The sequence below is a fragment of the Miniopterus natalensis genome, chromosome 11, assembly GCF_054644295.1.
Source record: "Miniopterus natalensis isolate mMinNat1 chromosome 11, mMinNat1.hap1, whole genome shotgun sequence".
Classification (NCBI taxonomy): domain Eukaryota; kingdom Metazoa; phylum Chordata; class Mammalia; order Chiroptera; family Miniopteridae; genus Miniopterus; species Miniopterus natalensis.
In genome coordinates this window covers 64,533,566-64,605,654 of record NC_142091.1, presented here as the reverse complement: position 1 = coordinate 64,605,654, position 72,089 = coordinate 64,533,566, and positions in this window count along the sequence as shown.

Sequence of the window (72,089 nt, the reverse complement as noted above, 5' to 3'; positions counted from 1 at the left end):
TAAATTGAGAGAAGCATTTAGAAATTTCTATAGCAATTTGATGAGTAATTCTATTTCTATTGCAGCTAATAATACAAATCTGGGGCTTGCATTTTGTATGTCCTTTTGTATTTTATGTATCTAGTAATTGATTTTTATTGCACTTTACAAAATAATCTATCTGTGACTGATTGGAAATTTAAAAAGAATGAAAAACTGGTCCTTCACCACAGGTAGTTTGAGAAGCATGGGTTTATCTTTATTTTTCCAGAATCTAGGACAGGTTCTGGCATAAAGAGGCATTGAATAAATGCAAAATGAATAAATAAATGAATTGGAGAGGTTGCAAGGTAATAGAATGGACAGTTTGGCGCTGCATTTGATGGATGCTGAGGAAGGAAAGGGGTCACAGAAAACGCCCAGAGGTTTACATTGAGTTCCCGGGGGGTTGCTGATGCCATTCCTTAAAAGGAAACACCTGAGAGGGAGCTTGTTTACAGATGATGAATTTGTTTTCAAACAATTTGATGTTGAGGTTATTTATGAGATATCAAAATGGGTATGTCCAGGAAGCAGTTAGATGTACGAGTTACAAGCTCAGGAAGCAAAGTCAGGACTGAAGGTGTAGATTTCAGAGTTGTAGTCATTAGAATGTATAGAATATCTGGGATGTAGAGTGGGGAAAGCAGAGGTTGGTGCCTACCGCGGTGTCTGGAACATGGTTGATGATTACTAACTCTGTCAAATGAAGAGGCAGATAGATATGAACCTACATCTGTTTCATTCCAGGCCCAAGCTTCCCTTACTAACCCCCATTCTACTCTGAAACTGCACAGCATCCTAACAGATAATGCTTGGGGCTGGCGGTAGGGGGAGGGGAAAAATTCAGAAACACACAGAAAGACAGAAGGGGTCCAGCTGTTCTGAATGCTGCTGAAAGATCAAGTTAAGATGGCAAGAGGAAAATGCCTACTGGATTTATCAACATTAAGGTCATTGATGGCCTTAGCAAATATTCTTTTGTGGGGTAAGAGCTGTTTAGGGTTTGTTGAAAAGTAAATGGATAGTACAAAAATGTTGACAATATGTCTATCCTTTATCAAGAAGCTTAGTTTTGAAGATCAAGAAATCTTGGAATTATTAATTAGTTATGGTTGGTGTAGGCAATAAAAACTGATTTTCAAAATAAAATAGTTTATTATAATCTGACTTGCACTCTGTTGTTTAATGGATAATACTAGCAACAAAAATAATGCTAGTGAGAAATATATAATTTATTAAATGATCATTATGTGCTAGGTACCATACCTAAGTAAGTAGTTGTTACACATTATTTCATGTAGTCTTAATAACAAACCCATGAAATAGGTTTTATTCTCACTTCACAGATGAGAAAATTTTGCATTTAAGAAGATTAAATGACTTGTGCAGGGTTATTAAGTATTAAATAGTGGAACCCAAATGAGATTGCTGATGTACAAGGGAACATGGAGTAGTCTGGAAAAAAATCCAGCTGGCCCTTATTGGTGTTGCCTTCTATTACTCCTTTTGATATTAAAGTTAATGTAAGAATGCAGCAAACACATATAGGTAACATCAACCTAAGCTTCGTTAGATTTCTCGAGAATGAAGTTGTGGTCCCTCCACCAGTTAATAGAATTTAAATGACTGCATTGTCCAAATATTAGCAACTGCATAAGGTGACCTGACTAGTTCTATTCTACCGGGTGATGTGATGAAATGGTATGTGTGGCTTTGCATGATGACAGGCCAAGCAGGCACTATTTGTCTATGGAAAACACTTGTCCAAGGCAAATAGCTCTGTTGGAAAGCCTTGGGCACTCTTAGTTCTTGGAAGAAGAACTAATAGGGCCATTTCTCACCTGCCTCCATGACATGGTATGCTCCAGATCCTGAGAGGGAGGTAGGGAGAGAGGGAGGGAGAGAGAGAGAGAGAGAGAGAGAGAGAGAGAGAGAGAGAGAGAGAGAGAGAGAGAGACGAGATTTGGCACCAGAGACATTGATTCAGCCTTTCTTTTATATGACTTGTCAAAAGGCTAAGTTGAAGTGAAAAGAGACCAGCAGCAATGGGGTGAAAAATGAGCTTGGGGGTTATGAGTTTCAATCGACTCTGATGATGTCTGGGAGACATTTTCATTATGTGATAGTTGAATGGGGAAAAGTGGGCACCCTTTGCTTTTGAAAAGCATAAATGGCTTGGAGTTTTGTTTTTCTATTCCTTGGCTACAGACCCAAGTCTCTTTCTGTGATGGGCATTACCTATGAAACCCTTTAGGTTATTAGTACTCCAGGGAAATAGATGAAAGAGAACTTCATTTCTTAGGCAGATATTTTCTGTTCTATGATGTCTCCAGCAGACCAGAGTCTCAGGTCTCCACTCATAACATTCTGTGTTGGGTAAAGCAAGTACCCAGTTATAAATCAATCTGTACTGTTTACTGGATGCCAAGAACAAATGAATTTCTCCCAAATAGATTATACAAATATCCTTCCATTATTCCATTTATCCATCTATCCATCTGTTCATCCAGATAGCTATCTAGTCAGCCATCTATCCAGCCAGCCAGGCAGCCACCAGAATGAAATTCACTTGTTTATTGGGGAATTACAATGCATCCAGCATTATATGAACTTTTGTTGGAAATATGAGACACAGAATTATAAATAAAAAATCTGAACTGTGAAAGAAAATAGATTCATCTACTTCAGCATTATCTTTATGAAGATGATAAATTAAAAATTTAACTAATAGAAAGTCAATTTTTTCACATAATTATATAAAATTATACAAATTGTTCATATAATTTTGTGGCAGCCTTGACTAAGCCTCAAAGCAAATTAACATTAGATCCAGGCCATCTAACTCTTAGAAAAGGTGTCCGCTCTTTCCAAAATTATAATCCAACTGTGGAGGAAGAATCAACATATGTGAGACAATTCTATAGAAATGAATCAGTGTCACACACTGTGTCACTTGTTTTGAAATATCTCATATATATGTGTGTGTGTGTGTGTGTGTGTGTAAAATGGATATGGTATGGCTTTGGAACAGTCCAGAAAGCTCCTAAGGATGTATGGGTATGGAAATAGATACTTACTGTAGAATTTAGATACCTGGGAGACAGAGAGGAGGTTGTTAGGTAGAGGGCCATGGTTACAATGAGTGTGATGTTGTATTGGTGGAACTATGGAGGTTTGATGATTTGACCTTTCTTGTTGCATCAGAAGGTGAGAACTGGTGACAATGATAAAGTATCTATTCTATGATGAAAAAGTTCTTAACAACTCTAATTCTTGGTCAGCTATTTGGTGGAGAGGTAAAGGGGTGGTTCAGGAGGCTTTTTCTTTTTTTTGTCTAGCTGTTTTCTTTTGGTTTGAATCTCTTCTCTTTTGTCCAGTTGCTTTCTTTTGGTTTGAAGCTTCTTTTTATTTCCCTGAGCTGCTGGAAATCAAGGTGTCCTTGCATTAATTCTCCACATGGGATCTTCCACAAAGAGAACATGGTGGTGTCCCAGGGCAGTGCAGGAAGAGTTCACACACTCTGAATGGAAATCAGACTCAGTCCTTCAGGTCTTGGTGTACAATGTCTTTTGGAGCAATTGGCTTGCTCTTTTCCACTCATCTTTCTTCAATACATATTGGCAAATCTTAACAGCTTTTGCCCCTGTTGATCTGCATGGCAGACCTCTACTAATTCCTAAACTGCAAATTAAATGCTTGAGGCTGAACAGAGATCAGATTAAAAAATTTGCACTTCATGGAGACCAGCTCAGCAGGAGCAGTCAGCCTCTTTAAGCCATTTTGGAGTGGAAACAAGCTGCTGTTGTCTGGAAGCCCATTAATGCAGGAGCTAGAGGAGCTGTAATGTGATGTTTAAGCTAATTTCCTACAGGCTGAGAGGTGCCTTGGACACAATAAATAATAATAATAATATTATACTGTCTTGTCAGAACATGCTTTATACACACATTAATATGACGTATTATTTAACAAGAAGAGTGTTGGCTATAATCTCATTGACATCAACCAGAGCTTTATAAAATGGGATTAATATTACCATAGAATCATTTCCTAAGGGGCTTTAATGCAGAGAGAGACTGTTTATGCCAAAGTGTAAATTGTCTTGAGATATAATTACTCATAATGCATTTCTGATCTGTTCTTGTGATACAACTTGGTAGTAAAATCATCTCTTTTGGAAAATATAAGTTAGAATTGGCATTTGTTAACTCTTTTGAAACTTGTTGATTCATTCATTAATTAAAAAGAAGGCCCAAATGAATGTAGCTGTTTTAGTTTACTATGTATGCAGTTGGGAGCTCCTGTTCTTTATGCCTCATGGACTGACCTAGCAGGTATTACAATAATAAGACAAGATGTGATGGTGGCTAGAATGAGATAATGTCAAGAAAGAAAAAGATAAGTAAATGGAGGTGAGCAGCATTTTAGTAGAAAAATCAACAGGACTTGGTACATAAGCAAATTGCCCTTGTCTTTATAACTCCAGGAAATAAAAACAGAAAAATGAATTTTGTAAATAACCCTGAGTAACTCCAACTTAAGTTTCAGGCCAAGTAGGAGGAAACCATAAAAGTATTGATAAATATCCAGAGAGGCCACAATAAATTGTGAAGTGTGTGTTGGCACAAAAATTAATGGGAAGAGATTGTTTCAAGCTGATGAGAATTCTCAGTACTCATACATGTTGAGATGAGGTCAAGAAATGTAAGTTTTAAGACCGCTGAAAAGATTCAGCAATGGAGAGGCTCTTGTCCTTGGAATGAACAGTTCCTTTGGGTTCTGGTCCTAAGAGTTACCAGAAACTTTGAGGGCTAAATATCCCTTCTGTGCAGGTGTCCAAGGTGTCCACTAATCTTCCATGGCTAGTCGCCCTAAGAGGAAGTTCTATTGAAAACTGGACGCCTGCCCTGCTGTTATGGTTTGCCCTAGGAGCATGGGGACTGCATATGAAGCAGGAAATACTGAAGGTTTTGATAGTTGAATAGACATAAGAATAGACCATATATGAGAAGGAGTCCGGAGGACATGGGCTGAGGAGGAGCCATGGGCTTGGAATTCAATGGCAATTCAGAACATACGTTTTTCAGAATCAAAAACATCAATGGGGCTTGGGGAGTCAGACAGATGTCTAAACATCTGTTTTTCAGTTTATTCTATATCCTTTCCTTGGATCATCTCCTCATTGTCTATGATATTAATTACTGTTTATGGTTAAGACTCCTAGGCTTACTCTTCTCACCTATATTTTGTCTTTGAGCTTCACTCATATATCTAACTGCCTAGAGGACATATCCTCTTAAATGTTCCATGACCTCTGAAAATTCAACTTGCACAATTGAGGTCATCTCTCTCTCTTTTAAACCTTCTTCCCTTTCCCCCTCTCTCCATTGATACTGTTTTAATTTGTCTAGTTGATCAGACAAGTAACCTAAAGGGTATGTGCCTTTCTCCTGTATTACCAACTTCTAATTATGTATGAAGTCTTGTTTTTTATTTGTTTGCTAAACACTGCTCAACTCCATTCACTTATTTTTAACTTCCTTGACATCATCTCATTCTAGGCTACCGTTATGTCTTGTCTGATATTTGTAACACCTGCTTACTTGTCTGCCTGTCACCAAACCTTTGACAATTCATCCTGCCTAATGCAGGTGGAATGGTTATTTCAGCATGCCTAATTAATTTTGTCATTCTCCTTATTAAAACTCTTCAAAGTCTTGCCACTGCTCTTAAAATAAGGTCCAACTTTATTAATCCAATTTTAAGACTTATAATCTGGGGTTTGCTTATCTCTATAGTATTTTCCACAGTGTTCCTCCCGGTGCTCCTAACTCCAGCTTCATCAGCCTGTTTTCATTTCCTCAAACTAACCACACTCCTTCTCAAGTCAGAGCCTTTGGATGTAGTCTTCCCTTGCTGAGAGCATCTTATCTGTGTTGGCACCATGCTTCTATCTGTTTGTTGTTGTTGTTAACTTCTAGTTGTTCTGTATTTTCTAGCTCAGAAGTTACTTCTCTTGATATGCTTTGCATTTTTTCTTCATAGCCAGACATGGTCTACTGGGTAAAAGGAGCTGCTACAAACAGTCCTTCAGTAATGTGGTGGAGAGATGCGGGGGTCATCGGTGGAGGTGGGGTTATTGGGGTACCGCTGGGAGAAGCATTTCTGGAGGCTCCCACGGGAGGATGGGATATGGCAGAAAGCTCTATTTCAGAGGACTTACACCCCTGAGTTTCCCAAGTCCCATTTGCCTTAGTCCAGTCACATAAAAAGTATAGTTGGGTTTCAATAGAGCGAAAAGCAAAGCCAGTGTCCAGAGTTTCCATCCCATGTCAGAGCTGGATCCAGTTAAATATCAGGCTATGACACAAAGATGAGATAGCTTAAATTTGGTGCATTTTATATTTTCTATAATTCTTACTGTTAAAGTGAAAAAAAATGTTATAAAATTACATTATATTACAAAAATAGGACTGGCAAAAGTAGGGAAATGAAGGCAACAATTAGCGATCTGGTGTCTGAGATTATCTTTTCTCAGTAGGGCAGCTTCATGCCCCATTTGAATGGTTGGTGTTTTTTATGTGCGGTGCACAAAGGCTGAGCTGCCATCAGCAGTTTTCAGAATGTCACCTGCACTCCTGTCAAGTAGCGGGATATTCATTCATCTTCATCAGCTCTAAATTTGGAATCCCAATTCAATTTGAAAATATTTATTGAGCTCTTAACATGTGCCAGGCACTCTGCCAGGCATTGGAGCCACAAAGGCAAACAAAACACAGTCCATGACCTCAGGGCTTTCCATTTAGACAAGAGAAACATGTTCAAAACTGAGAGCAAAAAGGGCACAAGCAAACAAACAAACCCCACCAAGTTCAGTGTAATTATTGTAAGGAGATCTGTGTGAGGGCAGGGCCCATGTCTGTCTCAGGCACTTCGCATCCCTTGTGCCAAACATAGTGCTCAACATGCAGAGTACAGTCGATAGCTATTTTTTCCATTTTAAGTTAATGAATGAAGAGGAAACTCTGGAAGTATTCTCAAGGTATGTCGTACTGTGAGCCGGGACGCCTCCTTCAAAGAAACCTTGGTTTCCAGCCTTTCTTAGAGACAGTTCCATGAGTGTTAGTAATTAGGTCTGGCTGAAGTGGGCTGTTCTTCTATTTGAAAAATAAAATCTTCCTCAACACATGCCTCATTCAGCAGGAATGGGAGGGTTAACTATAGGTGGAAACTTCTTTGACGACTTGTGTGTAGTCAGAGGTGGCCTTCCTTTCTGTCTTGGTTCATTTCCCCTTACGTTATTGTGCCAGTGGGATGGGCAGATGCATATACAGAAGAGACAACATGTAAAGTGCACAGAGTGTGGATTTTGAGTCAGAAGAACCTGAATTTTAACCATAGCTTTTTAACATGTACCTGGGTGTCCCAGAGTAAATAGCTTAATCTCTCGGTGCCTCATTTTATTCATCTTTAAAAATAAAAGTGGTAGGTACAATTTCCCGGGATTATTGTGAAAATTAAATAAAATAATGTGTGAAAATTTCCATGAAAATTAAATGTAATAAATATGGTGTATTCATTTTCTTGAGCTGCCATAGCAAAGTACCATAGACTTGAGTAGCTTACATAACTGAAATTTCTTTTCTCACGATTCTGGAGGCTGGAAATCCAAGATCAAGGTACTGGCAGGGTTGCTTCCTTTTGAGGCCTCTCCTGGGCTTGTAAATGGCCATCTTCTCATCCCTGTGTCTTTCCTCTCTGTGTCTGTGTTCTAATTCCCTCTTTTTATAAGGACACGAGTTATATTGGATTAGGGTCAAAACTAATGATCTCATCTTAATTTAATTACCTCTTTAGACATCATATCTCCAATAAAGTTTCTTTCTGCGGTACTAGGGGTAGGACTTCAACATATGAAATTTGGGAGAGACACAATTCAGCCCATAACATATGAGTTTCCTTTTTTATTTTATTTTCACTGCTTTTTGGTAGAATTTTTGTATTTTTCTTCATTGAAAGCTACTAGTAAATGAAAGATGGAACCCACCATCATCACAAAAATAAAGGATATGGGCATGGTTTAGCCGGATGATGTTTATTCTATATGGGATTAATGTTTATTCTCAGGTATAACCTGGGTTTAATGTAGATACATTATGACATTTTAGGCCTGATAGGAAATGCGAAGCTTTATCAGCTCCTTAAAATTGTTTTGTGTGTTTATGCACAAACTTTTAAGTGGAAAAAGTTGGAGTTCATGGTCTAGTTTCAGCTCATTTGACTACTGTTTAAGCTTGATTTCCACTAACATGCCATATAAACCAGAAACAGATGTAATAAAACTAAGTATATAAATGTTCCATGTTGCAGGACTTACTGATTTCTCCAGCTGAGCTCAGACAGGTGCAATATTACCAGCGTCATTTTCTGTGCATAGTAAAATTGATATAAAGAGCAGCTCAATAGAAGAGATGCAGTCTGCAGTGAAGAGTTTATAACACTTGTCATAATGGAGCTGTCAGAAGAAAAAAATGTTTACAGTTCATTGCAGAATATAAAATGTTTGCTAAATCAGCAGTAAAAGTCGAAACTCAGATAAATTTGCAGCCAGGGTAGCAACACAACACAGCATTATAACATAAATACACACAGCAGGAGAGCTGGAGAGAGGAAAAAAAAAAGCAGCAACAACTTGGTTCCGAGCAGGATTTGATTTATGTCATAAATAAATATAAGGGTATTAGGAAGATTAGTGCATTAGAATGTTAACACAAATCAAGATGTCCTGTGGCAAGCGAGATTGCTCGCACAACAATAAACTCTGCCAATGCCAGGTAAGTTGCCGCAGCTTCTTATTGAGCTTATTTCAAGCTGGGACCTTTCTGTATGTGGGGTAGCAAGGTAATTATGAGTAGTGGTGTTAGGATGCCCAGCTGGACCTCAACAGTTTGAACCATTGCCTGACCATTGACTCAGCTCTTTTCAGGTAAGCAGAGAATTGCTGGTTCTGAATTTTGAAAAGGAAAAAAAGGGGCTATAAAAAAAAAAGTTAATGCTATTTTAGGAAGCAACTCTTCTTTGGTAGGGAGAAGTTAGGGTGTGCATGTAAGCGTCCTGTCCCTGTCTAGAAGGTAACAGAAGAAAGCCCTGGCGGCTTGTTACTCCTCTGTGACTGCCTCCCTGTGATAGTTGTGTGGTTCAGGAGTGACCAACAACCCAAGTTGGACAAATCAGACTCTTTCTGCTGGAATTTGGAATTGCTTGTGGATGGGACAGTCTCTGTGTTGTTAAACCTATAACATGCACACTCCTCTGTGACACTGCCAATCCTATAGCCCACCGCTGGCTGGAACGAGGGTATGTACTCGCCCCGCTCCTGATTGCTGCTTCCAGAGGATCCTTCCTCCCCCTTCCATACAAATTCCCTCTGCCAGCCTTGTTGTCCCCACCTTGGGTCACTCCTTAATTCCTTAAAGATTTTAGTCCTTGGTTTTCTCTTTCATTCTCCATCACTACCCGCATCGTAACTAGTAGTGATTTTAGTGTTCACCTAGATGAGAGTTCCATTGTCTTGGGCTTTCATTATTTTCCCCCTACGCCCCTCCCCTCTGTCAACTATCAATTTGTTAATTTGTTCTCTGTATATATGACTTTCTGTTTCATTTGGTTTTTTGGGTTTTTTTTGAGATTCCACACATAAGTAAAAACACATTGTTGTCACAAATGACATGATTTTATTCTTTCTATAGCTGAGTAATCTACCATTGGATACATGTACCACATCTTTATCCATTAATCTACTGGTGGACACTGGGCTGCTTCCACCTTGGCTATTGTAAACAGTGCTGCAATGACCTTAGGGGTGCACATATCTTTTTGAATTAGCGTTTTTGTTTATTTCAGATAAATATCCAGAAGTCATACAGTAGTTCTATTTTTAATTTTTTGAGGAATCTTCATATTCTCTTTTCCATAGTAGCTGCACTAATTTACATCCCCACCAACAAAGGTTCTTTTCTCCACACCCTTGCCAACACTTGTCTTTTTGATAATAGCCATTCTGACAGGTGTGAGGTGGTATCTCACGGTGGTTTTAATTTGCATTTCCCTGATGATGAGTGATGCTGACATTTTTTCATGTGTCTGTTTGCCACCTGTATGTCTTCTTTAGAGAAGTGTCTATTTAGGCCTCAGCCCATTTTTAAATTGGATTTTTTTGTTGTTGTTTTGTTTTTTATGATGAGTTGTATGAGTTCTTTATATATTTTGGATATTAATCCCTTATCAGATATGTTATTTGCAAATATCCCACTCAGTAGGTTGTGCTTTTGTCTTATTAATGGGTTCTCTGCTGTGCAAAAGCTTTTTAGTTTGATGTAGTCCCATTTGTTTACTTTTCCTTTAGTTGCCTTTGTTCAAGGAGACATATCTAAAATAAATATCGCTAAGACTGATGTCAACGAGTTCACTGCTTATGTTTTCTTCTAGGAGTTTTGTGGTTTCAGCTCTTACATTTGTATAATCCATTTTGAATCTATTTTTATATATGGTATAAGAAAATGATCTAGTTTCTTTCTCTTTTTTTGCATGTATCTGCCCAGTTTCCCAGCACCATTTATTGAAGAGATTGCCTTTTCCCTATTGCATATTTTTGCCACCTTTGTCATAGAATAATTGCCCATATAAGTGCAGATTTCTTTTTGGGCTCTCTATTCTATTGTTTTGTGTGTGTGTGTTTGTTTTAGTGACAGCACCATACTGGTTTGATTACTATAGCTTTGTAGTATAGTTTGAAATCAGAGCATATAATACCTCCAACTTTGTTCTTCTTAAGATTTCTTTGGCTATTCAAATTCATTTGTGGTTTTATATAAATTTTAGAATTGTTTGTTCTAGTTCTGTGAATATATGACAAACTCACAGATATCTTGGACTTTTAATTCTTAGCCTTCTTTGGTCCAATAATTTTGTCCTCTACTACATTAACCACTATTGTCAAAGTCATATCCTAAGTCTCAGTATGACCTGTATTTTAAATTTTAGGTATCCCAAATTTAAACTATCACCTTTCATCTAAATTGCTTTTTGGAGCATCTAACAAATTTTCCACTTTTCTAGGACCTCCTCCTTTTTAATGGCCTTCATTTCCCCTACCTTCTGTGTCCTCACTTTGATTCTTGAGCAGTTTGGATCTCATGGCCCATCATTGTATTAACTCCTTTGCATATGCTTTCAGTCATCTTGCTCCTCTCTCACTTTACACACTAACCTGACAACATTCTAACTTTGATTATCTCTCTTTCCCACACGTTGACTAAACCTCACAGCTGAACATGGCTGGGGAAAAACATACATGCCTCCTGCTTTGTCTAACTGTAAAATCTTGGCCACTACTCTCTGGTGGACTCTTCTGCCCGACAATCCCAAGTACATTTCTCTATCCACTCACTCTGCCACACAACTAGTTCACACCTTCTTTTCTTTCCTAAAAGATCCAACACCCTCTCTTCTCTCATTCTCAGATGTTTGCCTTGTGTTCTATTTCACTGAGAAAATAGAAGCTAAAGAAAAAACTCCCCCAAATTTCTGCCAACCACCCTGTCTCTTTCTTTGCCCATGTATTCTTCCTTTCCTCCTGCAAAAAAAAAAAAAAAAAAAAAAAAAAGGAAGAGCTATTTGTAACCCTCTCTGGAGTCAACAATTCAGCTGGTGTTTTAGTGCCATCCTTTCTTACCCATGTAAGAACATCATTCCAGTAGTTCTTCTTCTTTCTTTCATTATTAGTTTTTCTTAACTACCAGGCCATATTTCTTGTCTTCAGCAACAGCAACAACCTCTCTTTTGATGACTATCTTTCCAGCTGTTGCTGCAATTCTCTGATTCTGCTTCTCTAATAGCTCTAACAGCAACATTTATGTACACCTGCTATCTCTAGTTTTTCTCTCTCTCATTTTCTCCTGATCCATCTCAAAGCATTCTTTCCACACTTCTCTGCAGAACTTCTTTTGGAAACATCTGCCTTAACCTTCTTGTAGCTAAACCCACAGTCCTCATTCTGGTCACCTGGTTATCAGAATTTGATTCAGTTGATTGCTACATTCTTAGTTTTTAAATCTCTCTTCCATTGGCTTATAGAGCATCGGAGATGTTTGATTCTCTCTTATTTTACTGACATTTTGATCTCAGTATCCTCTGCTAGTTCTCTTTTCTCTCCAACAGCTAAAATTCTCAGTTTGTAGACATCTTTATCTACACTCCCTCTCTGGTTTTCATTGCTCTCATTTATCTCTGTTAACTCTCAAATCTATGTCTCTATCTCAACCTTCTCTCCTGAAATTCAGATTCCTGTATCAAACTTCCTATTCATTTTCTTCACTTAGATGCATAAAATACATCTCAAATTTAATGTGTCCAAAATCAAATTCCCAATATCTTCTTCCTATGAGCTACAAAGCCATTGCTTCCATAGGAGGGCAACTCCATTCTTCCAGTTGGTGAGGCCAAAATATTTATGGAAGGAAAGCCCCAATGACTTATTAGTGGCCTCTTCTTAATTCTCAGGGACAACTGATGATTCGGACCTTGATAAAATCTTCCCTCACTACATTAATTAATGACATCTGCAGTAGTGTAACAGATCCGAGTTGAGTAGGATTCTGGTCATCATTATTATGTACAGGACTGAACACCTGTACCTCATTGCTGAGATTGTTTATCGGGTAGTGACTAAGTAATATTTATGAGATACAGCTGCACCAGCAAATGAACATGAAGTGTCCAAGTTGAAGGGACAGCAGAGCTGATGCTTTCCCTGAGCTGACATCAACATTTTCCACTCAGCTTCTTCTCCTATGAACTTTTGCATGCCAAATGCAAAGTGATTTAGGGGTTTCAGAAATTGCTCATATGAGTCACAAGATCTCTGCTGTATCATTGTCATGAGTTCTACACTGATTCTGCATCCTTTCTTAACACTAAGTAAACATGTTGCTTAGTGAACCATTGTATCCAGTGAATTTGAGCATCAATCTGAAACCAAGGCAACTGCTGCTGGTAAATTGTTATGAGCACTGCAGTTTAGAATCACATTTGATTCATTTTATTTTCTCATCCCATATATTCAATCAATCACCAAGTTCTGTTGGTTGGATCTTCAAAATATATTTAGAATCTGAAAAAAACTGAGTCATCTGCACTGTTCTAATCCTGGTCCTAGAACAGACGACTCTCTCACGGATACTCTAATAGTCTTCTAACCGCTGTCTCTGTTCTTTCCCTGTCCACCACCTCTTCTCAACACTGCAGGTAAAGTGCTCCATTCAAGACGTGAGTCAGATCGTGCTACTCTTCTGAGAAACCTCCCAATGATTTTTTCTCTCACTCAAAGTAAAAGTCAAGTACTTGCAGTGACCTGCAAGGTTCTACGTGGCCTTTCTATAGTCCTCTCAGATCTCATCTCTTTTCCTCTACCCGTAAATCTTTCTGTTCGTCATGCTGGCATCCTTATTGTTTCTGGTAAATGACCAGCATTCCTGCCTTAAAAACTATGTGTCTGCAGTTCTTTCTGTTTGAAAGTTCTTTCTCAAAATATCTGCATGACTTATCCACTCACCTCCCCTAGGTCCTTGCTACCACATCATCTTCTCAATGAAGTGTTCCTTGCCCATCCTATCTAAAATTGCAGTCCCTCCCTTTCTCTACTTTATTTTCTTCCATTTGCCTTAACAATCTCTGGCATATTAAAGAAATAATTTATTTACTCAGTTCGTTCTGCTAGAATGTAAGCTCCCATAGAACATGATTTTTTTGGGGGAGGGGGTCTGTTTGATTCTTTTCTGTATTTCGAGTATTTAGAATAAGCTCAGGACTTGGTAGACACTCATTAAATATTAATGAATAAAGTAGATCATGGGATATTAAAATACCTGATGTAGTGGCTACTCTGGTATCCTTTGGAGGTCCCCTTTTCTGGGCTCATGCACTCATCCCCCAGCTGCTGTGAGTTCACTGTTAACAGCACATAAGTGATTCCTTCTCTGAAGAATTAACCCCCGCCTACCCGCTGGTACCTGGTTGGTTTTACCTGCCCTGGAAAGGCAGCCCAGAGATAATATCTGGTTACAGAGCAGTACAAAAGGATGTTCCCTTGTCTCCAGGAAGGACTAATTTTGCGATGCATTAATTGTCCAGACACTGATATCAGACCGAAGGTAGTCTTCTGATGAAAACACAAGCTGGCTTAATATTTTTCTTCTTCCCATTTTGGCTTCTTCACTCTCTCCTCAGTTTCCTCTTCTAATAAGTTACTTGGGTAAAAAGTTCTCATCTCAAGCTCTGTTTCTAGGGGACCTAACCTAAGATCCATGAAAAGAGGATGAGAATTTATAAAAAAAAACAATTTACACACTTTCTTTTTGATCTATTTTTTGAAGAAAAATAGAGAAGGCAGTGGAATAGAGATGATTACTTCTACAGAGCATTTCAATGATCACCCATCCAAAGTGACATATTATCCCATTTTATGCAACCCCATGGTCTCTTGGCACATCGGAAGAACAAAATAAAATCTCCCAAACTTCCAGTTTAGTTCTTTCCTTTATTATTTGGGAATCAAGGAAAATTAAACTATTAGCTTCACATGAACTCTAAGATCTTGAATATTTTTGTTAGGATCTTAGAGCTACATAGATGGTTTGGAATTAAAACAAAAGTTCTTAGTTTTCAGGGCCAAAGTAAAAATTATATAAGATTATGTAGGTGAAACTACATAAGATAGTTGTTGACATGTGATCTATGAATCAGCCTAGATTCCCATTGGAGATGTAAGGGTGGAAGTAAGATATGAAAGCAGATTCTTATACCTTTTGTTTTAACTTATTTCTTTAAATGGATTGCAGGTTGAGTTCCTCAGGAAATAGACTGGAAGACGGAGGTTAGCTTGCAATGTGTTTATTAAGGAATGTCCTTGGGATCAGCACTCATGGAAGGGAAGCAAGCAGGAAGGGCAGAGGGAAACATTATATTGATATGTGGGTCCAATGGTAGCCTTCACCAACCCAAAGGGAACTCTGGATCTTGAATGGCCCTTCACAATTCTTTCCTGTTTGGCCAAGGTGGTCACACCTTTGTAGTCCCAAATTGATCAGTCATTGACATGACCCACCATGGGAATGGGTGTGACCTGGAACTAAGCAGCTCTTTGCAGGTGAGGCATTCCCTGAAAGTGCCGATAGCTGAAAGCTGGCCACTGACAACATTCCCAGGACCTGGGGTAAAAAGCTGAAGGGGAATCCAGACAGCGTATAACATTGGTCCTCGTAAATCCCAATATGTTAGAGGAAAATTGAGGCCTCTATTCTTCTATTCAATCACTCACTCAATAAATATCTATTGTGCTTTCATTATGTATATGGCACTGTGCTAGGTACTAGAGATAAGTGAGAAATAAGAGTTGGTCTTTGACCTTGAAGAGTTAAGGATCAAATGTAGCAGAAGACTTGTATGTAAACAAGTAAGTACAAACTGGGGAGTGCTATTCCAGATGTAAGAGAAAAGTGCTGTGGGAGCACAAAGGACAGAACTAACAACTCAGCATGGGAATTTGGGGAACGCTTCACCTCGGCTTCAGCACTCATTTATATCTCTGTAGCTGAGCAGTTTCTACAGATAACTACAAAGGGGTTGCTTACATAATATATCACTTTCAATAGGTGCCCACTGAGACATTTAAGCTGCTGTTTAGAGCAAGGCTTTGTCTTCAGACAAATGTGTGCCTCAAAGGATCCATTTAGCTTATGGCATATAGCAAATCAAGATTTTGTTCCAAAATCACGAAGATTTAGGTGTGTGTGTCAAAGGATGTGAATTCTTTGAGTTGGGGAATTTTCAAATGACTGAATATAAGTATCCTTAGGGGGAAAATATTTATTTAGTGGGGGAAAAAGGAACCAGCACAACTTACTGTCAAACTAACTCACTATGGTGGTTGGTACTCAACAAATGATGGTTGTTGTAATATATATATAAATTACTGAATTACTCAACAATCAATTGCATATTGAGGGCCTACAATGATCAGGAATTACTGAAATTTTATATATTTTATGCTCATTAAAACATGTCAGATACCAGTGATGTGAGACGTGAGGCTACTTCCTGAATAATATATATTTTAATCACTAATGTCTGTATATATTTCTGAACTTTTGGAGACACCCTAAAAAATTAACTTAAAGAACATGCCAGCTGAAAGTTCAAAGAAACAGAGAAAAAAACTAGAGCCTGATTTGGCAATTGGCTGTGGAAAACAGTCTGGGGTTTCATAAAACAGGGGCTTTTGAATCACAGGGACCTCTTGGAGCCTTAATTTCTTCATCTGTTAGAAAGGTTAAAAAAATTTTACTCCAAAAGGTATTGTTTAAATAAAATAATACATGCTTAGTGCTTCTCTCAGAGTAAGTATAGTAGCTCTCCCCATCTGTGGGGGATTCATTTCAAGACACCCCTGCCATGCATACCTGAAACTGTAGATAGTACCAAACCCTATACATACTATATTTTTTTCCTATACATACATGCCTATGATAAAGTTTAATTTATCAATGAGGCACAGTAAAAGATTAACAATAACTAATAATAAAATAGAATAATTACAACAATATTCCATAATAAAAGTTGTCTGAATGTGTTCTCTCTCTCTCTTTGATAACTGGTCTAATAACCGATGCAGTGTAAGTGACTAACTGGCAGGTAGTGAGTGTATACGGCGTAGTTATACTGGACAAAGGAATGATTTACATCCCAGGTAGGACAGAGCCGGAGTGTCCTGAGATTTGATTTTACTACTTAGAACAGTGCACAATTTAAAACGTATCAATTGTTTATTTCTGGAATTTTCAATTTAATATTTTTGGACTATGGTTGGCCTTGGATAACTGAAACCACACACAAAAAAAGAGACCGCAGATAAGGGGGCACTGCTGGACTTACAAATGTCAGTCTTTTTGCCTTTCCATCTCCTGAAAATACTTTCTAAGAAAATTATAATGGGAGGTTATAATATTTAATAGGACCAGCTTCATCAGTGAATTTGAAAATAGCATTTTTATTTCAGTGTTCAGAAAGGTTGATACCAATAGTTACTGTAAATAACAATTGCATTGGTAATGACCCATACGGTCATTTACATAAATGCATGAAAGTAAAAGTGCCTAGTGTACACTGAAAACTTTGAGAGGCTCTGTAAATCATCCAAAAGACAATGGGCATTGTTGTGTGTAGACTTACATTTTAATTCCAATGCCCCTACAAACTAGCTGTGTGAACTTTGCAGCAGTAATTACTTCACTTTCTGAGGCTCCATCATTCACATAAATTGGGGATTAAATATTCCAACTCCTCAGGGCTTTTCTAAGGATTAAATAAAATAATGTGTATTAAGTGTTGGGCATAGTCATGGTGTTTTAGTTGGCCAGTAAAAGAGCATAGAATCTTGTGGAGCCTTCAAGAATTTCACGACTGTCTCCACTTTTGGTTCTCTGATTCCATCTCTAAACTATAATTATCTGAGTCTTTCTGACTTCATGTTATACATTTTTTGAAAATAATTTCTCCCATGGCACCAACCTCCTTCACTGTTGGCTACAAGCCTACCCAATAAATTTTATTCCAGTTTATCAAGCAGCACCCAACATTATGGTTAATAATATAGAAATGGAGTTTCAGAATGAAAACAATCAGAGGATTGCAGATTGCTAAGGCAGGAAAGGGCCTTAGAAGTGTCTGCTGGACTTGCCTCGTTTTATAGATGAGGATCCTGGCCTGATAGAGTTTCCTCTCTACTGAGACTTAGAGTATCATTCAGGCAAGTTAATGACAGAGACAAGGTACAAATGGCATTAGCTCATGGTGAGTTTAGGATCACCTTCAGCCTATAAGTAATTGATTATCAATTATTTTAATGTTATAAGAAAGAGTTTCCTGTAATGTGTGACTTTAGATACAGCTCCATTTGAATATTTGCATTTAACTGTGTGACCTTGACCACATTCCTCCACTTCCTGAGCCTCATTGAAAAATGGGGACAAAAATGCCTATTATCAACTGCCACATGTAGTGTTCACACTATTAATCAAGTTCATAATTTCCCCACTCTTTATTTCTAATATATAATAATTTCTTTGATGTCAGAGGCCATGCTTATTTGTCATTGATGTCCCAGATAACTGCATAAATATTGGTAGATTTAAATTATTTTTTAAAGGTGACAAAATTTTTGTAACTGGTTGCCCGAAGATTACTGAATAACCAGCATTTGTTGACCACAGATGTCTTGCCAAGCTCTATTTTTCCCCCTTCACATTTATTATCTCTTTTGATCTCCAGATTAATCTCTGATGTAGATACTATTATTATGAACATTTTACAGGTAAAGAAACCAAGTCACAGATATTAAATAATTTGCTAACATTTCACATATGCAATGAGTGGGAATATGAGGACTTGAACTCAGGAAGCCTTGGTGCCCACTGAAGTCAATAAATGTTTTTCTCATGGACTGTTTTTCAAAGATCAGGAGTAAAATAATTTGGTGCTTTTCCTTTTCAATGTTGTTGCTTCTAATTCTCATTCTTAGATCTCTGTTTTGTAAGCCACATTATTGAAAACTGTTGTAGTGTAAATAGATGACCAGCATATGACCCCTGTGTAAAGTTCAGAGGAAAAGTTCTTGTCCCAAACGAGCTATATCCGTAACATTTTACTCAAAGTTTGTCCTGCCCTTGTCAGCAGCAGAATCAGCAGCTGTAGGCAGGACTGTCAGTAAAGAGGCTTGATTAAATATAAATATGTCTGTGGAGTCATATTTAAGGCAAACTTTTTAGGTCACTGCGGTTGGGAATAGAAAATGATGTTGGATTTTGACTATGTGATTAATTCCTAAATAAATGGGGCTGAAAAATAGAGTACATGGCACCTATGGGTACCCTTAATCTAGCAACTAAGAAAAGAGATTGAGAACAGTTTTTAAAACTTACCATGTGAAATATGCTGTAATATCTTTTGTTTATCTTCTTTCATAAACAACAATAACAACAACAACAAAACAACAACTGAAAAAACCCCCAAACCACAAAATTCCCAGCTAGGAAGATTGTCAGTGAAACTTGTATAATAACTTCCACTAGTGGCACCACTTGAAATAGAAATTTTTTTCATTCACCTAACCCTTTAACCATAGAAGAAAATTAATAATACAAATAGAAGACCTGTTAAACTCATAATCATTTCGGCTTTAAAGATAATTTAAGGGGATTTCTGGTCCTGACCAAAACAAAGTAGCCCTTTCCTCCCAGAGCCTCCTCCTTACATCTATAAAACCCTGGAAATAACATAACAAACAAGTGCAGGAAGATGGAAAGGTAAGGAGGTGGGTTGCCTAGAGGTTCTGGAATTTGAGGAAAGACATAGTCTCTAGTTCCCTTTTTCCTCATTGGCCTCCATATATTCCAGACAGAGCACTGGAGAAGCCTTCAACCCAGAACAGTCAAGAGATCAATAGAAGCTCCAAGGAACTCTGTTATCCCTCCTCAAATGACTGGGGAAGCAATGGCCTAAGAGAACAAAAAAAACCTTGGGGCAATACCCATCCTACTCAAGCCAACCATCCATGGAAAAACTGCTAGCCCTCTCCCCATGGTTTCAGGAGAATTGATTGAGTTGTTAACATTCCAGCCATGCTTTCAACCCTCAGACGTAGACACTGGTGCTATGATTCCTCTACCTTGTGAGGAGAGTGCCTATGGATGAGCTAATCTCCTATCCCAGCTCAATGCAATCAGGAGACACTCATTTTCTCCAGGCAGCCAAGGTTATGTATGTGGGTCTGAGCCAGGAGTTGGTCTTCTAGCTCCCACCCAGCAGAAGTAGAGTCGGTGAAGTGTCCGCAAGATACAGTGGCTAGCTGAGTCTCCACCATACTCAGCAGCAATGAGACTCCACCAAATGGTAAAAATCAGAGAAAATCAGGTCCTCAGTTTCCTTCATCTTGGTGTTAGTGGAAACTGGTAGGGCCCTGAATCTCCACAAATCCACCTGGCACCGAGAATGACCAAGGCAGAGGGAGGCAGGGCTGCTTAGCACTCCATTCCTGGTCATGCACAACTTCCCACCTCTATGTCAGAGGGGTGCAGTGGGGAGCTCAGCCTCCACCCCTATTTGGCCTCAATGAAGCAAAATGAGGTGGTGCCCAATGGTTAAGACCCTTATATCATACCCTCGGTTAACTGCCTTTTCTTTCCTGTTTCAGTTCCCTAATCCTTTACTGATGTTTCCTTCGACTCCCAAATAAAACACTCATGCTTAAATTTTTGCCTCAGGGTCAACTTCAAGAGAAGACAGCATTTCAACCAATATTTACCAAATATTTTCTAAGATCGGGGTATTGTTGTAGGAGTTGCTTCATTCCTGAAAAACTGTACAAAGTAAATGGTCTCTACTGTTATTTTGGTGGAGGAGGCAGATTCATCGTGTTAGAAATAAATTAAAATTGTTCAAGTGTTAAGAGAAGAAATGCGACATCATGGGGTCTATGTATTGCTAGTGAAATCTATCAAGCTCTTTGAATTCATCACAATCCGATTGCATAACCCAGGTCTGAATCCAGCCTTATTAACAGCCCTTCTTCTTCATTCCAACCCTCTCTAGAAGGCTTGCCAAAGAGTGGGTTCAACACCCATTCACTCACACACCAAATAAAACTCGACTAAGAATCTAGTGTGGGTCAGGCACTGTATTCCACAGGTGACCTTAGACTGGTGCCATGAAGCATTGAATCAGATAGAACATAACATTGGACAGGTAATGAAGTGTTGACTTAAAGAGATGAAAATGACAGAAGAGAGACAACTTCTTGGTAGGTAGAGAAATAAGAGGGTTCAGAATCACATCCCTTCTCCCTGCTCCCCTCCCCTAAATAAGAAGGGAAATATCAGGATGCAAAGGTAGATGATTCTTCTCTTGATTTTCAGTAGTACATTTTGAAAGGCTGGAAGTGTCAAAGAAAAAAGTATGAGACCTATAAAAATGTACTTGGCAAGTACATTTCAATTTATTTCAGTTCATTTTTCTTTATCTATTTCATCTACATAGTTCCCTTCAGTTAACAGGATAGAACTTTGAAGTAGTAAATGGAGACTGCAGGCATGGGGATTGTACCTTGTTCAATGATGGAATCAAACCTTTATCCCATCATGTCTTTGCAGAGGCCCTGTTCTAACCTTTGAGCCTCAGCATCCAGATATTTCTGAAAGTGCCAAGTTAACTTAAGGATTATTGTACTGAACAGCAAGGAGTTAAATCATTCCTTGAAGACTGAATTAGAATAATTCTGATATCGGTTTTATTGAATCACTTAATTCTATTTAAAGGGAGAAAGAAACGTAACCGTCTGAAAGCCAGTAGTACTATTCCAAAAAGGCCTCCCCTTCTCTGTTTGTCACCTATTAAGAGGTCACCCCTGGGTTATTCCAGCATCAAATGAAGTCTTTTTTTTTTTCTAAATCTGACATTCTATATTTTTTCATATATATCATCGCAATGTCGAGATATATCAAACATATCATTAGTTTCTTAATCAGATATTTCCAAATACCTCAACATTTTTCTGTCTCTATTTTTAATACACTGACCTCAACTACAATACAATCATTATTTGAAGAAATTATTGTTTAATGTTTTTCTTCACTGCTAAAATTTGCTCAGTTTTGTAAGAGCAGGGCCCTGTCTGGCTTGCTCATCACTGAATGGCCAGTTTTCAGAAAACTGCTTTGCACAAAGTAAATGCTTGTTGAATAAAGAGTGGACTGTTGAGAAAGCTATTTTTATACCAATGCATTTCAAACACCAACGTATTTAAAAATTCTGATTTCTCTCCATTCCTCTAGCCAGATATTTTGATTCATTGAATTGGGGTGGGGTCACACTTTCTATTTCTAACAGCTCCAAAGTAATGGTCAAACTTCTGGTGTGGGCACCACACCTTGCATAGCACTAGTCCATGTGATGTGGTCATTGTATGGCCCAGTTAAAGAAACCAATGATAAGGTTCCAGATCTGCTCTTAAATAGTTGTGACATCCACAGCCCATTTGAGAGACTGGGTGTAGTGAGTAGGGATTTCTAGTGTCCCCATATAAAGATGAAACTATGTATGTGATCACTACCTGTTATGGTCCTACTTGGGCCAAGGATAGACTCAATCAGCCTAAGGGAATTTGACGTTCTCTGGATATTGTTACTCTGAATCTTATCTATCTATAGCACACATCTCAGTGTATATTCATGATGGTAGAGGGTACTTCATCATGATTTTGTATTTCTTTGCACCAATTTCTGTATATGTTGGTCACAATTAAGCTACTGACCAACACTATCTTCCTCCTAGGACTTTCTAGCCACTGATTAGTTTCTGAGTTTGTTTAAAAACAGGTGGTTCAACCCTAGCCAGTTTGGCTCAGTGATTAGACTGTTGCCCCTTGGACTGAAGGGTCCCGGGTTCGATTTGGCTAAGGGCATGTACCTCAGTTGCAGGCTCAATCCTCAGCCCTGGTCAGGGTGCATGTGGGAGGCAAGCAATTGATGTGTCTCTCTCACCTCGATGTTTATCTCTCTCTCTCTCTCACCTCGATGTTCATCTCTCTCTCTCTCTTTTCTCTCTCTCTCACCCTTCCATTCTCTCTGGATAGCAATGGAAAAAAATCCTCAGGTGAGGAGTAAAAAAAATTTAAAAATAAATAAAAACAGATGGTTCATATTCATCTGCCTGCTTCCCATCATCCATCGCCAAATACTACATGTCAGTTCAAATCTAAGGGTATGTACAGTGCCTTCCTGACATAACAATTGGTTCATCTGATGACTATCACCACTGTTATTATAATTCTCAACACATAAGTCAAGTTTCAGAGAAATTTAAATTCAACTTACTGATTCACTGAAATACTTCTGTGGTGATTGAGATTTTAGCAACTCTTTGAAATTGAATGAATTTCAAATTACCTCTACCCACTACTACATTGAGGAGAAGTGGCCGTCTCAAGTTTTGAGGAAGATTAAACGATTAGCTAGTTAAGGAAGTTGGAAAAAATAAGGCAATGCACTGAATGGCACACACAGAAAACCATTACAGTGGCTATCATTCCTGAGTTTTTTTAGGAGGCAAAGGTGGGCTGCAATTCTTGCACTTTGATTGTTATAAAATCTATTCAGTAACCTAACCATAAGTCTTCTTCTTCTGGAACTAGACTGAATGGTTGCCTGTTTCAAAAATGAAGGAGGACAATGGAATAACCCTCTTTTCTCACACAAATCTTTAGCTCTTTGACTTCATACTGATTTGGAGTCTATAGTCTGCCACTCCCTCTGCACGAGGGCCAATGATCATTGTCATTCTGTCTAGTTATCAACTGATTTCCTTGCCTACACAGAGCATATTTCCTTCAAAACATCTCCAAGATTTCAACTTTTTTTAGAAAGAAAAAGAAAGAAAGAAAGAAAGAAAGAAAGAAAGAAAGAAAGAAAGAAAGAAAGAAAGAAAGAAAGAAAGAAAGACTCTTTAACTTGTATTGTATTTGACAAACAGACAATTGAGGGAAAGCAGATTTGGATTTTTTTCTCCAAGGTTGTAGTTTGCTCTTTGGTATCATGCTATGTTCTTAAAATCTGCAACTTTCTTAGCCCTTTGATGGAATTGAATAGGTCTCTATCTATTAAAGACTGCCATGAATCACAAGTCCACCTCACTGAGAATTTACCATCACCCAGAGTTCTGAACTGAGACTGTACCTCCTCACTCTTGATTATACCTCATACTGGACGTAATTGTCCCTTCTTGTTATCTCCTCTAGTTCATTTTGTTCCAAACGTCCAGATTCCTGGCCATCATAAATCATGTTGGTTCTTTATACAGTCTTCAAAATGTGGGATTTCCCTACATCAATCTTCTCTTCAACTCTTACATTAATCTCCTTCCCCCTTTCTATTTTGGACGTTGATGAATTATTTCCTGTGCACCCCCCCTACCCCCATCTCAGTTCCATTAAATACACATCTCCACCTTCTTCTGCTAAATAGAGCCAGCATATCACCACCAGCTCCAGCCTACAGAACTTGGAACAAGCAACCCTGACTTCCTGGAAGTTTTGCATGAATAAACAGATTATATTTCTATTTCTCCATGTCATTTACTTTCTCTGAGAAAGGTTGCAGAAAGTAGGCATAAGGAGAGCAGTAGCAACCATAATTGGTATCTGTAAAGAGTCCTTCCTAACCAGCATTGTCTCCAATATAAAGCTTATAAATGTATTTTTCAGTATTTTAGCTGAGGTGAGTAAGTGTTCTCATTAAGCAAAAGATAACCTGTAATGCAGAAGAATAAAAGGCCTTGGTTTAAAAAGCACTAGAATAGAGAACATTACATTTCACATAGATGCTCAAAAAAGTATTTATTGAATTGGATAGCACAGCAAGTGATATAAAGCCCTTAGAAAAGTATATGGAGATCCAGCCCAATGTTTCTCTTAAAAATGTTCCACTTATCTATGCATGTAGCACAGAGGACAGTCAGAAAGAGTAGGGAGCTGAGATACCTTCATTTCTTCACCTTCTGTATAGAGCAAGGAGCAGAGCGGACTTTTGGGCACCTTTGACAATCTTATGTGGAGTCACTGTCAGCCATGACAGTTATGTCAAACACTATGTCAAGACTGAAATAATGAGGTATAACGTGAATGCCCTTAGGAGGGGCCCAGAATGCCCAAAACTACAAGTCTGGACACTTGGATAAGGACTCCATCTGGATACCATATGAAGGGAATCTCTGCCCTTGTGGGCTTCAGGAACTCAGAGCCCCAACACTCAAGCTTGGCTATACCATGGGTCACGCTCGGAACCCTGCCTCTTCCACTCCCCCAGATGCATGCAACCACTGCAGCCTCCTGGCTTGAGACCATAGCCAGCCTCTCCATCTACAGATGCTGCCAGTGATCTAGACTTTGCCCCCATGCTTACTCTGCTTGCTTCTATTGCATAAAGCTCCCCCCTCTGTGTGTAACCTGCATGTGACTCTATTGGGTCATTGGGGAGGTCTCCCCTTATAACCCTGACATTGTGGAAAGACACGAACATGTGTGAGTGACTCTCTTCTGGGGCGCTCCCTTGCTCATGACACCCTCACTGTATAGGCAAAGGCTTCTGTCCTCTTTTGTTTAATATAGTTTTATGATAATTTGGGGAATAATACATAGAAGATTGCTCCTTGAGGCAAAGGAACGAGTTGTATTGAACTCTGTGGCCATAGTGCCCAGCAGTGTGTCTGGACTCTAGGAGGTATATGATGGGTACTCATTGGATGAGAGGGATTCTGGAGGGGAAGTAAAGCATAGCCATGGAGGAACTCTCCAGATTATACCCTCTCCATTCAAATATCCATGAACTGATGGAGAAATTGTTCTGCTCCATTACAAAATCCACCCCTGTTCCCTCTTCACACATGTAAGCACCGAGCACTTACTGTCAGATTGTGACCCTGGGGAAGTCATTCATTTCCACTTGAACCAGCTGTTTCAAGTAACGTGTGCATGTTGCATTTACCAAAGGAAAATTACACCTTTTATTCTCTTGGATTTACGGAGGGATTCTTATTTGTAAAACATTGACTTGTCTCTTTCAGCTGCAGTGATAGGTTTCACAGCAAGCCTCTCACTATGAAAGAGGAACCCCTGCAGACTCCTAACCTTCAAGGTCTCGTGTGGTGCCAGGCGAAGGGGAACATGAAAGCAGGTGCAAGGGGAGCAATGTTCTGCTGGAATCAGAACTCAGGCGGGACCGCTTCTGAGCACATCTGGTGAAAAGCAGCCTGTAGGAGGGGAACAGCACAGGCGTGGAGCAGTCAGGCAGGGTTAAATCTCAGATTCCAAATTTTAAGTTATCAGGCCTTTCTATTCCTCCTGAGATTAAATGGGAATCAGATATACCCCTACAAGATGAATATAATGTAAAGTTTCTAATACATAAGAGGGGCTAAAAAAAATTATACTACTATTGTAATCACCCAGGAAAAACCCTGCCCTTTTTTGTAGGGAGCAGTGCATCACTAGGGACATCATTAGGAAACACTTCAGATTGTTTCTCCAATAGAGGTGACATCATTGCACCAACTGAGACAGCACTGCTCCACACTCCATATTCTCTTGCTAGATCCAACTTGAAACAAACAATTTACGTTTCTAGGGGATAAGCTCTTTGTCTGTGGTATCTAGATATAGTCCTGGTGTATAGGAGATGTTCAATAAGTATGTGATCAATAATTAAATGCATAAATCTAGGAGTATAGACTGAGAGGATGGTAAGCACTAGGGCAGCATTTATTTAGTAAGAACTGACTAGATGCAGAGTTTTAGATGCTACAGAATATAAAAGTGAATGGAGGAGGCACTGCCTTTGCCCCCCACTGATTTGGTAGTCAGGGCGTATAGGACATGTTCCAGAAAGAGTGAGTCATCCTGTGACTGGAGCATCAGCCTTGGGGAGATTTGAGGTTTAATGTTAATATATTTGGAAATGTGCAATGATATGATATAATAAATGACTTTGAATTCTCAGAAACCATCAAGAATGTTTGATACAAAGGAAGGGCTGATCAGATGGGAGCAGTTGGGAGGATATTAAAATAATCTAGTTTGCTAGTTTTCCAACTATTGTCGACGGGATACAAAGCAATGAGTGGCAGAGCTCTGAGATCCATATCCTTAGTTTGACCAAAGTCAATCTACTTTAAAGTGGGTTAAATATTGAAAAATAAAGCATCTTGGAAAGAGGAGGGAAGATGACAAGCCTCTATACTTGTTACATTTCAGGGTCACAGTACACGTGTGTCATTTTCATAAGCTGTATTAAATTAACCAAGATGTTTCTTTCTTCTCTCTCTCTTACACACATGCACATATACACAAGCATGCACATGCACACACATACATGCAATTATATTGATCATAGTCTGTGGTTTGGTTCCAGTCAGCATCATGTCAAGCTTCATCACCGGCTAAAATGTCACATAGCTGGACAGAGCCATCATCTACATCTTCAATAGACTACTTTAAAAATTTGTAACCTAGAGAGATAGAGATAATGAGGAATTCTTCACTAATTTATCATTTTTAGAGAATGTTTTTGTATTTTCAAGGCTTGCTTACTATAGAATGGGATGAAAATTCCAAGGTTATAGAATTTCACACAAGGCTGTCTATGAAGTTTTACTAATGGCTATGTTGAAATTACTGCTTAAATAGCTATCAGGACAGTAGTTAGTAATTTTACACCCCAAGTCAAATTTACAGGGGAAAAGATACAAGGGATTTAAGAAGAGTGAGAAGTGTTTCAAACTTTCCTTCAAACTTTGAAGATGTTTGAGGACTTTGATTGAATGACAGTGAACCATATAATAATTTGTACTTTTATAGAGAAATGTCTAGTCTGCAAAGCAACCTCACAGGCAGTATCTCATTTAATTCTAACAATACATTATGGTGGTTCCAGCAGGTATTGGTTTCTTCCAGTTGCAGATGAGAAAATTGAGCCACCAAGGATTAATCAGAGGCATTTGGGCTGAGTTAGTTTTCTTGCACTTAGGAAGCTTTTATATTCCGCTTGGTTACATGTAAAAATCAACCTGGAAGGAAAGCAGAAGAGATGTGTTGCCACTTTTTTTAATGGCAAGGAGAGCCCACCTTTGAGAAGAGACCATGTGATGGTGTTACAAGCCACACCCTGAGCCCTGCCATTGACAGTGCATCTGGATGGACTAGCTCTCTGAGCAATTCTATTTTGCTTTTGAACTTCATTTTTATCTTGGCAAAGACAAAGAACACAGCATTTTCAGTCCGCTTTGGCCGCTTTCAGATCCATAATAACCCAACCTAATTACGGGCCTGTTTACTTCCACCATGGCCATTGCACTAGGTTGCTCTGCAAAGATGAAAGTAACCTGAGCAAGGCAGATCTGAAGCTGAGCAATTCTGCTTACTTACTGACCTCCTCACTGTCTTCTGTGGATTGGTTTGGCAGGCATTTCCTGGGGCTTCCAGGAGTGATTGTTTACTAAGTGAATGGGGGAAAAATTGAAAGCCTCAGTGTTTACCTGACCTAAAACTTGCAGGGCAAAAGCTAAGACCAAAGAGCAGATTAATGGATATATTGGTCACATACCATAGAGGCAAATGTTTGGAATGTCTTGGAAGCTTAACACATATTTTATACTCCATTGGGAACATTGAAAAGCTTTGACCTTAGTCTATAACAATCTGGGGGAAAGGAAGGGAATTAAGCCTGAGCTGCACATCTAACAAACTGGACTTAAATCTGCTAAAGCAAAAGTTGACTGAAGTCAGCACAGTAGTGTATGATAGTCCATGGATAAGAGCTAGGGGAGGGGAGTTCTGGATGTTATCAGTAGTTATTGTGTGTTCATCCTAAATCACTTAAGCTCAATGGGTTTGATATAAAAGACCAAGGCAAAAGGATTCTTCTTCTGTCAGAAAAACCTAGAATATAATTCTAAAATCTATGAGGAACCCCTTACCCTGCTGGATGTAGCTTAATCATGCACAGCCCAAAATATTAATATTATGCCTCTGACCTAAAGCTTTAACCTCATACTTTATTATTAGCCCTTTCTCCTGAGATTCCCCAGACCAAGCCAACTCCTAATTGAAAGATAAGCTTAAATCTCATTTATTATAGAGATTCTGGCAACATGTGAAACCTGGGCTCTCAGGGAGGCCAAGGAAAGTGCAAATTCCAAGAGATAAAACTCCTCCTCATGGCAGTTGTGGCCTCAGAACACCCCCTTGTTCTTAACCTTAACCCACCATCTGGAGACAAATGAAGAGTGGAGCACAGTGTATATAATAAGAATTACTGAAAGTTTACAAAAATATCTGATGGAGTGTCAGACATATAAAAATGTTACATAAATTTTAGTAGTTATAACTATTATTGTCATCATCATTAACATCATTATTATCACCACCAGAAGCAACAGCCCCAGCACATCATCTTAGAGGCTGGTGGGTAGCTTTATAAAATAGTCTCTCAGTTAATAACTTTGATTGTGGCCTCTAGTCTTAAGTGACCCAAGTCAAAGTGCACTTTGAATCTTTAAAGACATAAATTAAAGGCACAATGTCATCAACTGGATAATCCATTGCATGCGATCCCATCAAACAAGATCCACATTTCCTCCATGCAAAATTCCTATCAAACATCCAGCCACCTACCCATGCCCGTTTCCGTAATCGACACCGAGTCTTCCCGTGGAGCACAGATAAGTGCAATCAGGTGCTGGTGTGAACAAGGGGAACAGGTTAAAATCACACTTCTCAAGCAATCCCCTCAAAAATAAAAATGAGATTTCAATTATTCAAACTGAACTAGATACCCTATGACCACCAGCAAGGAGTCCACAGTGGAGGCACCATAAACCTGTGCCCTCTAACTCACGTGGGTTACACTTGTGGGGAGAGCAACATGCTTACAGACACCTTCTTTTTAGGGGCACCATGCATGGCTGTGAGAAAGCAATTTTTGTGTGAAAGTCAGACATTAACTTGTCTTCCTCCTGAAAACATGGTGACTACACTTTAGGGGGAGTCATAGAGACCTTCAAGTACTTAAGGAAACAGCATCAGGTGGTCGGTCACATAGTCCTCAGTTGACTACAGAGATCTCTTTAATGTAAGGCCTACCCTTAGTTACTGGGGGAGCTTTATGACCAGAATGAGTCAAATAACCCCACCATACTGTAAGGAGACTGAGAAGTGTAGTCTTTCATACGTTAAAGATAGGGCTTTCTAATTTTCTAAAAAATATTAGACAAAAATTCCCTTTGTAGTCCATTAGCAAAAGAAAGACATGATTGGATCATTCTTGGTTCCCAATGTCTGCACAGGGAAAATACACAAACATGCTCCCAAAACCCTTCCCCTCAGCTAGAATGGACATCTGGTTGTTCCTGAAGGGAATGAGCTTCGATCATTGTGTGAATTTACATTTTTCTGTAACGCCAACTCTCAGCCTCAGAAATATTTCAGTAAATATTTCAGAGACAGTTTTAAGTATATTTCAGATATAGGTTATCTCATTTAATCCTTACAAAACCCTACAGATAAAATTTCATTATTATTTCCATTTTAAAATGAGGGGAGGTAGTTAAGGAGGGGTCAGATAACTGGTTCCTGGATTCAAAGCCAGGGGTTGGGGAACCCTAGCAGTTTAGGTCCTGAGTCCTGACTCTTCGCCACCTTGATATACTGCCTCCTCGTAATAGCCACGTATTACTAAGGAATGCATTTGATGAGTATTATCAAATGTTCAATGTGTCTTAGAATCATCGAGGTCAGTGTCACTGTTAAAAAGAAATGAACTAAAGTGTGTGTGTGTTTTCCAGTGTAGACGGATCAAAGTTTAGCAAAACCTAGAATATGAGAGTAATTTTGAGAGTGAAAGGAATTGAAGAATTTGCTGTCAATCTGGGCTACTTTTATTCTTTGCTGTTCTTAACAATTTGCATCGTAACAACTGATGAGAGACTTTGGAGTCTTGTTTTTCCAGCTGATATTTGCCTTACTTCTAAAGTACAAAGGAACCCTATTCATATTTTAAAACCATTCTTTCAGAACATGGCTGGGCAAGAATAATTATAGTTAGGACAGTAACTATAAATGGTAAATTATATTGGCAATGATGTTTGAATTTTACTAGTACCCAAAATACAGAGTAATGCATTGACTCTATGTTAAACAGCAATGATTTTTCATAGCACAATATACTTTCAAAGCAGTTTTGTGTCTATTATCTGACGTAAAATTTCAGCCATCTGGTTAGTTAGGTAAAATATATATTGTTACCACCATAATATAGAGATGAAGAAATTGTGGCAGATGTGAAATGGCTTTAGTTATTTTTAACACAAATTAACTATACTCCCTGTAAGCCAGGTGGGGTAACGAGGAGAGAAATAAGATGTTTTTTGGATATCAAAGAATGTGCAGTCTCCACAGGGTGGAACAGTGAGTCAATGACAGAACTGAACGGAATTAAATACAATTTCATTAAGGCCTCATTAGGGTGATATTCTGATGCTCTGGTTCTGACTTAGTTCAATTAAACATGAACACAAAGAGAAGAAAAGTTATAATTCAAACAGGTTTGGTTCATGGTTCAACTAATAGTTCATATTTTGAGACAATTAAGTGCACTCATGATTTCTTTTCCAGTTTTAGATTTATGGTTGGTTGTAAGCAAGCTGCTAATTAAATTGGAGCTCATTTAGGAAGAAAATGGAAAGAAATAGTACTTTTTGTTTTAGAAGTTATAATGTGCATGACTCTATGTCTCTTTATTACTCTGTGAAATGCCTGTCATCATTTTACAGATAAGAAAACTTAAAACACACTGTAGGTTAAGGATCTTTCGCATCGTCACCCAGTTAGATTGGGTGAAAATTCGGGTTGTTCTAAATTTTCCTAGGCTTTATGACTTTGGTGTTCTGGGACTTTGTTGCACAGTGTTTTCCTTCTATGTGCATGATAGTGTGGCCGTTCCATGTGGGCATCTATTTCTGATTCACTTTGTTTGTTTTCACTTAATGAAAATATTCCAAGCGCAGAACTTTGTGCCATGGTTCACTTACCCAAAGAAGTCAGCAGGAAGGCATTGCCGAAAAACCTCTTTAAAAATATATACTTTAGTTTACAACTTTAATAGCACACTAAACTGTTTGCTGTGACAATGTTTACATCTGTATCCTCTGGTAAACTCCTCCAATCGCATCTGTTCATTGTCATACAAATAAAGCCCTGATATCATGGAAGATGCTTACTGTCCCTAGAGAAAATCAATTCAAATTCATGGAAAAGTGATTTAAAATAAGAAAGAAGTGTAGAATTCATAATTCTACATCTGGTTTGGGGAGAATTAGCATTTTGATTCAGTGCTGACCCCGACTCAGGAGATCGGTCTTGATATTAAGAAGGCTTTTTGGCAACACCATCAGCCCCTCAAGCTGGGGTGTTATTGCATCGCAAACTAATAAAATCAGGGGAGTTCATCAGGTTTCTAGAGAGTTTGAATTCCACATGTGCAAAGTATCAGTTTTAAGTCATGCAAAACTCTGCTTAAATGATTCAGCCTTTCCCTGAGTATGGAAAATGGGAAATGTTATTCTGCAGTTAGAATAAAATGGTTTGAATGGTGAGGAATAGATTAAACCTGCTCACAGTCACTGAGCAGCGATAATAAGAGATTATTTGAAAATGGAAATAGTCATTTGTGATGGGCTTCGCTGTTAGTGCACCGGCATGTGATCAGGCATCAGAGAGCATGGGGGAAACCAGTGAGCATTCCTCCATCTCTGTAAAGCAAGCATTCAACAGGGTTCCTTCCTGCTAGAATTTCTCTCACCTGCCCTGGCTTGCATTTCCCAGCCAGACTGGAGGGAGAAAATAATAGAATAGAAATCATCAATTAATGCAAATTAGGAAGCCCCCTGTGGGCTCTTAATTTTTTAAAAATAATATATTGGTTAAGAAAGTATCTTTAATACTACTATGACTGCCATTCATGAAATGACTGTTATGTCCCAGATACTATCTCATTTAATAATTAGCACAACCTTGTCGCATTAGTTCTATAACCCTCATTTTACACACGAGGAAGTGTTGGTTACAAGAGATGAAATAACTTGGCCAAGTGCATGTGCCTGATAAGTGGGTGAGCTGAGATCTGACTTCTCTGTGTTTGTTCCACTACCCTAAACCACGACCAGTTTCAGTAAGTGTGGCATATGTGATATGTCTCAAATAATAATCCTAGAAATTGTTTACTGGGTGTCTGTGGGTCTTTGCATAGACTGACTCATTTAAAACGTACCTCAAAAGAGTACGTCTTTGTCATTTTTCGGGGGTGTGGTGTGAGGTGTGTCATTTCTATGGTCTGCAATATGGCACAGGGAGCGATGTTTTCACGCCCTGGAGACATTGTGCTTTCTCTTTCTCCCTCTCATTCTACCTTCATACCTTTCTCTTCCTTCCTATCTCGAGTTATTCTTTTTTTTTTTTCAATTACAGCTTGCATTCAGTATTATTTTGTATTAGTTTTGGGCGTACAGCATTGTGATTAGACGAAGTGTCCCCCCTGATATTTCAAGTACCCACCTGGCACTGTACTGTGTTTTTACAATATGGATTCTATTTCTTGATTTGTTCTTTGACAAAGTTGCATAGGACACCACATTTATGCAAAAAGCAGTGCGGTGTTAGTGAGTCAGAAAAGATCAATTACATATGCAACCTGCCCTCTATGAACTTACAATCTGATGCAAAACAAATCAGACGGTTGCGTGAATGCCAGCAACGTCAGTTTGAAAGGGGGGCTCAGAGCAACTACTCTACAGATATTGGAAGAAGGGAGAAGTTGAATTTATTTCAAAGCTTGACAGTTAAACTAGACTTTGAGGTTATAAATAGGATTTAGATTTATTGCAGTGGAAGGACAAACCGCCAGAGGTGGAAAGAACAGTATGAATAAATTCATAAAAATGGGAAGAGGCAGCTGTTCTGGTATCCAGGTAGTTCAATCTGGTTGTAACAAAGGAAGGTTAGGGGACTGGTCTATAGGTCAGGGCCGGACTGGGCACTCACTGCCAAGTTAAGAAGTGTAGGCTCTAATTTTCACTCCAAGTTCCTATTTCTAAAACACAGTTGGATGAGCAAACGATCAGATTTTGAACAATGCAGAAGTGTATATTTTTCCTTACGATAATTGGCCATCCCACGGCGCAAAACCAAAGGGTTTGTTTATTTTGCTGTTTCACTAGATACCAAAGGAGAAGATAATGTGAGCCGAAGCTCTTCTAAAATGTTTCCTTTTGACCGACAAACACCTGCCACGAGATTGCGCTTATTTTTTGTCTTTTTAATCTGCTTACCAATTTGCCGTTAGAAAGCAAAGCCACTGAAGCTGCGTTAGGTCTGGAAGCGCAGTAACCCTCGCCTCCCTCTTGGCTGAGCATCACTCCTCTTGAGCACACTTGTTTGCCTTTTGTCTCTACTCAAGAAGTAGGGAGGACTTATTTATAAAACTTCCATAAAGATCCAAAATGCCACCATGAAGACAGTGTGTTTTTTCCTGTGTTTATTTAGACAACCAATTACTCATTTCCAATGCCTGTATGCAGAACCGAGCACAGAAACTAATGGACAAGCACTGCTAACGGTTTCATTGTAAGCCAGTAGGTGGAAAATCTCGAACTGAAACGCACCATATCAAACTGCAAAGCACCAGCCCCCCAAAATGGATTTTTCGCCACCTTCCATGACTTCAATTAGATAACCCAAAGTAAAATTCCTTTACTAGGAAGTTCTAGCCCTAGAAACTGTTACCCGCTCTATGCTGGAGTGGGTAACATACTCTTGTATACAGGATGAACCTGTAATTTATTATTCAAAGAGGGATGGTTTTGATGGGAAAAGAAGGGGATGTTAATAATTATGGCAGAACAACCAACATCCAAGTAAATTGTCCCAGGCAAACTGGGACATGCTGTCACCTGATTTATATGAAAATACAAAGAAGCTAGGGGATCAAGTGTGTATCCCTACCCTATTGCCAGCTTCAGCAGTAGGTGCTGCTTCTAATGTCTACCAGTTTTCTAGACTCTGAAGAAGATGCTGGGTAGGGCTCGTTGATGGCAGGAGAGTTTGTGAGCTCCCAAATTCTCATTCTGGTCGTAACTCACACTGGCCTAAGGAGTTGTCTGAACTTCATGGATAGATAACTTTTCCCTGGAACTCACACTCAAGGTGTGTATGATGTTATTGTTCCAGATAATAAGACTATGAAAAAGAAAGGTATTTTATAAATTTCCTAGTTTGAACACTTTAAGAAATATGTTGATTTTGATTCCAAATATGGAAGTGACTCATCTCAGCTCTTTTCATGGTAGTTACATGATTTATGAAAACACATTTTTAATAACGGTAGAGGAAAAATACTTTCCCGGAAATATATCAATATTGGTATCTCTCTCTTAGCATTTAGAATCTCAGGGAGGAAGCATAGAGTAGTGGAAAAATGGGGTGGATAGGCACATTATATTTCAGTTTTAGTTCTGCACTTCCTAGCTGAGTGATGCCTAACCTATCTGGACTTAAGTTCTTGACATCACCTCAATTCACTATGAGCCAGGCATTCTGATAAGCACCTTATAGGGATCATCTCATTCTGTCACCCAGCTCTTTGAGAGTGGTATTATTAATACAGAATTTTCAGATGATAAAACTGGTTACTTTCTAACTTTTTTTCTTACTTTATTTTCTGTTCACAGCATTTTCATTTATATATTTAATTTTCCAACTAGTGTGTAATTTCCAAGGGATGGAATTGTGCCATTTGTCATTACTACAGACACTTACACAACATGATGCTCAATACTTATGTGTCGAAAGAAATAAGAAAAGAAAGAGAAAAGAAGAAGGAAGGAAGGAAGGAAGGAAGGAAGGAAGGAAGGAAGGAAGGAAGGAAGGAGGAAGGAAGGAAGGAAGGAAGGAAGGAAGGAAGGAAGGAAGGAAGGAAGGAGGGAAGGAGGGAAGGAGGGAAGGAAGGAGGGAAGGAGGGAAGGAGGGAAGATGGAAGGAAAGATGGAAGGAAGGAAGGAAGGAAGGAAGGAAGGAAGGAAGGAAGGAAGGAAGGAAGGAAGGAAGGAAGGGGGGAGAGAGGAAAGGAAGGAAGGAAGGAAGGGAAAGAGAGAGAGAAGCAAAGAAAGTTGTTAATAGTCATGTAGCTATTTAGGATTTAAATTGGTTGAACCCAAATAATCTGAACCCACAGTCTAGGTGCTTCACTACCCCTCTACACGTCTCCCTAGCTCATAGTGCCACTGTGAAAATTAAATGAGAAACTTCCTAAAGTAGGAACTCAATGGATATGAATTTCCTCCCCTCTCTTTCTCTCTGATCTGTGACTCTTGGATGTAGTGGGGATTCATGTACTAGAAAATAGAGACACATTGCCTTGCCCAGCTCTCAAGGGGCTTTTATACTAGACAGCTCATTTAATGATTTACAATGGATGAATATCTCTTTCCTGGCAGGAAATCTATTTGAAAAAAATTAAGATCAGTTACTTGATGTATTTATGGGACCTGATCCAGGAAAACCCATAAAGGAATTACTTTGTCAGAGTCGCTCTCTTTCAACAATCTAACCTACTTTTCCAATGTTTCTGATTAGAGTAGATCTTTTATGTATATTGATGATATTATCATTACTATTACTATTAATGAAAATAACATTAGCACCTTCAAAGATGCACACATGAGTGACGGTGTACAACTCATAACATTTCCGAAGTGTGAATTTAAATCTTGCCTTATAGGAGACTGGTATTCATGACTTTGAGCTACTAAAAAGTAAGCAATGTGAGGATCTGGAGAAATTGGAACCCTGTACCTTGCTCGTAGGAGTGTAAAATGGTGAAGCAACTGTGAAGCCAGTTTGACAGTGCCTTACAAAGCCAATCACAGCCCGGCCGGGTGTGGCTCAGTGGTTGAGCATCGACCCAGGATCCAGGGGATCAGGGTTCGATTCCCGGTCAGGGCACATGCCTGGGTTGCGGGCTCGATCCCTAGTAGAGGGCATGCAGGAGGCAGCCTATCAATGACTCCCTCATCATTGATGTTTCTCTCTCTCTCTCCCTCTCCTTCCTCTCTCTGAAATCAATAAAGACATATTAAAAAACAAAACAAAAAACAATCAGAATTACTGTATGACCCAGCAACTCTGCTTCTATGTAAATCACATATGTTTTATGTGATATATATTTTTACCACAATCAAAAAAAAGCAAAAGATGATACTGTGGCTTTTTATTCTCTTCTCATAAGAAGATTTTGAATGTAAATGAAGCCACTAAGCAGAGTGTTATAGTTCTACTGACAATTTTCAGAGCGAAACATTCTCCATGAAGGAAGCAGTGAATTATTACTATTTTTTTAAACATTCCGTGGCAAGCTGCATAAAATAGTAATAAACAGTCATGTGCTGGCCCTTGGAATAGCAATGTCTTCACCCTCTGGCTTCCTAGCACTGAATGGCTCCTATAATTTTTCTGGATTTCCGTGTCCTGAGCTGGAGAGAAGAGTTCTAACAAAGACAACTTGAACGTCTCTTCCCCTTCTCATCATTGCTGATAAATTAGTTAAGAAGAAACACACATAAGAATGGCAGGATGAAGTAAGCAAACTGATAAGTGTCTTTACTTTTTACATTGAGGCTCTGAGACGTGTCTTAAGAAATGCTAAATTTTTTATGGGTATTTGAAATATTTGGAGACTGAATCTCTAGACAGCATGGTGTTTAAACACACAGGCTCTGTTTCCAGATTGACCTCAGCTCCCATTCCCTTTGCCATTTACTGTCCATGTGGTCTTGAGCCATTTCTTTAACCTCTGAGCTTAAGTTTAAATAATTTGAGAAACTGAGATAGGAATGCCCAGGTCACAGAATTTTTGTGACTATTAAATGGGTCCATGAGTATAAAGGGGTTAGCTCAGGGCCTGTTATGATATAACTGATTAATGAATAATATTGATTATTAAATAAATTATCTGTAAGTGTATGCTTCTGGAATCACATAACCCTTTTACCTTACCCATCTGATGTTGCTTATATAGCCTCAGATTATACATTACTTATTTGGTGAGTTGATCCACAGAACTGCAGTGTAAACTCCTTCAGAGCAGATAAGGTGGCTTAGAAAAAATGTACAAATACTTTATGTACAATGATTATAATTGAATAAACAGATAAATTAATTAGTGCCCTAAATTTATAACAATATACTGTTTTGCTAAGCTACATAGAAATGTTACTTTCAAAGGTAATTGCTTCTCACCTAAGCATAACATGAGGCCTTAGAGAACAATTTGGATGTTCGATACAAAAACCTTGGTTTCTTTCTTTCTTTCTTTCTTTCTTTCTTTCTTTCTTTCTTTCTTTCTTTCTTTCTTTCTTTCTTTCTTTCTTTCTTTCTTTCTTCCTTCCTTCCTTCCTTCCTTCCTTCCTTCCTTCCTTCCTTCCTTCCTTCCTTCCTTCCTTCCTTCCTTCCTTCCTTTCTTTCTTTCTTTCTTTCTTTCTTTCTTTCTTTCTTTCTTTCTTTCTTTCTTTCTTTCTTTCTTTCTTTCTTTCTTTCTTTCTTTCTTTCTTTCTTTCTTTCTTTCTTTCTTTCTTTCTTTCTTTCTTTCTTTCTTTCTTTCTTTCTTTCTTTCTTTCTTTCTTTCTTTCTTTCTTTCTTTCTTTCTTTCTTTCTTTCTTTCTTCTCTCTCTCCTTCCTTCCTTCCTTCCTTCCTTCCTTCCTTCCTTCCTTCCTTCCTTCCTTCCTTCCTTCCTTCCTTCCTTCCTTCCTTCCTTCCTTCCTTCCTTCCTTCCTTCTTTCCTTCCTTCCTTCCTTCCTTCTTTTTTTCTTTCTTTTATATTTTTTTGCTTATATCAGTTTGCCAGGGCTGCCATAACAAAATACTATAGTCTGGGTGGCTTCAACAACAGAAATTTATTTTCTAACAGTTCTGGGGGCTAGATGCCAAAGAGCAGGTATTAGAAGATTTGGTTTCTTCTGAGGCCCCTCTCCTTGGTTTGCAAATGGCCTTTCCTCTGTGAAGCACCCTTAGTGTCTCTCTGTGAGTCCAAATTTCCTTTTCTTAAACAGACAAGAGTCAGATTGGATTAGGGCACACCTTAATAGCCTCATTTTAACTAAATTACTACTTTAAAGACTTTATCTCCAAATGTAGTTACATTCTGAGGTATTGGGAGTTAGGAGTTCCACAAATTAATTCAGGAAAGGGGTGGGACATAATTCAGCTCAGAACACTGCCCTTTGCTGCTTGGTCCAGAATAAGCTTGTTAATTAACTGCAGAGACTTAAAAGAGGAACTTCCCTGCCATGTAACAGAGTGAAATGCTATCTCTCTGACTCTACTAGTTCAAGCTTTTGTTGTTCCCAAGGCCTTCAGGCTAATAGCTCCTGCTTTGTCTTGCATACAGACATGCTAATCATTAGAGGGATTCTGCTTGCACAGCCCCTCCCATTTCCTCTTCCCTTGACATAAAAGAAGCCTGAACTCTTTATTTTCTGAAGATGGATTCGAGGAGCCACTAGAGCTCCTACTTCTCCTTTGGCACCTTCTCGATCAATAAACCTCTCCTTACTCCAAACTCTGATGTTTTGAGCTTTGGCCTTTAGAAGCATTGGGCACCTAGACTTTGAAGCGGTAACAGCCATGTCTTTCTTGGTTGTGTACTTGTGTGTGTGTCTGTGTGGGTGAGTGTGTTTAAAAGGGACAACTAAGGATATGTAACTTTCTAAATGGAAAAGTGAAGAAAATATACGAGACCTGTGTTTCCATCAAGTCACTGGTATGTTTCTTCACACTTTGAACAAGCTGCATCCACGTGCCTTGTGGCAGGGATCTACACTAAAGGTACTATAAAATTAATATTTTATGGGGGGCATTTTAAAATTTCAGAACAATACCCATTTTGAAGTTGAAAATGTGCGTCAAGAAGTTCTGCTTCTCTCTGAGGAGCAGATCTCAAATGATAGTGCTGGTACCGTCAATTCTCTGTTTTATTGGTTGAGGGTGCACTGTGTTTCCAGCTGACAGAGCTTAATGTCTCTTCTTGAGAACTGCATTTCACACAACCCCCTGAATCACCATAATCACCATGATTAATCAATGAAAGCCAGAGAAACAAGAGAATAGCTACTTATCTGTGCTCAGTTTCCTTTGATGCAGTATATATACAGTGAGATTGAGTTTTATGAGTTTGAGAGCTAAATTTGATTATAAGCTGAACTTTTTTTGTAAAAGGAGCTGTTTCATCTTAGTGTTTACAGCCCTGCTCAAGCAGAAATTTGTTAAAAGTATGTGGCAGCAACTAATTAGAATTAATAACAGAACTATAAAAAATATTTTTGAAGAGACAAACAATATTAGCATAGATATATTATTTTATGGCATTTTTATTGATTGAAACTATTGAGTGACATTTTGAAGAGTACCAGAAAACACCACCCCTAAATATGCCTCTTGGGCATAGGGATTATTTTGAGCTAAAGGTCACTGAGAACCAACAGATGCAGGAAAAACTCTAAGAGCAGGGCACAGGTCTTTCTTTTGTAAAGAAAATTTACATTTATAAAGAAAATTTCCGTTTGTAAAAATGTGTCCCTCTCTCATATCCAGATGAAGGGGGCTCTTAATAACTCCTGTCAATGGAGAAGGCACCAGCTTAAACCTGCCTAACAAGCCTTACTAAACAATCCTTCTTTCCCATCTTCCCTTGGTCACCTTCTCGAATTGCTTCCCCTGCCCAGAAGCCCTAACCCTTTTGTTGTTATTACCCTCTAGCTAGACTTAAAACATAGGTTAGGTTGTCCACTCTTTTAGGTTAGTATAATTACTTTTTTAACAACAAGTAACCAGAAATGTTGATGTTATTTATCCTAAGATGTTATTTATATAAGCCCAAGTTCAAGCCACCATTTCTGGTTACTCATTTCTGGGTGCTCTTATGTATGCATGCACAGTGGACGTGCTAATAATTTTTTTTGTTTTTCTCATGTTAATCTGTCTTTTGCCGGTCTACTTTTCCTAATCCTAGCTGGAGAACCTAAGATAGGTTGAAGAAAAGTATTTTTTCTTCCTTTAAATGTTGTGACCATCTCAGTGACTGAAGTTCAACTATTAGTGATTTGGGATTTTAGCAAATGAAAATAAAATGCTCACTTCTGAAATGTTCTAATGCATTTCTCATCCCAGTAAATGGAGTGTTTGTGATAGAGTTGTACTTAAAATTCCTTTTCTGAATTTCCCAGGATAACTAGGAGAGCTATAGGCAAGCCGAGGAGATGGGTGTGGGGGAGGAGGGAGCTGGAGCGAGGGGGAGGGAGAATTCATCCATATGCTTTACATAGGTTTCCCTCTTCTTCCGTTATGGTTAATGATATTTCATTCATTACCTACCTGTGATATGCTTGTATGATAGCAGTTACCCATTTTTATTTTTTATTCATTTTTGCTGTTACCCATTTTTAAATGCCATCTGGATTCCTCTAGGTATGTGATAGTATGATAGTAATCACTTTTATGGAGCACTTATTAATGTTTTATTGATAGATTTTGATGAAGTACCAGAGAGATTTTTAACTTTATCACATTATCAAAAGTGTCCTAACAATACCAACTTTGAGTAGAGCTTGAACTGCAAACTTATTGGCCTTTAATTTCAGTCAAAACTCCTTCCACACTTACGTCTCAAGATTGCATCCTCTGTTAACTCCTCAAATTGTGGTAAAATGCAACTCTAAAAGCACTGAAAGAGGAATCCTTCACTTTTAATTGAGTGAGAAACCATTTGGAGAATCTTACAAAGCTATAAAACTTCCCTCGAGGGAGTTTCACATTGGTACTCACACGTACACTTTCAAACAAAAATTCGGGTAATGGATTGTCTGATACTCTTTCACTGATGTCAAGTTTTTAAAAATTGCTTCGTAATAAATGAATTTGTCCCCAAGAATTTTTTGGAATCACTACCTAAGCTTGGTTTATGTAATTCTAGAACATTAATATTTCTGGGTTTCATTTGTTGTTGTTTTTTGTTAAAAAGTATTTATACTGTCCCATAAGAGTTGACAAACTAATCTGTGTTTTAAGTCTAGTACAAAGTATCTTAGTTTAAAATCATTGATATAAAAGCCCTGGACTCAAATCATCAAGTCTAGTGTAATTAAGGATATTTGTTGTAAAAATAATCATGTGAAAACTAAATACTGTCAATATGTATCTCAGAATAAAAGTATATAACTTCCCACTTACATTCTTATATTCTCATAAATTGTGATCCATAGATTGATATGCCTTATGCTATTGTATTGACAGTAAATCAACTTTTATATAGTACCATATGTTAAATGCCTATTTTATGATAAGGACTGATCCAGTTACTGGGAAAAATAAATAGGTATTTGGCATGATCTAAGGACTTATGGGTATTAGGTCAAGACAAAATAAACACATAAACCAATTAGACAGTAATTATACATATGAAGTTGTGGAGTAGTTAGAGCAATCTTTTTGAAGATGGAAGTCTTAGGTAGAATATTTGATATAGATGAAATTGGATAGGAGGAGACAAGAAGAAAGCAGGTGCTAGCCTGGATTATCATCTTAATTTGTACAAATTAAATGTGTAAATCCTTCATAATCACCATGTCTGTAACCTGTCTTCTGCTACCATGTCGTGCCCTATCTACTATAGGGTATAATACCTTAGATCATAAGGTAATTGTTTTTTTCTACCATATGATTTGCTCACCTAATATTTTCAGTCCCAACAAAGTCTTGACTAAAAGCAATTATTTCCTTGCATTATTCTGCTCTGGCTGCCATAACAAGGTACCACAGACTGGCTAGGGTAAAAAACAGAAACTTGTTTTCCCACAGCTGGGGGCTGGAAGTCCAAGGTCAAGATGCCAGAAGGGTTGGTTTTGGGAACATTCTTCCACTTGGGCTGTAGTGCTGCCTTCTTTCTGTGTGCTTACTTCTTTGTACCCTTGTCAGAAGAGAGCTTTGGTGCCTCCTCTTAAATGGATACTAATCCTATCAGATCAGAGCCGTGCCCTTAAGGCCTCATTTAACCTTAATTACTTCCTATTAAAGGTCCCATCTCCCAATATAGTTATACTGCCCGGTTAGGGCTTCCGCGTATGAATTGGCTGTGGCGGGGATGCAAACATTCAGTCCATAGCACTGTTTTTCAGCAAATAAAACCAAAAGATACATGAGAGAGATAAAGAGGTAGAAAGTGTACAAAAACATCCATGAAGTAGAGAATGGTAGAAATGTCAAATGTTTGTTTCTCCAAAAGGAGAGAAACATTGCAAATGGAAGGGGATACTATTTACAGAAGTAATACCTGAGAATATTCCTAAATTTAAAAAAATGTAAAAGCCCATAGTTGAACAGTTTCAAAATGTATCCTAGATTTAAAATACACCGTCAAACGAGAACACAACCAGCTAAATTAAAGTGAAAATGAAACACATCAAAACTATGGGATGACTTCTGAAAACTCCAGGATCTGAAAACTCCAGGAAAAAGCAGATTACATAGTCAGAAACAAGAATTAGATTAACATCAGCATTTATCATCAGCTACACAGTTGCAAGGAGATAATGAAGTAAAAATTTCAAACTATTAAAGGAAATGAACGAAGCAATTTGAACATAGAATTATATCTTCACTTAAATAATCATTTAAATGTGAAAGATAAAAGATATTATAAAACATACAAGGCCTAGTGCATCTTGATGTTGTTTTATTGACGGTAGGACCTTACATTTCCTTCATAAATGAAATAGATACATAAAATGGAATAGATACATGCCAGCGGGTACTGTGTGACAGCCATGAGCAACAAATTAGAAGTGCATTAATACATGGGGCACGTAACACATTTTGATGTGAATCAAAAACATGTACATATATAAAATAATAGTTTATATTTTAGAATTACACATATTAAGCACATGATAATAAATGCTTGTGGTCAGGGGAGGGATTACGTTATCAAGAAAAAAGATAAAATAGAACAGAACAAACCAAGGAAGGAAACTTTGCAAAGAGCAAAGATGACAGTTTGTAGTAAACCAGTCAATGCCATTAATTCAGCTCTCTGAACCTTAGGTCTAAGAATTAAATAAAAATAAAATTAAAAGCCCAACTTTTTAGAAAAGGTAAATTTGTTTTCAGAGGTAAATAAAAATTTGAAGAGAAGCTAAAAAAAATGTGCAGGTGAAAAAGCACATACTGATCTGAAAAGCACACATCACTTAGTTGTTTTGCCTTCGGACTACCTCTGAGAGTGAATTTTGGTAAACAGGGAAGAAATGGGTTTTGAGAATAAAAAGATAAGTGAATGCAAAATCCATCCAACACAATAGTTTATTTGAATAGAAAGAATATGTAAGTAGGTAGATAGACCTGATTAGAGGTCTTTCTCCTACAGCCTTGTGACAAGGGCAGGAAAACCAGGGAGGTGAGACCCGAGGTTTATACAATCCTGAGAGAGTCAGCGCTTCTTGTTTCTGTCGACAGACTCATCGGTGAGGAAGACGTCCAGTACTGTAAGGGGAAGGCTAAAGGTTGTAGAGTAATAGGTGGGAAAGAAATGATTTAAAGACTTGGTAATAATTCCAATGGAATTTTAAACTATGTTTCATAAAAGTTAGTCAAACAATATTAACTATTTTAAGTGTGATTTGTGATTATATTAGGTTTTGCTAAGTTACGCGGCAGCCACAATTTCAAAATCTCCCTGGCTCACAAATGCAATAGCCCGTTTCTCATTCCTGTTACATGCTGGCGGCTCCAGGTCAGCTGCAGCTTTTCTACTTCATGAGTTGTCTTTTTTTCTAAAATTCAGGCTGAAGACACAATCCCTATTTGGGACATGAAGATTTTTTGGCAAAGGGAAAGAGAAGGTGGCTGGCTCTTACATTTTTAGTGGCTCTGAAAGCTTGTGTCCCAGCCCTGTCTGTGTTACATCCAGTCTCATCCCAATGCCAAAGTCACATAGATCGAGTCAAACATCAGTAGGGTAGGGAATGCATGTTCCTCCCAGTGGAGGCCCAATAAATGGCGTAATAGTGTGTGTGTGGGTGTGTGTGTGTTGGGGGGGTGGGGGTTCTACAAGCCCAGAGTCATCTCTGACCTTAATTCAACTTTGGTGAAAAAGTAGGCTCTCTCCTCCCCTGTCATCACAAGCCATGGCTCCTTTCCTCTCCGGAAACCTACTAGAAACGTGCTATGACAGCTGACTAGGTAGGTGGCAGCATATTGGTACACTCACGGATTATTTATAAATGAAGAAAGCCAACCAGAGGGAGCAGAGAGATGGGCAGTAGGAGGGCCGAATGGTTGTTGCGGAGGCACGGGAATGAAAGGGACCTGGCGTGCTCTTCCCTGTGGCTGCGTCAGCCCTGCCAAGCAGGGCATGGGCCTCACTAAGCATGACACTCTGACGCGCTCTGGCAGTTGAGAAGACCTGGCGTTTTTTCTATTTATAGTTGGCCTAGAGAACTTTATGCATTACTAAGACTTATTACTTTGGCTTATTGCTATGTTGATAATAATACTATTGACAACAATAAAGCAACCAGCATTGGTATAGCATCTCACTACTTATAAACGCTGTCCTGTAGTCCGGTTTTGTTTTCAAACCAATTCGCCTACCCATACATTCTCTCCCCCTTCTCTGCTCTGTTTTGTGCCCCAGGTAGGGCGAGAGAGCCTGATCCACAAATACAGTATTACCTGGACTCCATGGTCTCTGTCTTACAGTTGAGTTTGGCCAAGGAGTGACGGTAGCTAGGAGGGCAGGTAGAGAGAGAGACCTCACAGTCACAGAAAGAAGTCTGAATGTTATCAAGCGTTTCCCTTCTGTTTACCTGCTTGTTTTCATCCTGAGGTCATTGGAAGATGTGAGCAGAGCACTTCTCTGTACATCAAAGGGACTCCGTGTGAAAGAGTAGTTATAATCCAGCTCCCTCCTTCAGCAAAACATAGGGAAAATATCAGGATAAATAGAAAATAATTTTCTGTCTCTGCCCTCTAGGGATTGTATACATTTTCTACTGGGAAAGGAAACCACCTAAGCAAATATTTTAGAAGGGCTCATATAATAAAATCTCTACTCCCGCTTGCTTTGGGAAAGAGTTTTTCTCCTACCTCCTTGCTCTGCTATCGCCATCACTACCATCATTAATGCCGTTGATAAACGTGCTACAAAGGGATGTTGTGAATGGTGCCAGTTTATTGCAACATGAAAATATGGATATCTGAAGCCTCAACATAGAGGTGATGCTCACAGTTGTCATCCATGACCCTTTGATATATAAAACATTGGCATGGCCACTAGAACCTTCTCGACATACCCCCAACTGCCACCTCCGTCTGGGCATCTTAGACACCTGTGTCGTAGTCCCAAGGACAGACTTGTTAGGTCAGCCAAGGTCTATACAAGCCATTGCTTTACTTTATCTTAAATTAATATTCTAATGGAACCCCTGCTGTGGAATTTGCAACAACCTGTTTGGGAAGAGGGGGAAGCGGCATTACCCCGGCCTTCTCCTTTATGCCAACCAAAGCATCGCAGCATAAATTAGTCCTTGAAAATTGCTTGCTCCCGTAATTACCTCTGCTGCTGGAATAGCTGTTTTATAACTGTTGCAAATCAAAGTACTATGCCACCGAAGTACTTACCCTCCAGGAGACTGTGACATCTCATCCAAGGGATGATGTTTTAAAACATCTGCTTCTCGTTTTCTTTTCTGAAGATTGTTTCCCTGAATGGACAGTGCTTTGAGTTGCATCAAGGGAAATGGGAGTTGAATCAGCAGCACTTATACAATGTATAGCTCCTATTATTCTGCTCCCAGGAGCACTGGGATTTGCTTGGTTTAGCAAACTGGAAGCTTTAATGATGAAACTCAGAGTGGGTTGACAGCCCTGAAGTGTCTAAGGATGTACCAGGCTCATCGCCTCCATTTTTTCAGAATTTACCTCTTAAGAGGCAGACAGTGCTTCTGAAGACAAGGCTAAGAGTCCCTAATTCCTTGGGTGTTCATTGTGAAACGCTATTATCCATGCTAAGGAAATCTGCTATTACTATAGATGTAATACACAATGCCATCAAAATTTCCACTGTAGTGCAGCCGTCGTAAATGTCTATTACCTTTTCAACAGCTCCCGATGCCACGGTTTGAATTAACCTCTTTGAACACGAGTGAACGTTCTTCTGCCCGGCACAGCAGTGTAAGCTGTAAATGGAGTGGGAGCCGAGAAACCATTAGTTACTCACATAGACCTGCCTTTATCACATGGGCGGGCGCTACATGCCCAGACAGTGTGAGTCGCACGAAGTAGGTCTCCTAATGATCAGAAACTCAATAGCAGAATAAAACGTAGGCCCCCCAAATCTTGCTGATTATTTCCCTCAATTTTCTGCTATCAGTTTAATATGCTGAGTGTATCTGGTTAGTTGTTCCTGGTTTTTATGCCTCTGATGAAAGTAGCATTCTCTTGTCCCATCATTTGCTAAATCAGGAGTTAAGAAATTTTCTGTGCTTGAGATGCAAGATCAGGTTAATGACAAATTAATGTTAACAAATTTGAGGGATTTTAACATAGGGGTTTGGAAGAGGAGAGTTAACCTTTGAATAAAAAACAATTCAAAATGCAGATAATAAAAATTTTACCTTTGGTTTTGCAAATAATTTGAAGACTCAGGAGGCCCATGAAAAAAAGCAGCAAATCTGGGCAAATGGCGTTTTAGAATTTTTTACTTGTTCAAATGCCATTCTTCACATTTGTCTGCACAGCCGACTTCTGTTCTTGTACAATGGGCCATGTCTCATCTCCTTTATCGGTCTATAAGCCCAAGGTCTGAAAGTAAGTTTCATTTACCTCTGTTCCCCCTTGAGTTCCTAGCATGTTATTCTGCACAGAGTACGTGTTTAAAATCTGTTGAATGAAAGTATGGTTTAAGTGGCATTGGCTCAATGTAATCCACAGTCTTAAAACAAGTAAGTGAAATATGCTGAATTTCTTAAACAAATCCCCTGCTCAATGAACATTAGATCTCTCTTAACTCTCTTAAGGTGTGTTTTCACCAATATTAGGATTATCTAATGTGAGCAATATTCGGTGGTTCTGTTTATTATTGGCCTGATACTTATCATTCAAAAAAGGTTGCGTAAAATTTCTTGTGCCAAGCCTGAAATAGTTGGTTAATAAATGAGATGATGGTTTGCACACATAAATCCAATGCAGCAACATTTTCTAATTTTCAATATGCAGAATATACTCCCACCCCCCTGCCCGTTTTTTTTTTTTGTTTGTTTGTTTGTTTTTGGAAAAATAATTCTTGGCCTGAAAAGCAATGCAAATAGATGTCCTAAATTTGAAAATTTTTTCTTGGCACTAACACTATATTAATTTAATGCTGTGACTTAAACATATTATAATATATTCCCAACATAAAAAAAAAAAAAAAGACAGTGAAAGAGTTTGGCCTGTTCAAATAAAATGATGAATAAATAAATATAGCCACTAATAATAGAAAGAAATACGACATAAATAACGCTAAGCTGGAAAGTAATTGTAGAAGTTTATGGTTATTGGGCTGTATCTAATATGATACTAAATTTCTACTGGCATTTGAAGAGCTGTCCTAATTAATCAATTGGTAATTGCAGCTAGGATTACTGGCTGTGATGATGATTAATTGCCAATTGTGATGGATCCTCCAATAATTCTGGCACGTTCTTCGATATAGAATCTCTGCTGCATTAAGTGGGACTCCGGAGGGAGAGTGATTAAAAGCAAATAATCAAACCCTTTACTCTCATTATGGATCTTTCCTCAGGGGACAAGATTTGTGATGGTGGAACCGTGGATAGATTCATGGTAGGGGAAAGCCAAGAGAGGACAACATCAGACAGAGATTATTTTAGTAAAATAGACTCATTGTGGAGATGGGGGGTACGTTCTACAATGATTTGTTTACTCGAGGCTTACATTCCTTACACCTTTTACTAGTTGAGCCTACTTTCATTGTAACAGTATGATCTCTTCAGCCAGCCAACCACTTACCTTTTTCAGTTCTTTGGGGAGTGAAACAGTATCTCTGTGCTTCCCCAACTATCACATAAAAAATGGCTCATGCTCAGCCAGTGTTGCCCAGTGGTTGAGCATCGACCTATGAACCAGGAGGTCCTGGTTCAATTCCCAGTCAGGGCACATGCCCACATTGTGGGCTCAGTCCCCAGTAGGGGAGGTGCAGGAGGCAGCCGATCAATGACTCTCTCATCATTGATGTTTCTCTCTTTCTCTCTACTTCTCCCTTCCTCTCTCTGAAATCAATAAAAACATATTTTTAAAAAAGGCTCATTATCTAGTTTTTTAGGCAAGTGCCATGAACCTCAGGTCACAAGCAGAGGGAACAGAATATTCCTGGAATTACATCAGCAATGAGAACATCTTAAAAGTCAATTTCTGTAATATATCATTAACCTTGTACCAGGCAGAGAGGCACAGCCCTGTTAACAGGGAGTGGTGGCTCTTTTGCAGCAGAAAAGGGGGGCTTATGACCATGGGATCTCCCCCAAATGACAATTAAAATTTTTCTTAGGAGAGCTTCACACTTCAGGCTGAGGCAGTGACTTCACTGGAAAGTGAGTTCATTGAGAAATACTGAAAATCCAATTCATTTTCAATGAAAGACAGGAAACCAAATTTAGTTCTATGGAAGTGAGAGCTATGCTATTCAGGATTCTGGGAGAAAAGATGTTTTATGTGCCCTGTGCGTGATTAAAGCACTTATTCAAGAGTGATTGTGGCTGGAGAGGAAACTTGAGACTGCTATCTTCTTGAGGTAGGAGGAGTCTCCATGGAAGCAGGAACCTCCACTCACTGAGTAGCCTCTTCAACTGGAAGCCTTCCTAGATATGCTGACGGTCTTCAAGTTAAGTGAAGGGCTCTGGACTCTTTGATCTCTGTTCTACAAGACAGGTTATCCACTTTCTCAGTGAACTTGATCTGTAGTTAAAAGGAATGAGTGCTTCAAATAAGAAATAGAAAGAGTCTAATGTTTAGAAGGCCTCATGCTGGGTACTTTATATATTAAATCTCAGTCAAGACACACAACACCCTAAGAGGTAGGTTTTTGCATTAGGATTTTCTGTTCCAGTGAGCTAGTCATAGAGGAAACCATGTTAAGTGTATAAGAGAACTGAGGGTCTCAGGTAGATGAGAATTCCAGAATCATTGCAGGCTTACGGCATGTGAGTTTCAGACACTTTTCTTTCTGTCTCCCTCTGCCTTTGTCTTCTCTTTCTCTTGGTGCTGCAGCATTATTCCATGCCCTGTGGGGTGGGACAGGCAACTTGGCTTCCAGGCTTAACTCAGAGGATGCTGGTTAGCCTGGTCATGGGACCATCCTTGAGTGAATCTTTGTGGCTAAGAACATGGATACTAAGATTAGTCAAATCTGCATCACAGGAGCAATTCTGTATCAAGGGGCTGGAAGAGGCCTGAGATGGACTGAACAATGGAGATCATGTTAAGTGGGGGAGGCGCAGTTTCCCAAAACACAGGTGTTCTGCTAACAGAAGAAAGAGGGCTACTGAACTATCACATGTGAAGGCATGCTCTGTAGAGTGCAATATTTCCCACGTAGAAATAAGCAAGTGAAGTATCAGAAAGGTTTAACTGTGCTTTTAAAGCATGTACAACTGATACACACACACAGAGGAGAATCAAGCCCCTTTTTATCTGATTCTAAAATCTGTGCTCTTTCTGAGGTAGCCCTTGTGCCACTACAATATTCATAGCCCATTGAAAGAGCGAGCATTTCTTAAACATTAGAATTATTATATCCAAACTAGTCATAGAACTAACACTTGCCCGGTCAGGTCACAGAAATGATTATTTGGGGGAAATATAAAATGTCTGTTTCTCTGGAAATTATTTAGCAAGGAGCATGATTTTCATTGTTTTCAAATGTATTAAAAGGTACATCACAAGACTTTTAGTGGCTTAAAACAGTTTTTTTGCATGGTCTGAAGATTTTTCTCACCTACACAGCTGAAGATAAAATTACTATCTTAACTATCCACATGGGGTAAAACAATTCTTTCATTTCTATACAATACTAATAAGAACTCAGATTGGTCCACCTTCCTTTTAGATATGGGGTAATTTGGCCAGAGAAAGCAAGATTATAAAAAACAAACTCTGGACCTTTGAAATTTACTTTATGGGCTTTATCCTACAGACATAATCTGGCAAGTCTGTAAGTTTGGTTTCATAGGATTCTTCAAAGTGTTAGAGACAATGGAGAACAGAGAAAGCAGTCCAAACGTTAAACATGGAAGACTGGCTGATCACTGTGACAATGATAATACCTGACATTTGTTGAACCCAAGCAGTCTGCTAAATTGTGCATGTGATTCAAGGCCCTTATTTATGTCATTTCATTCTTACAAACAACCTACAGATTAGATATTATTATTATCTCCATTAACTTCCTCTTCAATTAAAAAAATAACACAAACAAGCTATGATTTGGAGAGAGTAAACTAAATGTCAAGGATACTTATCACCAATTAGCAAAGTCTGGACTCAAATCCAGGTTCATCTGAATCCAAAACTCATGCTCTTAATCACTGTGCTGTATTCTTATTTATCTAGTCAATGAAAAAATACCCCTTGATTTAAAAGGAAAACATGATATAGGTCAAATAAATACAAAAAGGTATTTATGAATATTATTTGGTTTTTAAAAAGGAGGTAACAACTGAGAATGCATATCGGAACCCTCATTTTATTTTTTAATTAATATTTTTTTGTGTATATTTACATACACTAACTTGGTAAGCATGACCATTTTTGTGTACAAATACAGGCTATTTTGACATTCCTGATTTTATGGTTTTGTAATGAATTAATTATTTACAATAAGTATAAAATAATGTCCTAATTATAAGAGTAAATTAATTGTTTCCTTTTTGAGGAAAAAATAAGCATTTTGCCCATCATTTTTTCGTCTCATCCTGTCTACCTTGATAATTCACCTTGTCACATACTCTACTCATTGAGATTTAGGTCATTTGCTCTTTATACCCAAACCTTTTCCACAAGAAAGATTTGATAGGTAGGAGAGTAGGCACCTGGTTAACGGGATAAACAAAACAGAATTCCTAAGGTGGAAGGCTCCAGCTTACAACTGAATCTTAATGCTTCTACTTTCAAAACATCAGCAAGGACTAAAAATAATTTTTTTTAAAAAAATGAGCTAATCAAATAGTTTTTAACCTCCAGGAAGATTCAGGATTCATTCCACTCTGGCAAATGATTGCTTTCTGCTTAATCCCCTGCTGAATTCATATCTGGCTAATCCTGTGCTGCTCCCCGAATGATTACAAAGCTGACTCACTAATGCTCCAACATAAAAAATAATAATAATTATTCCCTTGATCAAAGCACTTTTGAAAAACTGCAAAATATTCCCCTGCATTTAAGAAATGGAGGGAAAAAAACCTATAAAACTAAAATTATGAAAATAGAAAAAATTGGCTTTAATTTAATCATTGACTAAATTATAAGACACTATTGAAAGACTTTCTGCCTTTTGTGACCGTGAAATTATAAAGAGAAGTTCTGAGTTTTCCTGGCATCTTCTTTTAGTTTCAGTTATAAGAGTGCTAAGATCAAACAAGGGTTAGAATCACATCCAAATTCAACACTTTCCATTGACGGACAACTAATGGATAGGAAACATATTTTTTTCATGCTATAGGAAGGCTTTCAAACAGAATGTCTAAATGCAGGATGGGTCTTAGATTTTACAGTGACACTGCACAACACCCAGTCCCTATGACTTCAATCCATTTCTCTCCTTCCTGATATTGCAAGTCCCCAGGGATTCTTGCCCCAAATCCTTGAATAACAAAGTAGCTTTTAAAATGCTGTTTAAAATTTTGGCCTACTTGTGAAATCTGTTGCCATCATTTTGTGACAAGTGAAGAGGAGAGCAAGGACATTCACTGCTCTCAAAACTCAGATCCTAATTATATTTATAAAGGGTCAGAAAAATCCCCTCTGCTCTCTCTCTACCATGGGTGCAATTCCCCAGTGCCAATATACAGAAGACATTTCTTTTACAAAAATGTCAGTGCTCCCACCAGGAAACCACAGAATGAATCCTGTTCTACTTTGAGATTCGTGGTCAAATTTGAGATATGTTGAAGCAAGAAAAGGGACTGAGTTGACAAGGTGGAGGTAAGAATAGAGGTAAGAGTAGGGTCGGTAGATGACAGCTTTCAACACTGGAGGGTTTGCAAGCACTCTCTTCACTTTGTGACGTTCTTCCCAGCAAAGTTTCCCTCAACTCTTGACTTTCCTACCATAGACATTCCTTTACTATCTAGAAATTTCCTGACCTCACATGTGCAACACCGGGAAATGGTTTCTTTGCATGAGGGTATTTGTAATAGAGCTGGAGTGTAATCGAATCACTGAATATCAAATCTGAAAGGGACTCAGTGATCATCCTCATCTTAACAATGCCAAACTTATAAATATAACTACTTCCTCCCAATCACTGATAAAGTTAGGGCTAAATCCAACATCTCCTGAGCTTCAATCCCACAACCCTCTTTTTGTCTCCTCCATGTCCAGCTGTTGCTAACAATCAAAATAATGATGAATGTTCTATATCAACCTATCAATTTTTACTTTCTCTTTATTTCTGTATTTCTATATTTTTTCTGTGAAAAAGATGTTACTGGTAAATAATAATAAAAAATGCTATATAGAGAAATTTTCTTTGTCTAATGCATTACTAAAACCATTTCCACATCAGTTTTATCCGTTCTACCTTGGAAAACAGTGAGGAACATGCATCTGTGGTAAATGAAGCCAGCCAACAACAAAATATGGCCAAATACACAAATCCTTTTGCTTAGCAAAGCCTTTTTTTGCTACTGCAACAGTTGGAATCAATTACTGTACACTTTCACTCTGTAATGTCGAAAGAGCCTCAGCCCCCGGAGCTGAAGCTGGCAGGAAGCTATTCGGCACTGGGCAGAGGGGCTAAGGAAAAAAAGACCAATTTAATCAGAAATGGCTTCATTTCACGAATCATTATGCTATTACCCTGTGTTTGAAGATAAGCAGTTAAGGCGGGGTCACGAGTTAGCCAGTCTCTTGAGACCCTGCTGCCTAATAAGCATGGCTCTCGAAAAACTGAGCTCAGCTCATTGCTCATTGGACCTGTAGGAAAGGAAGGCACGCTGTTCCCATAATGTCAGCACTCTGCTACTTTTATTAGTCCTCTTGTATCCGAGTTACAAACAGGAATTTCTTTTTGGCTCAGAAAATTCACTGGGTAGAGATTTGACCAAGATAATGACATCTTCAAAAGTGTCAGAAACAGCACAACTTTCCAAAGCTTGGAATCCACAGACCATCTCTGTTTTACATTTGCAAAACTTTATTTGCGCTGCTTTTATAAAGCAGCATAGACAGCTTGTCAGAGAGGTCTTATCAAAATCCTTTCAGTTCAGAAGTCACCTGGTCATTTGAAACTTGAGTGATTTGCTTCTAACAGTAGCTGTCTTAGCATTCTTTGGATCTAGGGAAACAGGCACAGAAACCTACCAGGTACTGCTTTGTAATGATCCAACCCATCTATGTGAGTAGACAGCAGTGCTGAGGCCTCTTCTAATCTACAATCTCTCATAACCCAATGGCCTACTAGGAATCTCCACTTGAATGTCTCATACACAAGTCAAGTTAACATGCTAAACCTTGAACTTTTTCTTTCTCTCTTTTTATTTTTAAGTTTTATTGTGATAGGAATGCTTGATGAGAGATTTATCCTCAACAAAATTTTAAGCACACAATACAGTATTGTTAACGACAGGCACAATGTTGTAGAACAGATCTCTAGACTTATTCAACTTGCATAATTGAAATGTTATGCCTGTTGGTTAGCAACTCCCCACTGAACTGCTAATCTCCTCTTCTGGTACTTATCCATTCCAGTGACAGTTCTTCATTATCACTCAAGCAAGAAACTTTGAAATTCCTGACAACTTCCCTTTTGTAAGCACGTCTCATTTATCAGCAAGACTTTTTGATTCTACCGCCAAAAACGTACTGTGTCTGCCCACTTTTCTCCATCTCTACTCTCATCCTCTTGGGTCCTGCCCCCATCACAGCCTGTCTAGCTGTACAGTTGGCCATGCATTCTTCCCCCATTCTGATCATTCCTCACGTATAGAAACCAAAGTGCTTCTTACAGATCATGGTTCAGATTTAACCTCTCCTTTGGCCACAACCTATCAATGTCTCATTGCATATAGACTAAAACCCAGACTCTTTCACATACAGCTCATTGTGACTTTATGTCCTTTTAAAATGTCCCTGTTAGCACTCTCTCCTCTACATGCCACACACCAGTCACCCTCAAACACTACAATATTTCCCCAGCATTAAAGCTCTTCTCCATGTAAGTTTATGCCACTTAATTTTTCCTGGCTAACACTCTGCCTGTTCCATAAATCCCAGCCAAAGTGTGACTTCCTAGACACAGCCCCAAGTGAGTAAGTGAATACATCTCCAAGTTGCAGAGTGGAAGACTAACTAGGCATGTCAAGGAGGTTCCTCGTAGATCCCTTATGAATAAAATCAGGAGCTGAAACTTAGACTTGAAGCCTCTCTTGAGTTCCTGCATTAGTTAACCCAGTTTCCTCCACTACAACACCCGAGGTTTGGCTCTGATAAGATTTTGGACTCATTACCCAACCAGGATAGTTCAGCTGTGACTCCCCTTGGCATTAGTAATAATGTAAGACTCTTATTACACCATGAATCAAATCTGGTGGCTCGAGGAAAGTTTAAACTCTTGATACAAAGTCTGAGTTACTTTTATAGGGTCTTTATTTTTTCAAAGTGGGCCAGAGTGTTGTTTTAATGGCCTAGCTACTACATTTCAGCATGGAAATAAATATAAATTGTGTAAATTGTGCTTTAGCACCCGCTGAAAAATAGGCCTTGATGTTATCTAATATTTGATTCACTGTCATAAGTCGCTCTCATCGAAAAAACTACTTTGAGTTATACAACCTGCAGAGACTTAAGCCGGCAGTGCCTATAGACACAAGCATATTTTTATAGTGTTTTCCTCCTGTATTATTTCAACTCCTACATGACTTACATATTTATAGAAGCCTCTGGTGATTCTTAATGATGTTGTTCAGTTTAGTTTCTTAATAATTTCCTTGATTTTATGATAACATTCCTGCTGCTGATTGTTCTTATTTTAATTATGCCGCATCCTAAGCAGTGCTTCTGGGAGTGGATTGAGGCTTTAACTGAAGCACATTACAGGTGAAGATAATTCTTAAAATCCCGTTAAAGTACAATTCCTATGCTTGACACTTTGGCGGGGTTAGTAGGGAGGGCCCATCAATACTAGAAAAGTTACATTACGTGTCTGTAAGAGCTGATGGCCAGCCGTAGTGAGTCAGCAAATACAAATTTTGGTAGCTAACACGTACTGAACGCATTTTAATGGGTTAAGTGCCTTATGTTCATTCTTTCATTTAGTTCTTACCACAACCCTATGAGGCATATGTTACTCATATGCCCATTTGACACACATGAAAACAGAAGCCAAGAGAATGTCAGTACTGTGTCCAAAGACACACATGGCCAAGCAATGGCAAGAAACGCGGCCTCATCTGACTGCACAGCCCGTGCTTTTGACGACTGTGCTGTGCTTTCTTGGAAATAAATCTTAATCCATCATAAATGTAGGAAGAGAAAAAATACACCAAGTACTCCAATCTTTTCCTTGCTTACAAGCATCAAGGGTTCTGTCATTTAGGAATTAATCATTTAAGAAGAGATATTGGCAATGTTTGAGGCCGAAGAGAAATGAGCCATTTTTACTCAAACTTAGATAAAATATCTTGTTCAGAAGAACATAACTTTGAAATCACAGAGGACTGATTTTGAAAGCTTTATTAGTACGTATTCTTAAAGACTTTGGGCAATTACTTAAACTCTCTGAATCTCATCCGTACCTCTGTAGGTGGAAATAAAATAACAATTAGATAGAGAGAGAGTATCACATAAGGTAATGCATAGAGGATGCTCTTGATAAAGAGACTAAAGTAGAAGTCACAGTATACGACTATTAAGACTAGGTCACAAAAGACATTGGGGCAAAAATATATATCGTTCTTAATTTAATCTTCTTAAAAATTATTCCACTTTTCACATATTTATGCTTTTTTCTTCTCCTAGCTATAAAGAAATAGGATTTGCCCATTTCTCCTGTCTGTGCCTCACTATCTGGCACACGACCTGGCAGATAGTAAGTGCTCAATCACAGTATATTTGGTCAGCATCTCCACATTTTTAATGAAGCTCTTTTTGATTAGAAAAAATAACTTCATAATTTGAAATGATGATTTTTTTGGTCACTGCACTGAATTTTATTGAGTTAAAAATAGACTCAGGGAAAAATGCTTCATTTCTGGACATGGCCGTGTGTCCCCCTCTCCAGTTTTATTGAGATATAATTGACATATATCACTGTATGAGGTTCACATGTATAGCATAAATGTTGGACTTACATATATTTTGAAATAATTTCTACAATAAGTTTAGGTAACACTCATAATCTCCTTTAGTTACAATAAAAGACATGGTAAAGAATTTTTTTTTTTCTCCTTATTATGGGAACTCATGGGCTTTACTCTCATAACAACTTTCATATATACCATACGGCAGTGGTTACTATAGTCATCACGTTTTACATTACATACTTAGTACTTATTTCTTACAACGGGAGGTTTTACCTTCTGACCACCTTCCTCCAGTTCCCCCAACCACCACCTTACCCCCTTAAACCCACCAATGGTCATCACAAATCTGAATGAACTCTTTTTCTATGACTTGGTTTTATTTTGTTTTTTAAAATTGTTTTTGACTCCACATATAAGTGAAATTATACAGTATTTGTCTTTGTCTGACTTATTTGACTTAGCATTAATGCCCTCAAGGTCCATCCATGTTGTCAGAAAGGGCAGGGTTTCCTTGATTTTTCTGGCTAAAAATGTTTCATTGTATATACTTCTTCTTTATTCATTCATCCATTGATGAACACTTAGATTATTTCCGTGTCTTGGCTATTGTAAACAATGCTGCAGTGAGCATGGGGGTACAGATATCTTCTCAAATTAGTGTTTTCTTTTCCTTTGTATATATCCCCGGAAGTGGAAATACTGGATCATATTGATACCATTGTAATTAGCTAGTTATTAATAATAGGAAAGGAGCAAAGGGAAGGCCAAACATTATAGGCATGTTCCCTGCAAAACACTGGGGGAGGGATCCAACCAAGGGAAGATAGATGCATGCCCAGTAGAGGTAGGATGACATAGGGGAGGTACTTGCCTGTCGATCATAAGAGGGAACAGAGATGGTTGGCCAGAATGGGCATGGCCACTTGCAAGCACATGGAAATTTGTGATATATAATCCTCTGAACAAAGAAGTTATCTTTCTCCATTCCTCTCTTCATTCATGTTTGGCTCATGGCTCATGGTTGGCTTCCTGACATTCTCCCGTATGGCCCACAGCCATGTGGACCACCCCCCCCAAGCGGCTAATGGACTAAAACTAGCCTGATACTGCACTGGACCCGGCTGCAACTTGGAATGGAAACTCTGGACACTGACTTTGATTTTAGCCCTACTTAAACCCCAGCTACACTTCTTCTATGACTAGACTGAGGGAAGTGGACTTGGAAACCCAGGGGTGTAATTCCATGGAAATAAAGCTCACTCATCCTCCTGTGGAAATCTCAGAAAATTCCTTTTCTTGGAATATGGCAAGGACTCCACCACCAGCACCAACCAGGGGAGACGAGGCACATTTTTCTCCTGTAACAATATGGTTATTTATATTTAATTTTTGAGGCTCCTCTATACCATTTTTCATAGTGGCTACACCAACTTGCAATTTCAGCAAGTGTCCAAGGGTTCCCTTTTCTCCATGTCCTCATTAGCGTTTGTTATCTTTTGTCTTTTGGATGATGTCCATTCTAACAGCCATGAGATAATATCTTATTGGGGTTTTGATTTGCATTTCCCTAATGACTGGTGATGTTGAGCACCTTTTCCTGTACCCATTGGCCATCTATGTTTTTCTTCTTTGGAAAAATGTGTATTCAGTGGACCAGGCCACTGTGACTGATTTGTCAGTGGAGGAATAATCCAACTGATCAGCCTAGCATGGTGGCCTGGAGCATGAGATCGGAATCTCAGTTTCTTTTCCTGTTATGTATGGGTGATAAAAGTAAGGTTATTTTGAGAAAAAGTAAGATAACCTCAATGGAGTGTTTAATAGATGCCAACTATGAGTTTTATTTTTACCTTTCTCTTCCAGCCTCTATTTTCTCTATATCTGTTGGCCTAGATGTTGCTCTAGACATTTCTTGCACTAGTAATTTCTAACCACTAAAGACCTTTTAAGCACATGGAGAGGCCCTTAAATAGGTGCTATATAAGAGAGTAAATAATTGCCTGGCTGGTGTGGTTCAGTGGTTGAGCACTGACACAGGAACCAGGAGGTCTTGGTTTGATTCCCAGTCAGGGCACATGCTTGGGTTTCGGGCTGGATCCCCAGCAGAGGGTGTGCAAGATGCACACGATCGGTGATGATTCTCTCTCATCAATGTTTCTCTCTCTGTCCCTCTCCTTTCCTCTCTCTAAAAATCAATAAAAATATATTTAAGAAAAAGAAAGTAAATAATTGAGATAGAGATCTTCATGTCAGCCTAATGTGAAGTCTCCAAAACAGGACAACCAGGCAGATGACTTTTAATAGGCTTCCAGAGCTGGAACCAGTGTCTGGAACATGCCAAGATGAGACCAAGAGAGATGATTAGATATTTGACAAAAAAACAATTCTTGGCCAGAGGTTCATGTTCATGCACAGTTTTAATCCTCTGGTCATCAGCATCACAGAGGAATCCAAATAAACATGCACCATACTATAGAGGTATTTGCATTTTTATATGAACAGTTTTTAATGATGTCACAGAGAAACGTTAACTAATTTCATTTTTAATTAGTTTCACGGTGTAGAAGAATTAAAAGTGGTTATATTTAGAACTTATTTAATTAAAATGGATAAACTGTATTTCAAGTGCCTAATATAGATAATCTCACTAAGTTCTACTCCTAGCTATACCACTGATTTAATTAATAGGAAGGATTGCAGCCCATTAATGAGAAGAAAATAGAAGCTCTTGCTTTCTACCTTCCTTGTCATTGTGAGCCATCTTGGGTTCTTGGTAAGTGGGTATTTTCTATTGAAGGCAGGAAATGTTTATTATTCAATGCAGTAGGCTGCAGTGACATTTCTTATCATTGCAGCATAACTGTGCCGGAGGGTCTGTAAATAGTATTTGCCAAAGGCAATTTTACACATTCATGACATTCTTTGATGTCTGGGCTGGGCCCAACTGACAGAGTCCCCTAAGCTATCTCTCTGCTTCTCCTGTAGGCTGATAAACCAGTGTGGAGGTTTGCAGGGAAACAAAACAAGCCCAAGGAATTTCATTTAGTAATTTCTGAATTATAAGTCACCTTAAGGAAGCTAATGCCCAGCAGATACTGGCCATTTAATAGGTGGGTGAGGGAGAGGCCAACTTGCATCCCAGTTACAGAGAATAATCTCAAGAGGGAGATTTTACCTCTAGGAAGTGGTCTGGGCAGGGGTGACTTTATGCTTCTGCATGGGAAAGAGGATCTGGGAAAACCAGACCCTCACTCTCAGCAGTGCGAACAGTGTATCGTAATGCATTAGCTTTATTGGGCTCTGTACACTGGTTAAAAGAACTTTTAGGCATTTACTCATTTAAAAACATCAACAGCCCTATGAGTGAGATGAGTGAGCCGAGCGGCAGATAGATTAAGGTTACACAGGTAGTAGGTGGCAGAGCATTAAAAAAATAAAGGACTGCACGTACATTTTATCATTTATCAATATGCCACATGTTCAGGCCTCAAATTATATTATCTACCTTCCCTGACACAGTAGCTACTAATAAAATTACCTTTTACATTTTTTTCCTAAAATACACAATATCAGAAATTATTATATTTGTGTGTTCATGTTTTTTAATTGGTTTTTGTATTTCTGTTTATTATTTGTCCTTGTCAAGGAGGGTACAAATGTCCTGACAATAGAACTGTCTTATTTCCTGCCTTCTCTACAACACTAGGAACTGTTCCTGGCAGAGAAGAGGCAGGCATTAAATATTTATTGAATCCATTAATTAATGACATAAAAATGTTTTAGAAAGTGTTCTTAGAGGAAAGATGAGTGCTCTTTTTTATAATGATAAAAAAAAAAGTGACACAGATACAAAATTTAATTCCCCAAATAGTATTAAAACCTGAATGATACTGTGCTCCAAAATAGTGCCAATTTTCGTTTTCTTACTTTCTGAGCACTCTTGGAAAAGAAAACCACTTTACGGGTAGATTTTCAAACGTCCTGACAGTGTGGCCTGGTGGTGAAAGAGGCAGTTTGGCGACAGATGTGGATTTGACCCCCAGCTCCATTTCTACTTTGTTCTGTGATTTTGGAAAAGTTGCATTTTGTCACTTCTTTGAGTCCTAGTTTCTTCTTATGTGGCATAAAATTTCAGAAATTCCACCTTTCCCATCTTGGCAACTTAGTCAAGAAGATGGTGATTTACAGTCGCATGTTATATAATTTATCCCCTATCCCTCCACCTGGTTAATTTTTAAAGGCCCACTTTCATTGTATGGCATCCATACAATGGGTGTCAGGAGAGGAGAGGGGCTCCTCTCTCCCAGTTGCTGCTGGGGGTGGAGTTCTTGAGATATCCTGAGAAAAGGAATTTTCTGAGACTCACACAAGATGATGAGATATAGTAGAAAACTATTTTCATGAAATTACTCCCATTTTATGGGTGTAGCTGGGTTTCCAAAGTCCCATTTCCCTTAGTCCAGTCCTAGAAGAAGTGTGGCTGGGGTTCCAGTAGAGCTAAAATCAGAGCCAGTGTCAGAGTTCCCTTTCCATGTTGGAGCTGGGTCAAGTCCAGCGTCAGGCTAGCTTAGCTTGTGTTTCCCTGCTGCAGTCCAGCAGTCCACTGCGTGTGGGATCCACAGGGCCACACGGCTATGGAGGAAACATGGGCAGCAGCAAAACAAGAGAGACCCACAAGCCAAGAGCCAAACGCAACAAGAGCCCAACAGCACCAGGAATCACAAGAGAGAGCGGACTCCTTTGTTTAGGGGATTGTGGTCTTCCCAAAGTGAGTGCTTGCAGTGGCCATGCCCATTCTGGCCAACCATCTCTGTCCCCCGGTGTGATTGACAGATGAGTATCTTCCCTATGTCACCCCAACTTTATTTCCAGTGAGGTCCAGTCTCTTCAAACTGGCGTTCAAGTCATTCTATCATCTGATAGCCCCTTATCTACTCCAGTTTGCCTCCCTCTTCTGCAAAGCGAACACCCTTACGATCTACGCCCTAAGGATTACTCTGTCATCTGCTTGCTTTGTCCAGGATGTGCACGACCTTCTCTCTTCTGTACCAGACAGTCTTATGGCCATCTGCCTGTTTAATCCTAACTCTGCTTTCAAAGACACACTCCACATGCTGTCGGTTTCATTAATATTCGTCACCCTCTGCTCCGTGTGCCTGTGGCAGCAAGCTCCTTTCCCTCTATCGCTTTGTAGCATTCTGCTTTGTAGCATTGCACTTTGATAGTGCCCCCTGAGAACATTTATGTCTCAAACAAAATGTCCTATGCCGGTTGGATTTCCTTTCCACTCTCTCTCGCACAGTGTTTGACGCTGAGCATGTTATAAGCAAATAACGGGCTGATAGCTACCTACGCTGCTTCATGCAGCCCACTGCTCTTTCATGAAACGTGAGTGTTCCCCGTGAATGTGAAAGGCTCCGGGCTGTGTGTGCCGCCCAGGCCTCCCTCCAGGAATGATGAACTTAATCTCCCAGTGGCTGAGAGTCCCCTGGACAGGGGACCGTGGCTCCTGGCGCATCTCAGAGACGGCCTCTACTAAAGAGAGCCACTTTGCCTAAGGCTATACCTGGCGGCCAGTGTCCATGACTGGTTCACTTGGGAGTATAACAGTTCGGTACCATTGCCCCACTAAGAACAACTCTGAAGGGCTTTCCACGCTTTGGGCGCTGCGTGGAGTTGCCCGCAGCTGCCAGGAGACTGTGGCAGCCCCGGTGTTTCCTTCTGCGGTCCTACACCTTCCCTTCTCCTCCACGGGTAATCCCAACGCCGCTCCTTAGAGAACCTTTTACACTCTAACTCCTCAGGCTCTGGCTCCCAGAGAACCCAGCCTATGACACTCACTAATCTGATATTTCATAATCACACTTATTATTTTTTTTTCTGATTATAAGAGAAATGGGATGTGGGTAAATGTAGTAAGACGGGAGTCAATCAAAATTAGCAATCGGGGGAACCAATGAACCAGTTTTGACTGTCATGGAAAGTTTTTGTTGTGCTTATTGGGTGAAGCTTCTGCGTAGATGACTTTGCTCTGCCTTTAAAAATATTATTATCCCTCTAAACGTAGATGGTGATCATTGCTGCTGTTAAAATGACAGATGGGAATATATGAGAAGAAGACAATTAAAATGAGAATTGTGGTTGAATTGCACAGTTACAATGAGTGAAATGGGGCCACATCAGTAGGCCTTTTCTTTTTACAGAAACCAATCTCCAGCCCTAGGGAGAGCTGCTCCTGTCATTTACTTTATCCAAGGGGAAAAAGAAGGAAACTCATGCAGATTGCCTAAATAGGATCTCTTACGTGTTTTTGTAACCCCAAACTTAAACGCTCAAACTGTCCCGAAGTAGGAAAGTGTCTCTAGTCACCTTTCTCTGAGACTTAACTCTCAGCAGTTGAACAAATTCCAGCAGCTGCGTCATTACACGCCCGCCCCTCCGTGAAATCCACGGCGCAGTCACTCCAGCAGTGCAACTCCTTGGCTCGGTTCCGCGACAAGTGCACTGCCAATGCTGCCGCTCTTTAGTTTTATAAACATTCAGAAATATTCGCTCAAATTGGCTAGCTTCCCAGCCACCCTCTTAGTACAGATGAACACCTTCCGTGGTGAGAGCAAGCATTTCAACCCCTTGAAAGTAACAGCAGGGGTGGTTTTCTTTGACTACCCCCCCCCCCCCCCCCCCCGGCAATGAATATTAAGCTTCTTTTCTTGAAAAGATAGAACAAACCGAGCCCAGAGTTCTCATTTCTCACCTTCATGTGAGTGGCAAGGGCAGGTCAGGGAGTGTCTTTGGGAGCAGCCTTGGTGCTTGCTTTCCTCTCTGAGAAAAATCACATTAGACCAAACACAACAAAAAATTGCCCCTGGGATTTAATTATCTTCCTGTATTATTTTCACTACAAAGACACTTACTCTTTTATTGCATTTCTCTGTTGAAAAAATATCTTGAGGAGATGATTTTTGTTTTTTGAACGGTAAAGGCAGTATAACTTCAAAGATGGAAGTGCCCTGCCCTTCTTGTCTTTGACAAAGTCGCTGAGGGCTTTGAATAGTTCCAAGGTGACATGAAGGCTTGTGGTCAAGATGGGTATAGGGAAGGTCCGGAATAAGAACTCTGGGGTATTGCCCTTTCACACTTTGCCTCTTTCTTGAAGTCTGTTGTGATTGTTGGCGACACAAACTGTATGCATTGGGGTTATTCTAAAGAGATCTTTTCCACAAAAGGTCAAGTTTCTTTCGTGGACCTAACGTGATAAAAGTGGACTTCAGAAGTAGACTGAAGCCAAGAACTAAGAGGGTAGGGAACTGAAGAAGTCCTCTATCCCTGCTTCTGTTTGCACCTCTGTTGCTATTTTAATTTCTTCCCCTCTCACCAGGTTTCCCAGTGCACGTGGTGCACCATGAGACCATCTCACTTGACTAAGTTTATGACCTCACCAACTCAGTGATTTTTATATTCCCTCAATTTTAAATTTTTAGGGAAGACTTTTGATTGATCCAGCCTGGAGTGCCTGTTGTCTACTTGGTTATCTATAAATTGTGTCCAAAAGTCAGAATCAAGCTAGAAAACCTTGGTTGCTCCTTTTCAGTTATGTGCATAAGAAGGGGAAGGTGGGGGAAAATAATCCGGGCAGTCACCTGAAAATAGGGATTGGGCAGGAATGGAGGGGGAGACAAAACACTAAGTGTCCATATTACTACTTGTGCCATGAATGTCAATGATTAACCTGAAAATAGGGAGGCATAAGAAGAGATATTTTAGGTATAAGTCTAAACAGTTCAATTTTTAAATTTTGAGCAATATATGTTTGGATCTGTCAATTAGCCTACCAGGGGAAGCATCTAGATATGTACTGTATTGTTAATTCATTCCACATTCCCGAATTCATTCATTCACTTCCTCCCTCCCTTCTTCCCTCCCTTCTTTCCTTTACCCAGTTATGCCGAAAGTTCTTTTGTTTGTTTATTGAAGGGATACAGAATTAGAAGCAGATAGGAGCATTTAAGCAAGAAATACATCCAGAACAAATCTCAAGGATAGTGGTTGTGTTGGGCAGGGTACTAACTGCTGACACACACACACACACACACACACACAGACACTCACAATAGTTTCACGCAAGAATTCTTCATCTGTGATGGGTAAGAGCTCTGCTTCATGTCTATATTTAGGAACCCAGGCTCTTTCTACTAATGACTCTCCCATTCCCTAGACCCCAGAATGTTCTGAATCCCCTGCCTCCTGACAGCTGGTGGATGATTAGAAAGGATGGGAAATTGTCAAGAAAAGTTTCAAAGACCAGGCCTGGAAATGGCATGCTTAATCTCCTCCCACAATTCTCATATAGCTGCACCCAAGTCCTAGGGAGCTACGATATGGAATCTATGCAGCGCTCAGGAAGAAAAAAGACTAGTGCTGCTCTTAGACCCTGGGCAAGAGAGGCCCCTGTGCTGAGCCTGGCCTTTTAGCTTTGGGACAGATACTCTCAGCATTTCCTCCAGCTGCACCACTCCCTACAGGCCAAGTTCCAAGGGTGCCTGGGATATTGGAAATCTCTGAAAAAAAGTCCTTGTAATTATCCTCAGGGGCACCCTGTTGCTCTTCCTCGGTTTATCTTCCCAGAAGTTGATGGTGCCTCCAACATAAATATCCTTAGGTCCTAGGGGTAGCCAAGGACTGGCTGTTTGTGAAGGATTTGGACAACACTTGCATGGGCAGAGTGGGTATGCATGGTGCCCATCATGGTGCAGGATGGAGCTCAAGTGGGCCAAAAAGAGGGAGACCTTGGCGGAGGGATGGGGCCTGGCCCCAGGTCTGTCCATGCAAACACTTTATAGCCAGGACTCTGAAGAGTCCAGGAACTCTAAATTCAAACCTGGCTTTCCATTTTGTCATGGAGGTATTTGATAATGTAGGAAGCTAGAATATATTTTATTTAGCAGGTTATCAGCTTGGTTTATAACATTGAGATGTATTGTATGTCAGCCTCCACCTACATTTTTGCTCTCGGCCCCCAAATTATTAGGGATGCTCCTTATGGTGAGTTCTGGCAGGCTCTGACACACTGCACGACCAGTGTGATTTTATATTCCACCTTCTATGCTTTGAAAAGGAAGGGGGAACTTAAAACAGCTAGCTTCTATTGGATAAAAATTAAAATGTGTAACGCTGTGTTTCACCAAGTTTCATTCAATGGACCATTTCTGCTTCTAGTACCCTAAACACTCATAAACTTTAAAAAGCAACTAATAAACACTCTGGTTTCATTTAATAACAGCTACCTTTTCTTTTTAACTCTTAGTATGTGCCAGACACCATGCTAACAAATTACATGCATTATCCATTTAATTATAACAACTATGTTAATTATATAGTATCCTTATTTGGCAGATCAAGGAACATAAGCAGAGGAAGGAAGTAGCAGATTTAGAATTAGAATGCAGGCTTAATTTAAAAGTTTGCAGTCCTAGCAATAGTACACCACTGTCTTAGATTAAAATGGGTCTTAGATATCAGAAAGTCCATTGCCCTTTCTGCCCATTTTGGTTCCTGAATTCTGTTTCACCGTCCAGCTAAGTAGTTGATCTATCTGTATATACATAATTCTATCAACAAGTTCCTTTACGTATTAATACACTGGGAACATTAGCATATTAAAGCAACAGTTTTTAACTTCCAAATCAGGATGCATTTATGTGTTATTGGCAGCAAGAAAAAAAAGGTGACATTGCAGCCAAGGGACTAGGACTTGTACACAAAACACAGTCATTCTTATTTATATAATATGCTAAGAATTTGAATATTCCAATGCACATGAATATCAATTTGGGGAAAATAACCATATTCAAAATGTAAAGATCCGAACTTGCTGAGTTGTCTTTGTGTTTATTTTGTTTTTCTTTTCACTGTGTGAACAGATGGGATGGGGAGACTCTTGAGCAGTGCATAGAAATTTTTTTCTCATATGTGACCTCAAACCAGTCCTCCCTGGAAAGGTGTGTATGCGTGTGTGTGTGACTGTGTGTGTGTGTGTGTGTGTGCGCGTGTGTGTAAGGAGTATAACTCTGGCTTATCACCGAGACAGGGCCACTTTCAAGAATGAAAGGGGTGCTGTTGAAAATTATGCATAAACTGAAACAGTCACAGGAAAATGGTGCCCATGGTCATCCCGGTCCTAAATCGAAACAAACAGGCCAGGACACATTTATCTGACCTACTCAAAAAAGGAAAAGCGTAGAAACAGACACGGATTAGTAGTTGCCAGATGCTGAAGGTGGGGTGAAGGGTTGACAGCAAAGGACAGGAGGGAATTCTCAGAGCTAAGGGGCGGTTCTTCTATCCCTCGATTATGGTGGTGGCTGCCTAACTGCACGCACCTGTCAGAGCTCACAGGCCTGCGCACCAAAAAATGGATTCACTCTATGCAAATTACACCTCAATTTTTAAAAATAGCAGACCACGTCAAGAGATCCTATATCAAGAATGTCAGAAACCTGACATTTAGAAGGATCCAATCCTTTTAACTTTCGATTAGAAAGGAAAAATAAAAGGAGCGTATACCCTCTCAGAAAGAAACAAAGAAAAGCAGCACTTAGATCCACTTCATGATAAAGTTCAAAATCAGCACCACTCTAGGATCATCCTGAAGGAGCAAATCAGAAAAAAGACTTTTCCTCTATCGCCACACACCACATGGCAGCCAAGGGGCATTGTGAACTACAGAGTCACTGTTGTCCTGTTGTCCCGATGGGTGCAGGGCAGGGGGGGAAATGCTCAGCTATGACTGAGGGGTCTGACCACAGTGTGGACCCTGGCACGGGGATATGGGGAGTCTCAGGAGTGAACGGTGTGGAGGGGTGCTCAGTGAAGGACACCGACGAGGCACATCTGTTCATGAGAACTTCTGAGACATCCTCTGCGTAATAGCATGAATACTGGGGGGGGGGGGGGATTGTTGTGACAGGTGACTAAGTAAGTGGGAACAAGAGGTAGTTAAATATGGGCTCTTCACGTTCATGTGACTGCATCCATCCCCACAGTTCGGTGAGGTCAGCCAAGCTTGATTTATCCAAGGCTTAATGTGTATTAGGCAGGAGCATCTACATTGTAGGATGTCTTCCTAATAGCTCATATCATTTTCGTATTAGCGATAGCACCGCTATTCAATTTAAGTAACAATAAGTTCCCCAGATCCTTAGAAAAATGCTTATGTAAAATTAGCATTATATTATTACACTTCAGTTTGGGTCCACGATTACTTTATCTTATATCTTGTCCTATTTTTCCACTTCCAAAGACCTATGTCATTAATTTCCCAGGGTACACTGAGATCTCTCAGACCCACGAAAGTTCTGAAATTCAAGTAGTCTACCATCAAATGTGCATTTAAAAGCCATTATTACCATTAACTGAAAGGAATACACACAGTATTAAGAAGAGCTTCACATCTCAGCCCTGCCCCTTCCTATGGGAGCTTAGGCGGCATTTCCAGTCGCATGAAAGAAGAAATTCATAGTACTTTCTGTCAGTAAACAACCACTGGGCCCCTTCTTTGCAGAAGCCCTTTATTAGGCACCAGAGCACAGTGGTAAACAGAACAGACCTGATAGTCCCCTGTACTTAACTTATAGCCCAGGGAGGTGGCTCTGTGAATGGCTGCATCAGGATGAGGCAAAGCGGGACCCACACCCGATTCACTGAATCAAAATCTCTCTAGCAGGGGCAGGACATGATCTGGGAAGCTGGGTTCCTTATGGAAGAAAAAAGAAAGTATCAGAAGTAGAGTAGTTATGGAGATCTTTGCCAGAAAAGCCAACATGTGAGTAAATACAGAAATGAGGAGCTGCTTAAAGAGATTTGAATCAGCCAAGCATGTGAGATGCAAGAAGCCAATGCGTGGGGCAGCTCAGAAATTCCCCAGTATCCTTACCGCAAGGTGGCACAGGGCTTGCTGAGCCCTGGCGATTTTACGCCATTTATCTGGGGCCTGCATCCTAAGGAGAGGACATGGCGAAGATGACCTGGGATCAGGTTTGTGGAAGCACGGAGCACCACCAGTCCATTGGCCCTGCAGATCTTCCTCAGGTCTTCTAGGCTGGGGAGTCTAAGGCCGCGTGCTCAGGTCCTGGGAGGTGTGGGAGCCCTTATCCGCCCGGAGAGCCGTCACTCACCGACGTCACCCATGCTCCCTCCACCAGCTTGCAGCCCTGGCAGCCTCTCAGGCAAGACACCTGACTGATTTTTCTATCGCTCTTTAATAGTTAATCCCCATCTTGTTAGTTAAAATATTTCAGCACTCCCTTAGGCCAGATAAATCCAAGGAAGTTTAAATTAGATGCCTCAGCAACCTCAGTCATTGAGAAAGCTTCTAGATAGAGCAAGCCACACCGTCCCCCTCATTAGTGACAGAGGGTCTTGAATGAAACCCCTTAATGGGCCTTCTTCATGGCTCTGGGGCAGAGTGGGATGCATTTGTATTACACCTCAGTCAGAATTTTTTTACAACCCTTAGGAAGGGTACATTTTACATTAACATGAGCCTTGGCATTTCTCAACACAGCTGTAAAATTCTGCTTTTAGCATCATGCTGTGAGCAATGCAGAAGTCTGGTCATGTCGCTCTTCTGCTAAAACGCTTTCAAGGGCTCCCGTCACCTGTTGACCCATGCCCTGTGTTCTCCTGCAAGTCTGCTGTAACTAGACCATCCCTGGCAGGCCTCCCCTGCACCTCGCACCCACACCTGAGCACTCTCACACCTCCAGCCAAGCGGCTGCCGCACAGCTTCCCAGGATGTGCTTTCCTGGCCTTCCTCTGTGCCTGGGCTCAAGCCTGCCTTTCTGTCAGAATTGCCTTCCATGTTTCTCATTCAGTTCACCCATTTTTCTAGAACCTTTCTCAAATACCACCATCTCCATTTGACTTTCCATGCCGTGGGGGCGAAAAAAAGGGGGGTTCTATGGAAAGTAACCTCACAGGGTGATCCGATCATAAATTCCTAACTGGGCAGGTCATGGTGAGAAGCCAATTTAAAAAAACAAAACAAAACATGGTGATAAATGCATGGTGCTAAGATCCTACCTCTGTCTTGAGGTTGATTTGAAACCTGCCTGGGGAGGCCAGTTCCTGAAATTGTGCAGTGAGTGTGGATCTGCAAACTGCTCGGGCCCCTGCGTGTTTCCAAGGGGGCTAGTGCTGAAATGGGGCAGAGGCTCTTATCTTCCACGAAGATCGTTAAACAGTGGGCATCGAGATGAAGGAAATGGGACCAAAGTAAACCACGAAAATGTGCTTTCACTTCCTTCAATCTCTCCAACTCAGGAGATTTAGACATTTGAAAGCATAGCAACCATCTTTCTCAAAATATGATAATTCCTGTCAGTATCCACTTTTGCAGAAACTCAAGAGCATAAACAATGAAAATACAATACTTTGGGGAACCACCAGAATCCGGACCACAGAAGAATTATAAAGAAATTTAGTTTTATTGTTTTTCTAAGTACACACAGTTGGGTGAATTGCCGGAATACAAAATATTTCTGATTCCAGATTAAACGGGCCCTGACAACTAAATAGATAGGTTTCCCTTAGAATTGGGACTTTTTATTTTGATAGTGTCTCTAAAACACTAGGCAGTTGTTTATACTTTTAAGCAGAATTTCCCCGCCCCAATTTTTAAAGCAATATCATTATTATAGAGTACATTGTACATGAAGTGAAAGAATGCATTTTAGACCAGAGATAATTCAATGAAATACATTTTACATCGAACCAGCTCAATCTAAATTAGTTTATATGTTAATTTATATATTTAATTACACTACTTCATTAATTTGTTAAGCAAATATACTCTAAGCAATGTGCTACTTGCTCATATTGCCAAAAGGGAAAAAAAGTGCTATATCCTACCCTCAAGGGGCTCAATCTAACTCTAACCTTAAACTTAATCTTTACCCTATGCATTATCCTATCAAATAAACTATAAGTCCCAAGTCATCACCTTAAGGTACAGGGTAGAATAAGGGACCAGGTACAAAATGACCCCAAAAGAGTGGAAAACTCCTGGAAAAGAGTGTGTTTTATCCCCAAGAACAATGGACTCCCAAGTGGAGTGAGCTACCTTCACAGATGCTCAAAACAATCCATTGGGATATTGGAAGAAAATAAAGAACATCTATTTACACTTACGTTTCTTATTTATTTTTCTTGTGTGGGGCTTCTAATGTGCACACTGCCTATATTACAGAGATATACAATTTGTAAATAAATAATAGATATATTCAGAAAGTGCTTGCTCTTTTTAGTGTTGCTTTATGGTATAGACAAAAAAATTGCAACTTATCTTGGAGTTGTGAAGCCACTGGGTTATTTTAAGATGTCAAGAATATGCACTGGTTTATATTTTAGGACGATTACTTGGAGGGGAGTGAATACTCACAAAGATGCATGTCAGAGATGATACATTTCTGAACTAAAGTAGTAGAGTCTAACGAACAGTAGGAGTCTGCTTTGAAATATATTAGTGGGGATGAGTGAATAGGTCTTAACTTAAAGTGAGTTGTGAGGGAAAAGGGTGTTTAGGGAGACTCTACCTCCCAAATTGCAGGTTTGGTGATAGAACAAACAGTACATTTTAATTGAAATACTTAAGAAAGGCTTGGGGCTAATTTGGGATAAGAGGAAGTATACATTCAGTGTAGCATTTGAGTTGGAGATCTGTGTGGTACATCCTTCTAGT